This window comes from Neovison vison, chromosome 13, assembly GCF_020171115.1.
Source record: "Neovison vison isolate M4711 chromosome 13, ASM_NN_V1, whole genome shotgun sequence".
NCBI lineage: Eukaryota > Metazoa > Chordata > Mammalia > Carnivora > Mustelidae > Neogale > Neogale vison.
The window spans coordinates 146,475,998-146,545,870 of record NC_058103.1 but is presented as its reverse complement, the minus strand read 5'-3'; the positions used below and the strand labels follow the sequence as shown (position 1 = coordinate 146,545,870).

General features: G+C 54.2%; 1 protein-coding gene and 2 long non-coding RNA genes across 5 annotated transcripts in view; 1 reads left to right on the top strand and 2 right to left on the bottom strand.

Moving 5' to 3' along the window:
* The window catches only part of RHCG (Rh family C glycoprotein), a 22,519-nt gene extending 13,517 nt beyond the window's left edge, over positions 1–9,002 (top strand). The window contains exons 4-11 of one of the 3 annotated variants that reach the window (XM_044231174.1): positions 731–878; positions 1,714–1,880; positions 3,274–3,411; positions 3,529–3,665; positions 3,924–4,048; positions 4,269–4,342; positions 6,474–6,566; positions 8,877–9,002. In XM_044231174.1, coding sequence (XP_044087109.1) covers positions 731–878; positions 1,714–1,880; positions 3,274–3,411; positions 3,529–3,665; positions 3,924–4,048; positions 4,269–4,342; positions 6,474–6,542 — 858 coding nt within the window. In that variant the 3' untranslated portion in view covers positions 6,543–6,566; positions 8,877–9,002. Of the gene's footprint in view, positions 1–730; positions 879–1,713; positions 1,881–3,273; positions 3,412–3,528; positions 3,666–3,923; positions 4,049–4,268; positions 4,343–6,473; positions 6,567–7,399; positions 7,841–8,876 lie in introns of those variants that run through there. The other 2 variants (XM_044231173.1, XM_044231172.1) reach the window with 2 other exon arrangements.
* A 23,680-nt stretch (positions 9,003–32,682) lies between these two features.
* On the bottom strand, positions 32,683–49,111 carry LOC122893310. Its single transcript, XR_006381609.1, has 3 exons — positions 48,926–49,111; positions 45,575–45,680; positions 32,683–32,747 (listed from the first exon to the last, which is right to left on the bottom strand). It is a non-coding gene; the product is annotated as an uncharacterized LOC122893310 (long non-coding RNA).
* Positions 49,112–69,265: 20,154 nt separating this feature from the next.
* The window catches only part of LOC122893436, a 6,883-nt gene continuing 6,275 nt past the window's right edge, over positions 69,266–69,873 (bottom strand). Inside the window, exon 3 of the long non-coding RNA XR_006381629.1 lies at positions 69,266–69,403. This is a non-coding gene — a long non-coding RNA (uncharacterized LOC122893436). The remainder of the gene's footprint in view (positions 69,404–69,873) is intronic.

Genomic DNA, 69,873 nt, shown 5'->3' with positions numbered 1-69,873 from the left:
GTTGAGACAGCCCTACTAAATAAGGCACCCTGGTCTCCCCGACTTTGTGAAGGAGGAACTTGAGGCACAGAGTGGGGTAGGGCAGAAGGAGACAGAAGAGGAAGAAACCGATCTGCGTGCTCTGACTATAGGGGGCAGAGGAGAGGAGGGTGGGGTGGGGCTGGGCTGGGGGCCAGCGGTCAGCAGGAAGGTTGTCAGGCAGCAAGGGTGGCAGGGTGCCTGGGGGATGAGGAGTGGCCTTCTAGACGGACTGGGGCTGGGCCAGGAGTGGCTGTGGAGGAAGCAATGCGGAGAGGGGAGGCCCAGAGGGAACAGCAGGGCTCCCAGGAATTAAGACACAGTAGAAGCTCGTGGGTGACAAACAAATAGGGGCGGGGCCTGGGTTCTAGCTCTGCTTCGCCTCTTCCCGCTGCTTGACTGAGCAAGGTCTTCTCCAAGCCTGGGGCTCCCCATCTGGGCACAATCCCATCTGCTGGGGGACAATGCCCTGGCACTTTGCTGACAGACTCACAGCTTGGGCTCAGGGATCCCCACTTTCTCCCCTTCCCAACTGATTGGTCTGTGGGAGCCCTGAGCTCCATCCTGAAGCTTGTGGAGTCAGACAGATGGAACTCTTTGTGTGTGTGTGTGTGTGTGTGTGTGTGTGTTTTTCACGGGAGTGGGCAAGGAAAGTGCTAATAGTTGGGAGAGAGAGAAAGTATCAGAGTCTGACAGATCCCTACCCCCCCAGGTAAAGGACGCAGGGGGCTCTATGACCATCCACACATTTGGTGCCTACTTTGGGCTCACAGTGACCTGGATCCTCTACCGGCCCGGCCTACATCAGAGCAAGGACAGGCAGAAAGCTGTGTACCACTCGGATCTCTTTGCCATGATCGGTGAGAGCTGCTATAATGAATGAGGGCCGCTGGGATGGGGGAAGATGGCCCTGGTGGCTACGGGCCATCATGATGCCTTCGGGCTGCCATGATGGGAGAGGACCTCTATGAGGAGTGAGAACCCCCATTAACAGGTGAGGGTCTCTAGGAGGAATTCAGAACACCATAATCACACCTGATACCCACATGGTCTGGGGTGGCAGGTAGTTCCCTTGGGGGAAAGGCAGAGGAGGGGTTGCCTGTAGACACCTCCAGGATCCCAGATTTTTTCCCTTTTTCCTATGGGGCTGGAAGAAGTTGGTCACTCATCCTGTACTCCCTAGGATGCCCCAAGGCAGATGAAGCGGCACCCAGAAACTGGTCAGTCCATCCCCTGGGCTAGGGCAAGGTGTGAATTCCTACTTCCTGTGTCCATTCACTCCAGAGAATACATACCAACCACCCACTCTGGTCTCCTAAAACCCAGCCCTGCCTTCAAGGAGTTCCTCCCAATATGGTGGAAGAGATGGCAATGTTACCAGATGATCTAACTACAGTAGGGAAAAAGATTCTCCCTCATGATGCCATGGGAGCAACGGGGGAGGCATTCAGCCCAGTTATGGGGCTGGGGTAGACTTCCTGGAGCAGGGGAAGGTTGTGTGGAAGTTAGGCAGGAAGGATGTTCTGGGAAGAGCCCCCCAGCATGAGTAAAGCTGCAGGGGTGGGAAACTACTACTGGGGCACACGAGTCCTATGACATCTCTGGAACTAAAGGACAGGAAGTCTGCCTAAGCTCTGTTGGACCCATCTAACACCTCTTCCACCCCGGCCCACCGGTCCTGTCTGGTCTGGTCAGGCACCCTCTTCCTATGGATGTACTGGCCCAGCTTCAACTCAGCTGTGTCCAACCACGGAGACGCCCAGCACCGAGCTGCCATCAACACCTACTGCTCGTTGGCAGCCTGCGTGCTCACCTCGGTAGCACTGTCCAGCGCCTTGCACAAGAAGGGCAAGCTGGACATGGTGAGTGGTGGAGGGCGGGGGGGGGGTTTCTGGGGAGCCCCCGGGGGCAGGGGGAGGTGTGACTATGACTGCCTGCACCCTGTGGGCACCGATCACCATGTCCGGCCGACGACTCTGTGAAGCAGGCAGCAGCATCAGGGTGATCTCCCCCATCCTGCAGATGAAAAAACTGAGTCTCGGGGAGAAATGATTTGTTTGGATTCCCTAGCTGGTTTTCCGCAGAGCCCAGAACCGGATTCCCAGATTCTGTTACCCTGGCTGCTCTGGGTGGGCGTCTCCTCCTCTTCATTCTCCTCCTCCCAACCTGGGGTGCTGATAGCTCTTCTGGGCTGAGGGCCCCATCAGACCAGCCTAGTCCGGTTGCCAGGGGCATTTCTCTTCTGTCGGGCTTCCGATCCTCCAAACGCTGGTCCTCAGCATTCCTAAAGCTGCCTCCACCTGCCCCGCCCCATACCCTCAGAAAGGGGACCCCTTCGATGTCTGTCCACTCCCCGGGACACAGGTTTGTGGGGGCATATGGTTTCGCGGTGTCCTTCCTCTCCCACCACTGGGACAGACCGTGCTGTCGTTAGTGGGGAGGGGCCACACCCCATAGGTGTTGGTCGATTTTCCTATAAAAAGAAGACCGCCTCTCTATTTCCCAGTCTGACACTAGCTTCTTGACGCGGGCATATGTGGGACACTCACCACACAGAGCGGTAGGGACGTTCGCATCAGGGGAAAGAGAATCAGACAAACCCTGCGTGCACCCAACACCCCCACGCAGACAAGGACATGGAACAGGGTCAAACTCGGGGGCCCCCGGCTCCGCCCTGATCCGGATCAAGACACCTTTCTGCCCCTTGCTAGTACGGTCTCCCTGCACCTCCGTTTCCTCCTCTGCAAACATCCAAAGATTACTGTCCTTACCTCCTGGGCTGGTTGTGGAGACGGACTGACATCCTCCCCACAGCGCGCAGCACAGTACCGGGAACTGTGGGGCCCCCCGAGAGGGTCAGCGGGCGCTGGTGCAGGCCCCCAGATGCCGGCACGGGCGTGTGCGCATGCGTGGGGCCCCACGGCCGCCTGACGTCAGCAGACGTGGGTGTAGAGCCCATCAGACATGCGCACCTGCGCACACGGAGCCAGAGGGAAGGTGTAGACGTGCCAAGAGGGTTCACCCACCCCAACACGATTACACAGATTTGTGTCCATGGACGATGGCCAGCCTGCTGGTGGGGGTGCCCAGTGTGCAGAGAGCACAGGAGCCGGCCCTCTGCGGTCTGCCGGCTTGCAAGATGCCCTCGGAGTCATCCCTGCCTCCCAGCGCCAGCGCCCCCAGACACGGCGTGCTGGTGCAGGCGGGCTCTGGGGATAGGACTGAGCTCCGGCCCACCCTGCCCGCCCTACCTAGGTGCACATCCAGAACGCCACGCTCGCAGGAGGGGTGGCCGTCGGGACGGCCGCTGAAATGATGCTCATGCCCTATGGCTCCCTCATCGTTGGCTTCATCTGCGGCATCGTCTCCACCCTGGGTTTTGTGTACCTGACGGTGAGGACCCCAGGCCAGGGGCTGAGGGCTGGAGGATCCTGGATTTGCGTGTACTGGGGCCTCCCCAAACCCCTGCCACTGCTCAGGGCCTGAGTAGCACCCGTCTCCCCTGTCCAGCCATTCCTGGAGGCCCGGCTGCGGATCCAGGACACGTGTGGCATTCACAACCTGCACGGCATTCCCGGCATCATCGGTGCCATCGTGGGTGCCGTGACCGCGTCTTGCGCCACCACCGATGTGTATGGAATAAACGGGTAAGTATGGAGGAGGGACAGGGGAGCCTGAGCTCCCTCCTTACCGTCTCTACCCCTAGCCTTCCCCAAACTGAACCACTGTCCATGGGCCTCTCTCCCCAACCTCTGTCCCTCCTCATGAGTCTTAAGGACCATCTGATCTGTCCAGTGCACACGGGAAGGCTCAGAGCCTTGGTGCCCGCTCACATTTGTGGGCCACAGCAAGGGGTTTCTTGGTCTCTCTGTGCCGCCCTGATCTGCCCCCAATCTCCACCCCAGGCTTGCCCTTGCCTTTGGCTTTGATGGTTTCAAGACTAACTGGAACGCAAGCATGCAGGGCAAGTTTCAGGCTGCTGGTCTCTTTGTGTCCCTGGCCATGGCCCTGGTGGGCGGCGGCATTGTGGGTGAGTGGAAGTGGCTGGGCTAAAGAAGGCGGGGCTGCTGTGGGTGGGGGACCCAAGAGCATGTACCAGAGGTCAGCCCAGAGCCCACAGGAATCCTGTGCACTTGTGGCTTTGGGACAGAGTTGGGGGGTGGGGAGGGGGTGCTTCTCAGCTAAGGGGAAGGCCTGGGTAGGCTAAGAGAAGTGGTTCCTGACCTTGTGTGACCCCAAACTTTCCTTAGGAATTATCCTGAAACTGCCAGTCTGGGGACAACCCGCTGATGAGAACTGCTTTGAGGATTCCGTCTACTGGGAGGTAAGTTCCAGGGACTGGCTCCCCTGCACAAAGGGAGTTATATCCCTTCTCCACAGACCCGGCCCGCATCAGCCGAGCTGGGGCCCGAGGGACCGGAAGCTGAGGATTGGGGACAGAGCCTGCATCACCCTGCTCCATCCAGAGGCTGTGTGTCTCCTGGGGGCCAAAGGCTTTATTCTAGAGCAGTCGTTCCCAAAGTGTGGCAGCTTCCCAGATGCCAGCCCAGAACTGTCACTGAGTAGGGCATCCTCATGGGAACAAGTTCCCAGCTGATTCTGGCCCAGAAAACTGAGCGACATTCCATTGCTTTCAGCATCCAGAGAAGTATCTGTACAGAAACTCAACTTGAGAAACCTTGTTCTAGAAGCTGAAAAGTAGTAAGATGTCACAGAACTCCGTTTCTTTAAAAACTTGCCACAATTTGGGTTTTCTGTGACTTGAGGCAGGGCTCCCTCCCAATGGATCCTTGTTGCAGGTATTTACTGGCATTCGATGTTGGGGAGATGACAGCCACCTGCATCTCCCCTCATGACACGGGGCAGGACGTAACCTGTGTCTGTGGCCCCTGTGACTCGGGTCTGTCCATCACTGCCTTTCATTTGGCTCCGTAATTTTAAAACCACACCAGAAAGTTTTCTGGGTCATTTTCACTGATATCCACTATAAACCAATTTCATGTACATAACTAATAACATTTTTTAATTCATTCTCTTTAAAATGTCTATTCTAAAATGAATAGAAGCCCATTAAGAGAAATCGGGAAATAGAGAAAAATAGAAAGAAATCCCATCACCCTAATTCAAGCACTGCTAATATTTTGGGCCTATGTTCCTCCAGTTTTTTGTTTTTTGTTTTTTGTTTTTTTTTTTTTTTATCAGCCAAGACTTTTCTTAGCAGAGATTTATGGATTTATGCCCGATTTGGGATCCTGCTCACTTTCTCTCTCTCTGTCTCTATTGTAAAAAGTATTCTGTGTCATTACATTCTTAATAAACTTTCTTCTTTTAGCAGCATTATTTTCATTCCATATTTAAAGTCAGAACGTAAACGATTTTAGACACGACCATGAGAAATCACATGGATTTGCCACTAATGAAATAAACTAAAAAATCTTATCAACTTCCCTACAGAGATCTCTCTTGGTTCTGTTTGGACCTTTATCATTCTTAGTTCACACATTCTAGCGGCTGCATACCCTTCAGCAGTGCTCCGTTTTAAGGTCTAATTCTGTGTCTGTGGAAGTAAGGCACAGTCTATCCGCTTGGCCCCTGGCCTCCGGCTGCTTTACCTGGGAGATGAGGTTGCCTTCCAGGGGATGTGGTGAGACAGATGTTCCCCAGGACCTCTGCTGAGGCCATCTTTAAGATTAAATCGAAGCCGGGGCGCCTGGGTAGCTCAATGGGTTAGACCGCTGCCTTCAGCTCAGGTCATGATCTCAGGGTCCTGGGATCAGGTCCCGCATCGGGCTCTCTGCTCAGCAGGAAGCCTGCTTCCTCCTCTCTCTCTCTCTCTCTGCCTGCCTCTCTGCCTACTTGTGATTTCTCTGTCAAATAAATAAATAAAATCTTAAAAAAAAAAAAAAAAGAAGATTAAATCGAAGCCTTGAAGCCAGCGTAAAGCTGTTCCACCCCACCCCCACTCCAGCTACCCATCCCTTTCCGGCCTCCCCTACATCTCACCTCACCTCACTTTTGGACCTGCCTGGTGTTCAGGGAGCTTGTCTCTTCCTGGCACATTACCACTCATCTTTCAAAAGCGGATTCATTCTGCACAACCAGAATTCCACCCCCCCACCCCCGGTGGGTTATCAGCCTCTCGTGTGAGTTTGCAGCTCCTGTTGTCACTGTGCCCATCACCTGAAAGCTTTCCCATTGCTCTAAGTGGGGCAAGGACCCTGTGTCGTCCTTGCAGGGCCCCAGCACCCTGGACAGTGGCTAACCTGATGTAGAGGGCAGGATACCTGTGTGTAGGACTGCCCTGCTTCTCTGCATGCGCTCTGCACAGTGATCACAAGGTGGCGCCCGCCACACACCATCCACCCCTCCAGACTTGGCCAGGTTGTTCTAGTCCTACCAGGGACACCCGCCTGGCCTGGGACAAGGCCCCTGGAGCCGCCCTCCTCTCTCCACAGATGCCTGAGGAGCCAAAGAGCACGGTCTTGCATCCTGAGGACTCAACCCTCAAGCCCTCAGAACCTTAAACTCCCAGGCCAGGTGAGAAGCAGGTGAGCATGGGCAGCTCCTCCCCATGTACCCCCCCCACCCCCGCTCTGGGAATTGGATGCCACCAGTAAAGGGGCAAAAAGAAAGCATCAAGAAATCCACCCCTCCTGCTTGGATTGGGGTGGGCCCATGGGGTTGGTGGCCTCAGAATAAGACTCCTAGCAAGCCAGACAGGCACAAGAATATGTGGAAGGCACTGAAAAAAAAAAAAAAAAAAAGATCTAGGTGATCTGGCTACACACTTAGTTTTGCTGCTTACCGGTTGTGACTTTGAGGCCCTCTTCACCCACAGACAGAGCCTTAATTTCTTCATCTCTAAAAGTTGGAAATGACAGGTCTGGCTCTGTTCAGTCGATCAGCTCGAGCTAGTTCTTCCTTTCTTCTCTCTCCTCTTTCCTTCTTCCCATCAACTCACCTTTCCTTCCTCCTCTGTGGAATGCACCAAGCCCTGCCTTTTGCATCTCACCCTCCAGAGAGCTCCACTTGACAGGTGCAACTACTTCCCTCTTTCTAATAGATGAGAAAATGAAGGCTCAGAGAAGTTCAGGCTCTTCGAGGCCCCACAGAGCAAGTGGGGGGCATGGGATCCCTGCAGGTCATTTCCTTTGTGCTCAGTAGTACTATTTGGTCCCCTTCGAGGCCAGAGCTTGGAAGGAGCTGTGTCTGGGGCAAAAGGCTGAGTGATGGGGCAGGAGAGGATATTGGGGCTTAAGGATAAAGAGTGAGGCTATGACCCCTTGCCTCTAATGCCCACCCTGTCTGGAAAAGGTAAAGGGGCCCAAGGGGCTACAGCAGGACCCACAGTGTCCCGCTGCTCCTGGCTCTCTCCCTACAGGCTCTGCAGACTGTTCCGGCGCTCCCAAAGGAGCCGTGCTGACCAAGCTGGGAACACAAGAGCAAGGCGAGCAGCACCCCACTGCTGGCCTGGCCCAGGGTACCTCCCTTCCCTTCCCCTTCATCCCAGGGGGCCTGCCTGAGAATGAACTAGGAAGAGCTATAGACAAAGTGGTCCAAGCCAGGTTCTGGCTGAGGAGACCTGCCTCCAGCGGTCTTGGTGGCCGCATCCTGGGAAAAGCAGGCAGGAGTGGGGCTGGGAGCTGGCCGTGGACCCGAGCCCTCCTAGGAGACAACTCAGCTGCCAGCCATCAACTGCTGGGCTCCTCCACTCTCCGCCTGCCCCTCGGCCAGCACCTCCCTTGCTCCCTGCGTCCCCCAGACCACTCCGTGCCATGCAGATGGTGGCCTCTGTGAATAAACGTTCTTGGTATTCTTTGTAGAATGGGTGTGAGTACTTCAACAGGGCCAATCTGAGGGAGAAAAGGACCCCAAGAGACCCAGCCTCCTGCCCCAGTCCTGCCCTCCCACACCACCCCGCCATCCACAGTGCAAGGGGAATCATCCCAGGCTGAAGAGGAGGAATTTGGGGTGCTGGAGCCTGCCCGGCCTGGGACCCCCTTCCAGGCTCACTTCTGGGCCGGGGCCTCTCTCCAAGGTTGACTTCACGTCAACCATCCCAGAAACACACCCATGTTTACTGTGCCCTTCATGTGACCATGCTCTGGTTCAAGGGTACTCAGGCAGGGTGGGGGAATGGGGTGGGGGGGAAGCCTCCTTCAGGCCAATCCCCTGACCCCAACCTTTCCGTCCATCCTCCCTGCCAAGCCAGCCTTCCCTCCCTCCACAGTGGGAGGAGGCTTCAGCTGTTTCGCTCTCCCCACTTCCTGCAGCCAGCCACCACCCTGGGCAGACTAACACTTCCTACCCTCAGGGAGCTCTCAGTCTAGCTGAGGACCCACCTGATGCCAGGGATCCATCCTCAATCCCGACAGCCATCCAGTTCCCCAGGAGGGCTTCCCAGAGTGGGTCACCAGAGCAGGGTTTTGGAGGCTGAATAGGAGTTTACCAGAACAGAGGCACAGGGACAGCAGGGGCAGAGACCCAGAGATGGGAATCAACATGGCGAGGTTAGCTATGGCTAAAAGAGACGTGAGGCAAAAGTGTGCCAGCTGGCCAATAAGATGCAGAATCCAGACCCTTTGTGGAGCAGACTCCAGGGAAGAAGGGGTGAGGGGAGCGGGAGGAGAAGGTCTCTCCTGCCTCCAAATCCGCCCTCCCCGCCCCCTCACAATTCACACATACATACATACACAGGCCTTCATTCTCCGTGCCAGAGGAGGGGAGGGGGAGGAGAAGGAGGGGAGGAGGGAGCTGAAATGCAACCTATTCATGTTCCCGCGATGTAACACCCCTCATTTTCCATGCTGGGTAAAGACAAAAACCCTTTACAACCTGTTTCTGGAACTTGTCAGCAGCTGCCAAGAGGAGCATGTTAATTAAACGTCGGCAAAGATGGAAGCTGGAGGCCCCGGCTCTAATTGGACAGTTTGCTTCACCGGATTGAAAAACATTGTGACAAAGGAGGAGGTGCGCGGCGGCGCGGCAGGGGTGCGGCGTGGCGAGGAGGGGAGCGGCGGCTTTGATTTCCGCGGAGCTGGGGGCCCCAGCCGCCCGCCCCCGGCCCGGCGGCCCCGCCCAGCGGCACGCCCACGAGGCCCGGGGAGGGGCCTGTCCGCGGGGGCGGGGGCGCGCCGGGGGAGACCCTCCCAGAGCCTGGCCCGGGAGCCCGCCAGCCCTCCGCCGGCGGGGATAGACCCGGTGCAGCACGGGGCTCTGAGGGGCTGGGACGGGACCCCTCTTCCCCTCGCTCCCCGTTACCTGACCTGGATCCTGGGGGCTGTGCGGGGAGGGCACCGAGGGCAGGGGTTGATCTGTCGCCTCCGTGCTCCCGGCCCTATGGAGTGAGACACCTGCGTCTAGACCCCTGTTTCCCAGACTCGCTCTGCCTCATGATCCGGGACGGCATCTAAAAACTGTTGGCGCCTGCGAGGTTTGTCCTTAAAAAACACCCAGCACTGCAGAGCCTGGCGTTTCCAGCAGGACCGCACGGGTTCCCAGAGACTGTTCCCCCCATCTGAGTTTGCATCCCTGCTTTCCTCCTGGTCTTGACTGCCATATGACAGCGGCCATGGGCCGTGCTGAGTGCAAGAGGCTCCCTCTTTGACCTCTCAGCCACCCTGACGGAAACTTGTTAGCACACCCATCTCACAGGTGGGGAGACTGAGGCCTGGCTGATAAGTAACCCTTTGGAGGTCACAGGGTTATTAAAGATGGGGCTAGAGCGAGGCTGGGGTCCAGGTCTCTCTGATTCCAACACCTCAACCTGAGCTCCAGATTGCTCTCTGGCCCAGCCACGTGAAGGGCTTCGGGACAGTCTGAGAACAGAGTGGGGTTCCTAAGAGGAGAAGACGCTTCTCAGGACCTCCAGGCTGAGGGCCCCGAAGTATGGGGGTGCAGCAGCCTGGGAGGGTGTCACCCAGGAGGTCGCTAGGCATGTTCCCTACCAGCTCACGCCCAACTTGCTCCTCCCCAGGGGACATGAGGTTCGCTAACCAGGCCAGAGCCCCATCTTCTGTCGCCTTCTGCCTTGGCCCCAGATTTGCCCCCGACCCCACCCTCATCCTAAGCGGCTGCCCAGGGGGAGGGGGGCCTCCATTTGGGGTGGGAAGCTAGGCCGGGGGGCCTTCGAGAACAAGTATGGGAAAAGGAGCCATTGTGGCTTAGCCTCGGGGATTAAGAGCTACAAAGTGGCTGTGGAGGGCTGAGTTCCCAGGGGGGGTAGACTGGGCAGCCTGTGCCGGAGCTGTCCAGGCTGCCCGCTGGGCCTAATCCCCTGGGAGCTGCAGCCTGAGCCCCAGAAATCTAGCTGCCGTGGAGAGAGGGATGCCTTGATGGGGTCGCACAGCCCAGAACTGGATGCCCGGAGTGGCCTCTCTGACAAAGAATGATGATGGGGAAGGACAGGGCGTCCCCACGTGCCCCTCACCCGGGCAGGGTATCTGTGTGGGACCCTCAAGATAGGGGACCCCATGTGTTAGGAGGTCGCCGACGCCCAACATGTGTCTGAAGTTGAGGGCGTACCTTGAGAGGACTGGGGCCCGAGGGCGGCCACCGACCCGCTGAGGGTCCCTAACTGAGGACGTGAGGCGCGGACAAAGAGCAGCAGAGCCCCCACCAGCAGGCCCAAGTGGGTGCTAAGTGTGTGTGTGTGCGTGTGTGTGCGTGTGTGCGCACCATAGAGCGGGGGTGCTTGAGAAAGGCCCTTCAGAGGCGGCTGGAGGGGCTCTGCAAATTGTAATCAGATTAAGGGGGCCAATCACTTAGGGCTCTTGAAAAGGCCACACGGTTTCTAATCAGCCCTGAGCGCCCGGCCCACAAAGCCAGGGAGGAGCTCGGCGGGAGCCACCCGCTGGGGGGCCTCCGGGGTGGGGGCCGCTTTCTTCCCTCTCTGTCTCTCATAATTATGTCAATTTGCTAGCCAAATTGTTTGCTCGAGTGGACCAGGGGCTTGTGCCCCATTCATGTGGTAATGTGGGAACCCGCAGGCCTCCTGGCTGGGAAAATAGGAGGTACCTGGACCCTTCTCCGAGGAGCAGGCAGGCCTGGGGGTGTGAAGCACCCAGGCCTTGGGGACATCTCCGCACCAGCGTGGGGCTTGTCTCATGAACCCCAGAAGCTTCCAGCTTGAGTTGTGCTCTGGGATGTCCTTTTCGGTCTGAAAAAACGAAGGACGGGGAAGGAGGCAGGGACCCCAGAGGGGACAGAAGAGGTGGCCTCCAGGTTCCATTAGGATGAAGGTGGGCAACTTGCTGTCCCTGTGCCTGGTCCGTTGTGGGCCAGGCGGGGTCTTGAGCAGTTAGAGAGCTGCATCGGATCCAAGAGGGGGCAGAGATGGGGTCCTGAAAGAGAGAGCCGCAGCATGCATAGACAGAGACATGTGGAGACTCAGAGAAAGTTCTTCCTCGTTCACCGAGCCTCCACGAAGGCACCAGCCCACTGTGGACCTCCTTGGCAAACAGCGGCTCATTGAACCGGGGAGGTAGGCACTGGGCTTCCCATTTCACAGACCCAAGAAACTGAGGCTCAGACGAGCTAAGTGACTTGCCCAAAGGCACACAGCTAATAGATGAGGAACAGAGGTTTGAACCCAGCTCTGTCTGATCCCTCTACCCCTCCTGTCTCTCCCCCACGGCGGGAGTTCAGTTCTTCCTTTAAGCAGCAAAGAGAAGCCAACAGTCCACTTGGTTGTGTATGAGGCATGGAGGACACAGGAGCCCAAGATGCCCCAGGGAGGGCATGATCCTGGGGCCCTCAGCCCTGGCACACTGTAGTGTGTGCTCCGGTCACTCTCAGCCGGGAGCTGTGGGCACGTGGAAGGGTCGGGCAGGGGATGTGTTGCTTAGGAGACGTCATGGATGTTAGGAACATACCCTGTTTGGATCCTGCCCCAGAGGCATCCCCCTGCCCTCCGGGGTCCCCTCCCTTCCCCAGACTCTCCCATTTCCCCCCGGGGATGGCACGCCGACACCGGTTTCTCTGATTATGGGGCCCTGTCCACGCTGGCTGTTCCCTCCTGGGCCCACCTGGCTGCTCAGTGTCCCTCTGGATGTAAGGAGCCCCCTCTCCATCTGTGCCCCACCCCTACCCTGACTCTTCCATCCAGGGCTGTTAGGATCTGCCCTGGGGGAAGCTGGCAGGGAGATGGGGTGTTGGGTGGCATTGGCAGTTGGTGGCAGGGAGAGAGATCTGGGGGAGGGTCTGCAGCCACAGCTGAGCACCTCTCACCCGCCAAGAGGGAGAAAAGGCCAGGGTCCACGTTTATCACTATATGGGATGATGGTCAGAAATTCTTCCCGGAGCAAATATACTTCGATGCACAGTTACCATTTGACCTCTATTGGGCCAGATGCTGGGAGGCAGGGGTGCAGGGAGGCCCCCAACACCATAAGCACAGGGTCTACAGGGAGGCAAGTCCAAGACCACTGACGCAGTAGCTGGTCAGGACAGGAGGAGGGAAGACTAATAACACACAAAGACTAATAACACACAAAGCCCTACTGTGTGCAGGCTCACTTCTAGGCACTTGGCCCATAGGAAGTCATTCACTCAGCATATGGTAGGGTCAGAACTTGAACCCCCAGGCCTCCGGAGCGTGGCTGAAACCGTGACTGCCGCCACCACTCCGACTCCCCCTTTGAGAATTCTTTCCAGTGTCCCTGCTCTATAGAACCTTCCTGAATGCCATTTCACCACGGGCAAACCTCCCATCGAGCACACATCAGAGGGCATACGCAGCACGTGCCTAGACGGTATACCACACTAGGATACAATGTCCACAAGGACAGAACATTCGTTTCTGGCTCCCCCAGGGCGTAATGAAGGGCTTGGCACAGAGGAGGGATTAGGTAGAGTCTGACCTTTGTGGGGTTCGAGTCAATGCTTCGGGTAACCATCAGCTACCCCTGGTGAGCCTTTCGCAACTGCCTAGCAGGCCCGTAAGCGTGGTTGGGTGTACTCACCTCTAACCAGTCCTAGACCTGTAGAAGTGAATGTACTACCATGTTGCTTATGAGAAAAAGGACATAATCACATGTATCTTTGTGGTTTTTTAAACTAAAAACATGGAGCATTTATGCACAGAATTAAATGCACGTGAGAGAAAAATCCCTGAAAATACTTGATAGAAGGGATCGATCACTGAGCAGACAAAGGGATGAGTCTGGCCCATCTGCTCTTCTTTCCCCTGAAACCACCCCCGTTGGGCTAACTCTGTCTCTCCTGTCCCTGAAATGTCCCTCCTTGTAAACTGAGCACCAAGACCCCCCACCCCTGAGGTCAGATGTCTCAAAAGCCGTAGTTGCAAGTGGCCCCCAGTGCCTGAGTCATCTTCTAGCCTCTGGTCGGCTGCTGCCACTGACTGAAGGACAGGTCCCCTAGCTGACCCTTGGACACACCAGGAACCACCCCTGGAAAGTGGATAATACGCACGCTCACGCACTTCCACACGCGTGTGGGTGCTTGTAAAAAGCTGCTTCACGAAGGTCCTGGCCCTCCAGGACGTTCCTGAGAGGGGCCGCTGCGGGGTCAGCAGGCAGAGCGGGCACGGATTCCAGTCCCTTCAGCCGAGGGGAGGGAGAGAGGAGGGAACCCCTTGTGGATTTTGCTTGGAGGACTCAGATCCTGTCCCCCCGAGTTTACTCAAGAAGGCTGCTGGGAAAAACTTAATTTTTGATCCCTCCTGTGCCAACACAGCAAACATATTTTTCTTTTATCATCTTAAAAATTAATAACTCTTTCAAAAAGAAAATTTTTAAGAATTTGGAAATGGGGGGGTCCTCAGTGGCTCAGTCAGTTAAGCATCTGCCTTCAGCTCAGGTCATGATCCTGGGGTCCTGCCGGGGATGGAGCCCCTGCTCCACGGGGAGTCTGCTTATTTCTCTCCCTCTGCCTGCTTGAGCAGCTTGCTCTCTCTCTCTGTCAAATAAATAAATAAAATCTTGGGGAAAAAAAAAAGAATTTGCAAATTTGGGTCTCATTCTTCCCAAGCTGAATGGGAACTCCTTTGAAGGGCTGAATAAAGCCCCTGTCTGGAAGGCGTCCCTGGGGTCTCAGTGAGAAGCGTCTTCCTGCCCTCCGGAGCCCCAGTGGGTCAGTTCTGGAAGTCTGCCACGGACCCAGCACAGAGCTGGCGCTGACCCCGCCTGAGCTTCAGAGCGAAGCACCAATCAGCTCGGACAGAGGGCGCTATGCTCTCTGCTCAGAGCCTCCCAGAAGGGCCCAGATGGCCCTGCCAAGGGAGGGGGGCCTGGGTCTGCGGAGCCTGAGGGCGCCTGGAGTGAGCGCCCCCCACCTCCCACTTACCCTCCCCTTCTTGCCTCCTCTCCTGGGGCACCTGCCCACGTGGCTCAGTGGGTTCAGCCTCCCCTCCTCTTTCTATCTCTGTCTGGCTCTCTCTGCTTGTGTGGGTCTTGTTCTTCTTCCTCTCTCTCCATCTCCCTTCTTCTGTCACTAGCCCCATCCATAGCCTCTCCTCCATCTCTCCCTTTGATCTCCCCTCTTCTTCTCGCCTCCTATATCTGCCTGATTCCCCCTCTTTCCTTCCCATCTTCTCTATTTTTCTCTCTTATCTCTCTCTCTCTGACTCTCTCCTCCTTCGTGTCCCTCCTCACTCACCCCTTCTGAAGGATGCTCTGTAGGATCATGCCAAGCCCAGAGGGAAGGTCAGGGCACACTGTGGGGACCAGTACAGACTGCCATTAACCTGTCATTTCTGCCTCCAGCCAGGAAAACAGCAGGGCCCAGGAAAGACAAGGGACCGGCACTCCCTGGAGACTCGGCATCTCAGCCTGAGCCGACAGCCCAGAGCAGAAGCCACCCAGTCAGAGGGCTGCACATGGGCTCCAGGGCACCAAGGACAGCTGGAGTGGGTTTCTGGACACCAGGCTGGCATCACAGCCCAGTCTTGACTTCTGCACAAGCGGGAACTTCTGCACAGGGAGAATCTGGGCTGGTGGCTACAGCCAAGCCTCCCTTGCCTGCAGCCCTGGGAATGGAGGTTGGGGATCTCAGTGAGGCCAAAAGCAAAGGTCTCAAACCCAGCAGCCCGCTGGCCATGCAGGCCACCCCTCCCTGCCCTTCCAGAGGCTTTAAAATATGAACCTACATTTTTTTAAAGTGGCAAATTTGATACGTAAAAAATATCTATCTGAGTCTTCTCTTGAGGACCTGGCAACGCTGGGCTGTGGCTGAGGAGCAGTGGCCCTGGGGGGCTGTGGCACGCTCCCTCATCCTCCTGGTCCCTCCTCCTTGAACCTGCAATGCCTCCTTATAGCACCTGCCCGTCTCTGTAAGCTCACAAGGGCGTGGCCTCTGACAGCTCTGGGCAGGGGCAGAGGCCCTAGTGCTACCTCTAACTTAACTTGTGACATTGGGTAAGGAGTGTCTGTTCTCTGGGCCTCAGCTTTTCCATCTGTGAAATGGGAGGTTGGTTGAGCCCAGCAGTAAGACTTGCCTTTAGGAGCATCTGGCAGAAGATACGGACCCTTTCCCTAGAGCAAAGGACCTGTTCAGAGATCTGCCTGTGGGTGGAGAGGGTCCCGTGCTCCTCCCCCTGGGGACCAGTGCCAGGGTCCCTTCCCCCTCTGCCTCAGCCAGGCCGACCCGCTCTCTCAGACCTGACTGGCCAGGCCACCCCTGCTCTGGGGGAGCCAGGACTCTCCCGGTCCCCAGCCCATCGATATGCAGGATGGGTCCCGCAGGCCTGATTAGCATAACGCCCTCCGGGAGGGAAAGGCCCACCAGGCGGCCTGTGTGTGCAGCACCCGCCTTTGTCCTGGCCTCGGGACGGCCCAGGCAGTGCGCACACTTTGACTGCCAGATGAAAGCGGGCGACATAAAGACACTGCCTGGGCCGAGCCTGGGGGCGCTTTGTGTCCCTCCAGACGGAGTTACAGACGTCTGTGGAACGTCAGTTAGAGCTGAATAAAGACGTTTGCTCCGTCCAGACGCGCCTCCTTTCAGCTGGGGAGGTGTTTCCAGGCTGGGCCTAGGATGCCTTTGGCAACCTAATTTGGCGATTGTGACTCTGTGAGCGTCTCTGGCATCCATCACGCCCAGGGAGGATGGGAACAAGCTGGGCTGACCTGTGCCGGCTCTGAGAGATGTCCTGGAATGTGGGCTTGGGGTGGGGAGAGAAGGGAGCAGCTCAGCTCCCTTCCCTGCTCCTCCAGGCCAGGCCTCGGTGTCCGGGGATGGGGGGGGAAGTCTGGGAGCCACACAATTCCCCCCGGTATCCACCCAGGCCCCCCTCCCAAGACTTTGTGGGTACCAAGGCGGTCCAGTGCCCCTGGCATCTGATGACCAGGATGAGGGTTCACGGGTCCTTCCTCCTGATGGGCTACTATGACGTGTTGTCGAGGGGACAGTATGAAGAGGGTCTGGGGTTCGAGTCCCAGGGCCACGAGAGATGCTGAACCCATTCCCTGACATCGCTGAGCTCCTGGGACGACCTGGGAAGTACCAGGTGCAGCCCTCCTGCTGTGTGAGGTGAATGAGCCTGCATTGGTGAAGGTCTGTCCTATCTGTTGGGCTGTTGCTTCCTTGCAGCCCAAAACAATCCGATCAGACTTGGTGGGACAGCCTGGGGCTCATATTCCCGGGTCATGAGCTTTCAGAATGACAAAGGGCTTGCGCTACTCAGGGGTGGGGGCTGGGGGGTGGGGGGGTGGGGACGGACAGCATGGCCATGGTAGGGTATGAGGACCTGGGACAGAGCCTTGACTTGGAGCACAGTGAGCCAGGCTGCCCCTTCCCGGAGGGCGGTGGCCCCTGAGCTGCCCTTGCCCCAGGAGACCTCATTCCCAGGGGGTCTCAGGCAGCAAAGGCACTCCCGGAGGACGACCCCCAGGTTCCCTGGGACCCTAGCAGGACCAGGCAACTGACACTTTGGCCACCTGGTATCCTGCCCAAGCAAAAGCCAGTGAGCCCTCTTACAGGGGTCAAGAGCAGAAAGAGCCCTGATAATGACCCTTCCGCTTGCTAGCACCTATTGGGCACCTGCGCCCAGACTACACCTACAGAAGCCGCTCACGGGAGAGAGGTGGCCCCCTGTGTGGGGAGGGCAGAGCACAGGGGCTAGGCCAGCCTGCTCCGTGGGACCCTGGCTTGGCCACTTACCAGCGGTCAGACCTTAGCAAGCCCAGCTGACTCCTGCGTGCCCGACTTCACACACCTGCCGGTGTTAATGCCACACTCCAGTCCAGCACCTGGCCGGGACCCCGAGGTGGGGCTGGGATTTGAATCCAGGATGGTCTGACTTCTGACTCGTGCTTGCTACTTCTCATGGGCCCAAGGGGCACGGGCCCTCCTTCCGGGCTTAGGGGCTGGCCATTGGGAGGTTCCAGCCGAGAATGGAAGGGCCCAGTTCCCTTGGTTCTTCCAGCTCCTTCTCCCCTACGTCCTCACTCAGCTCTCCTCAGTCTCTCATTCCTGGCAGCGGCCGAAGCATCCATGACTTGCAGATCGGCCCAGGCCAGGCCTGTGTGTGTGACCATGTGTGTGTGCGCATGCGTGTGTTTGCACATGCATATTTACTACGGACGCATGTGCCTGAGCAGTGCCTTGAACCACGCCAAGTCTCTAAAAGGGCAAGACAAAGGTGGGCACGCAGTGATGCCTAGATTGCGCGGTGAGTCCCAACGTGAGACCAGGAGAGCAAAAGGCCAAGGAAGCTGGAGCCTCCCTCAGGAAGGACAGGCAGCTTCGGACCGGCCCTGCCTTCACCCCTGGACACCCCAGCAGGTGTCTTCACTTGAGGCCTGAAGCGGGGCATGTCCTTAGAGCCTGTGGACCCGCTGCAGCGGGCGTGTGTCCTGATACACCTGCGGCCCACTGATGGGCTGGCTGACGTGTGCCTGAGCCTGTGAGCCAGCACGTGCCCTGCCGGTGAGGGTGTTAAAGGTCATCCATGTTTAGTCATTTTTGAATAACTAATACTTCCACCTAGGACAAATATACAAACGTTTTGAGGTAAGAAGTGTCCTTCAGGTCCTTGTCCCACGTCTGACCCGTTCTCGCTGCTCCCTAAAATGAACTGTTCATTTCTTATGTATCTTCCCAGAGTTTCTTGCCACATAAACAAGCCAATACAAATCTGTATTCTTTTTTTTTTTAAGATTTTATTTATTTATTTGACAGACAGAGATCACAAGTAGGCAGAGAGGCAGGCAGAGAGAGAGGAAGGGAAGCAGGCTCCCCGCTGAGCAGAGAGCCCGATGCGGGGCTCCATCCCAGGACCCTGAGATCATGACCTGAACCCAAGGCAGAGGCTTTAACCCACTGAGCCACCCAGGCGCCCCTACAAATCTGTATTCTTATTTTCTCCCGCATATTACTCAGCTTCATGGGATCACGTAAGAGGTCCTCTCTCAAGGGTCCATTTGCTCTGTTTCAACCTTTCACTTTTGCAAATGTCACTACGCGTAACCTCGCGTGTGAGTCCATTCTCACAAGTGTGAGTGTGTGTGTCCGTGAGATAAATTCGCAGAAGGGGATTGTGGGACGGAAGCTTATATGCAACTTGTCATTTCCCCATATCTTGCCAAATCGCCTTCCGTGGGGCTGGTGTCATCGCCTACCCACCAGACATGGCTTCTAGGATCTTAACAAGGAGGGGTCGCTGGCGATTTCCACGCACGCGTCTCCGCTTCGCCAGGAGTTCGTGGGCCTTTCAGCCTCCCCAGCCCAGTGCCCTGTGCAGCGATCTTGTGCAAACACACACGGCACGCCCGTTCATCGCTGAGTCTGTTCTCTCTCTCGTGCCTCTTCTCAGCCTGCTCCCCCTGCCCCCAACCGCCACCAGCACACACACGCACAAATCGCACAAATCCGTTCTGAGAAATGCATCAGCAAAGCCCTTAAGGAAGAAATCTGCCCGTTGACTCATTCAACACCCATGAGCACCCGCCAGGGGCCTGGCCTACTCCTAAGTCCTCTCTGTGTATACGGTCTGTGATCCCGGCCAGATTCCCTCACCTCTGAGCCCTGGGGTGCTCGGGCAGTGGCCGAAGTAAGTAAGTAAGTAAGGTGAGGGGTACAGACACACGAGGTTCCAAGTCCCCTGCTAGCTCTCACGCTGTACCATCCCCAGATCACGTTGTCCATCTGTGTATGGCCCAAAGGGAGGAAAGGCTTGGAAAACACTTCTGTGGGCCCATATATAAATGCTTGTTTGCCAGGATGGTTTAAAGACCATCAACCCAGAGAGAACTTCGCCCACTGTCGAGGAATTGTGTGCGTGTGTGTGTGTGTGTGTGTGTGTGCGCGCGCGCGCGTGTGCCTGTGTGTTTAGTAAGGTGTCCCGTGCCCGCCTGTCCATCCCGGGGCGGGGAGTAAATCAAGCCTCCCTTCGGCATCAGCCTGTCCTTGTTTGAGATTCTGGTAGGCCCACACACCGCTTAGGTGAATATGCACCTCCTTTGTCCCTCTGTGGAAACGGGGCTCCTTCACATCTCCTTGTGAACATTGAATGAGATCTTAGTACTAACGGGCTGGACACGTAAGAGGTGCTCCCCAAACGTGATCTGCTTTTCTAGAAGTTTCCAAGAGCCAGCGGCTGGGCTGCCACGCGAGGGTCAGGCTCGGAGGGGGCTTCCACGCCAGGGTCAGGCTCGGAAGCAGACCCGCTGGTGCCCCTCAAGCCAGGCCCCAGGCGCGGCGGAGTGGGGCTGCGTTCTCCGAGGCAGGCGGCGTCTGGACAGGCCAGGAGGCGGCCTGGAACGAGAGACACAGCTGGGAAGGTTGAATTGCTCCTCCGTGGCTCCGGAGCACCTCCCTCCCCCGCCAGCGATCTGCATTTCAATGTGAAAAGGGAGGAAAGTAGGAAACTGCTCAAAGGGGTTACAATGATTAATCATTTAAAAAGCAAGATCTTAATTACAGGCCGCAATTTTTGCTATTTAAGGAGTCCATTAGTTGCCAGAAAAAAAGAAGAAATTATCACAGGTTATTCTCCCCCTAACGTAGAGAGGCGGGGGGGGGGGCGGTAAGAGTGGTGCGGGGGTGGGGGGCGGGTGGGGGGCCGTTGGGGTAGAATCAGCTGCCACTCCAAGCTGGGGGCAGGGGGCAGGGTCCCACCCAGGAAGAGGCCTGGTCAGGAACCCCACGGGCCTGTCTGCCGTGGGGATCAAAGATGCTTCTCAGGCCTGGGCCATGGTGCCGCCGGGAGGTGGTGCAGGGCAGGAATGATGGGGGGCTGGGGGCTGGAATGCCACCTGTGGGTACCCCTGGAAGCCTCCACCTTGGCGTGGCAGCTGGCAGCCAGCCCCTCCCCCACCCCAGCGACACCCCAGCACCAACCCCACCCTGCTCAGGATGTGGGGTTAATTGCCAGGCCCTCCCCTCTGACCCCTCTGTGGGTTTTAGTCTTGTCTGGTCTCTGAGCCCTCAGGGTGTACAAAGGGGACTGGGTGAGGGTGGGGGGCAGTGCTCTGAGTCAGATCAAAACAACCAAGCCTCTTTAGTGGATTAATTACTGATCCTCAGGGCCTGAAAGACCAAGGGATCAAGTCCCCACCCCTGCCACAGGGCTTCAGAGGACAGTCCTCAGTGTGCTTCCTCATCTGGGCCCCCTAGAAGCCTGGGCACATGCCCACCTCCGAGGGAGGCACAGCTGCCCTGTCCCCTGGGAGCTGGATCTGGGCTCCGGGTCTCCTCCAGAGCCCTGGCCGGCAGCTCCTCAATCCCAGAAGACAGTCCCGGCCACCAGGGGCTCCCCCCCTCCCCCATGGGCGGGAGCGGCCATGGAAATGCCAATCCTGAAACCCAGCCGCTTGTGGCATGGCCCTCTGCTTACTTGTGATCTCTGTCTGTCAAATCAATAAATAAAATCTTAAAAAAAAAATTAATGACTCAGGTGAGTCGAAAACGGGAAGCGGGGGCTGGAACCAGGCCCCAAACCATCCTTATTCCTACAAGGCCCTGTGTTTAAAACAAGCTTGCAAGCAAGTTGCAAAGTTTACCAGCCTACCCAGAGGAAAGGCTTATTCCCTGCCAAGCCTGCTTGATACTAGAAGTAAAATAAATGAAATCATTTCTATAAACAGTCCCTCCTGCCAGACTGATTAAATGCCTCTGTGTGTGTGTGTGTGTGTGTGTGTGTGTGCCCATCAGCCTCATCTGTTCTAACATTTAGGCCCCCAGAGGGCAGCGGCTAAATCGGATTGAATGATAATCCCAGGGATTTCTGAGGGAGGGCGGGAGGGGACCCACGCTGCAGCTTCACAATACGGGTTTGAATTCAAAATAAGCAAACCAATTCATGATTTTGCCCTGGACGCTGTCTCCTCCATCATTAGACCCCCTCCACCACACCCCCCCAAGAGAAGGGACAGTGGGCCTCCCCACTCTCCAGGGTGAGTGTGCAGACCCTCCCCCATCTTTTCCTTGCCCCCCCCTTTCAGTGCTGATTAATTGCAGGGTGAGTCCCCCAAAACAGGCTGGACCACATTATTTCCGACGTGGCCACTTCTCCGTGGTGCTGCCTCGAAGCCACAGTAGTCAGCAGTGTTTAGCTTGTCACTCTTTACTTAGACTCAGAGATGTGATGGAAAGAAGAACTTTATTTTCTGTTTCTTTCTCCCCCAGAGAGGGAACTGGAGGGCAGAACATCCAGAAGCCGCCTCGGCAGGGGATGCTCAGACCAGAGGCCAGACCGTGGATTCTAGCCTGGAGCCCACCAGGGGGCACCTCCACCCTCGCAGTCAAGTGCCAGGAGTGAGGGGGCCCTTGGAGGGGTCACAGGGACACAGGCCCCGCGCTCCCTGCCTCAGAGACCTGCTGAAGGTCCATGCCTGGAAAAGTGCTCTGACCTCAGGGAATCCTGGAGGGCATCTGATGCTCGGCCCTGCTCTCTGCCTCAGAGGCCTGCGCCGTATTCTGGTGCAGCCCCACAAGAGCCTGTGCGAAAATTAAAGAAGCGTGCTTCCTGGGGATAAGTGAGGTCCTTGCAGGGCACCTAGCTTGGGGATTGGATGCAGATTTTCACCGCCCCCCTGGCCTCTGGGTCTTCACAAGCCCAGAAACAGGAGGGTTGTTATCTTACATGTGGGGAACTGAGGCCCCCGTTCTAGGACACAGAGCTACTAGGGGCCTAAAACCTATTGTCTTACATCTCCTAGGAAGACACCCCGCTAGACTGCCAACCTGCCCCCACAGAGCCTCGGGGGACATGGGGACCCAGCTAAGAAAGGGAGCAGGTGACGCCCCCCCCCCAACCAACAGCCCAGACACCCCTACCTCCAGCAGTCCAGGGAGCTCCAGACCCTTCACGAGGGGGCCACAGAGAGGCAGGTAGCTGTTTTAAATAAACATCGTTTATTTTATCATTTATTTTAATAAACATCGTTTTCTGTTTGTGTGAAGTTTTACCAGTGTGGAAGCCTGTTCGCCTGCAGGATCTTGGGCGAGGTCCTGACTCCAGCATGCGGGGGAGCTGGGCGGGTCGGCAGCCTCCTCCTTACAGATGCCCCCTGAATGGGGCTCACCCAGCTCCTGCCTGGCAAAGCGGAAGCTGGGGCCCAGCACTCATTTCAGAGGGCCCTGGGGCCTCTTGAGCTGGGACTGGGTGCCAGGCTCTGACGAGAGCTGCAGAGTCCCTGCCTACCCAGCAGACCCTGGCCGTTTCTTAAAGATTTTATTTTTTTATTTATTTGTCAGAGAGAGAGGGAGAGAGAGCGAGCACAGGCAGACAGAGAGGCAGGCAGAGGCAGAGGGAGAAGCAGGCTCCCCGCAGAGCAAGGAGCCCGATGCGGGACTCGATCCCAGAACGCTGAGATCATGACCTGAGCCGAAGGCAGCCGCCTAACCAACTGAGCCACCCAGGCGTCCCTGGCCGTTTCTTTACCAATCGTTCCACTCACTCCCCCCCAGGCAGCGTGTGAGACAGAAGACTGAAGACACATATGGCTTAGCAGGAAAGCACCTAATCACCCTGGGCCTCAGTTTCTTTACCTGTGGAATGGGCGTTTATAATTAATTATTATTAATTATTAATAATAGCGTTGATTATTATTAGTATTTATTAGTAGTATTAATCGAATCCAAATGCGAATCTGAAAATGCGCCAAGGAGTTGCATGTAATATGTTTTCGCACAGAAGCTGGTTCGCAGGAAAGACTCACTCACTGTTACATTGTAGCAACTTGTCTTACGGGCCTGGACCCAGGGACACAGCTGCGAGACACATAGGCTCCTCCCCTCCAGAAGCTTTGTGTCTACGGAGGGAGAGACAGCCACTGTGTGGCCATACAGGGAGCCGATGCCCGCGCCAGAGGAAGGCCACGGAGGGGCAGCTGACTCAGCCATTGGGGCCATGGAAGCTCCCAAAGAAATGTCTTCGAAGACCTCGTGCGTGCTCAGGAGCAGTCCGGGTGGAGAAGGGGGACTTCTGACTCCCCCACAAGAAAGAGCAGGTGCAAGGCGGGCGCGCTCACGTAGGAGGCGGGCGCGTTCACGTATGGCAGCACGGGTGGACGGAGGAGGCAGCAGGCTTGGGGACAGTGGAGAACGGGAGGGTAGGAGAGAAGAGAAGTGCCATGGAGAGAGGGGGACGGTCACAAGGAAATAGATGGGGCGAGAGGGGCCCAGGTTAGCAGAAGCACCCAGCCCCGGGGTGTGGCAACAACCAGCATGGAGAAGTAGGGGTTAAGGACAGGGGTCCTCTTTTTTTAATTCAAATGGAAGCTGAAGCGAGGTGCCCTGTGGGCTAGCTCTGGTGCTGCAGGGGACCCCCATGAGCACTCCCTCTGGACCTGAGCCCCTGTCCCAGGAAGGAGTGTCCCCTGGCCTCCCGACAATAGTCCTCTAGACTCTGAACCTCTTGGCCTGGTGACCCGGTGTTGGGGGGGACAAGGAGAGGATCCCCTCTTGCCCCCCCAATCCTCTCCTCCAAGAACCAAAAGCCCTGACTGCCTATATTCACAAAACCCCTTCTCCCACCTGGGCCTCGGTTTCCTCCTCTGTGAAATGGATCCGTTTCCTTCCTCCTCTCAGTCCCTGGTGTTTACACCCATGTAGTCTGGGTGCTCAGCAGGCCAGCAACAGAGGCTCTCTGCTTTCTTTCTTTCTTTCTTTCTTTTTTTTTTTTAAAGATTTTATTTATTTGACAGAGATCACAAGTAGGCAGAGAGGCAGGCAGAGAGAGGAGGAAGCAGGCTCCCTCCTGAGCAGAGAGCCCGATGCGGGACTCGATCCCAAGACCCTCCAAGCCAAAAGCAGAGGCTTAACCCACTGAGCCATCCAGGCGCCCCAGGCTCTCTGCTTTCTTGATCCCTTAATGGCCCACATCTAGGGGGGCTGCGACCCGCAAATGCAGGGGATGGGCAAGGACCCGATCACTGACCAAGTCAGCTGCTCTGTCCCAGACTGGCTGAGCCAGGGTCAGGCCCTCTTTAGGCCTGGCAAGAGGCCCAAGCTTAGCGTCTTTCCTCAGCTGGGGGTCGCCCCGTGTCCTCCCACATCTGACAGGCCTCCTTCTGCTCCAAGGGGCAGCCGGAAGTTGGGGACATCTCTGGCTGGCTGCCTCGCTCCTTCCCGGCTCCATTCCCACAGCTGTGGCTGCACTCCCACCTCTGCCCTGAGCTTCTGTTAATGATGAGTTCATGTGACATCTCAGAGGGAGGGCTCCTGGATGGGCGGACAGATGGGGTGGGGGGAGACGCTGCAGGTCCCCTACCCCCCATTTTCCCAGAATGCTCCTCTGCCCTCATCTGCAGGGCTGCAGTGAGCAAGACAGAGTCCCTGAGATGAACGGATGGTGGCATCCGGGGCAGAGCGAGTTCTGCGGTGGGGCCCCAGACTGGCTGGCAGAAGACAGGCTGGTGTAATGTGGGGGGGCTATGGGGCCTTAAGCAACCTCTAGGGGAATCAGTGATCAGTGAGTCCTGGGCAGGAGGAAGTTGGAGCCAATGATCCTAAGAGATCTCATGTGTGGTCTGAGTTGGGTTGAATCTATAGTCTTCTATGTCCTAGCTGTGGGACAGTGGACAAGTCATTGGGCTTTTCAGTGTTTCAGTTCCTTGGTGCAAAATAAAAGGAAACAGTGCCTCTAACAGGTTGCTCTCATGGAATTCATATAAAGTACTTAGCACAGCACCTAACCTGTAGTAGGTGCTCAATAAATGGTGGTGCAATGATTTTTATTCCCATGAACACTGTGAGCACTGTGGGTAGATGGGGGAGGGGGCTGTGCTCACTGCATCGCTTATATGAACTTCAAGTCCTGGACCCCTGGAGAGATTTGGGTATGGGAGGAGGAAGAGAGGGATGAGAAGGAGGAGGAGGGAAAGGAAGATGGGGGAGGAGAAGGGAAGGCAGAGGGAGGGGAGGGGAGCCGAGGGAGGGGGAAGAATGAGAGGGAAGATCCAGCTGGGCTGCCTCAGTCTCTGGGGAGGAGAACACCAGCGAGTTGGCTCCCCGGGGCACCGAAAGATTTGAGGCTTGTTGCAGGTGGGGTAGGGGTGGCTCTCCCTGGAGGGCTGCTGCCCAGAGCCTGACCCCTGGGGCTGGGGATGACCCTCTGTGTTCCAGAGTGGACCACAAGACCTTGAGTCACTGCTTCCCCTGACCCAGCGGAAAGCAGGTTGCGTGAGAGGCACCTCGCCAACAGGTGAGTCATTCTTTCCTCCCTGAGTGCTCCGGGGTGTAGCGCACGAGCCCAGACGTGGTCCCCTCTGTCCCTCTTTGGAGGTGAGGGACAGGTAGAGAGACAAAGGCAAAGAGCTTTGCTGTCTCCTTCCTGGAAGGACCAGAGCCTCCCCCACTGAGCAAAGGTGGCCACTCCCCGGGCATCACCAGGGTTGGGAAGTCTGGGCAGACAGGAGGCCAAAGCAGCCGGCCCAAGAGCAGCCTCCGCGGCCTTGGCCATGGAGTTCCTCCCTGGGTGGCATTCCTGACCCGCTCCCTGAAGAATGCTTCAAAGCATCGTCTAAGGAGTCAGACACCCATGGCCTTGAATTTCACTTATGAGCTGCGAGACCTTGAGAAAGTCACTTACTTCTCTCAGTCTCCGTCATCCACAGGAGGGGAGTTCGTGGGAGAATTGAACACTGTGAAGTGGGGACAGCGCTTAGCAGACCAGTGTGTAAAGGGCTGAGGCGGAGGGGCACGGAGGGTGAACATGTTCTTCCTCCTCTCCTCTCCTCTTCTTCATTCCTGGTAGGAGCAAGAACCCTGTGGCCCACGTCCCCACTTATCCCACTGGCCAGCTGCCTCCTCAGGTGGCCAAGGCTACCCGCACGTCAGCAAACTGCCCCCCAGATGCTTGGCGACAGGGGAATGGGTCTCCCGCAGCGTCTAGCACTTGTGTGTGTCCGGGGAAGAGCAGCAAGCCCGTGTCCTGTATGAATGGCCGTGACCCTGGCAGGGGGTTGGGGGGCGGGGAGGCAGAGGAGCCGAGGCAAGCCACATGAGCAGATCTCGGGCCCAGATGCAGAAGGCCTGGGTCTCTCTGGCTGCCTGGGAGGGGTAGCAGGCGGCCTTCACGGGGAGCCTGGGAAACCCTCTCCCTCCCGGGCCACAGGCAGGGGTGGGAAGTCAGGGCCCGCCGTGGCTTTTGTGCCCTACACAATTAGAGCCACTCTTCTGGATAAAGGGGCAAACAAAGGGGCCTTCGGAAGTGGCCACGCTGCTCAGTACCCGGGGAGGCCCCAGGAAGCCCGTTCTCACTAGCTGCCCACCCAGGCATCCTCTCAACACGCCCCCACCGCCCCACCGCCCCACCACGGGGGGCCAGCTGGGCCCCAGCCACCCACAGCCTGGCAGCTGTGTTAGGGACTGATGAAAGCTCAGGGAACCTGGTCCCCCCACTCCCCGGGGGGCCTGGAAAGTCCCAGAAGAGAGCCAGTCAGGGGTGGGGGTGGGGAACAGCTAAAAGGCTTTCTCACTTGCCAGGACAGCCACAGGGACGGGTGACTGATGAGAAAGGCCTTCGGGCCTCCAGGGAGCGATGGGCCTCCCGAGGGGCCGCTGGTCTGCAAACAGGGTGCCGCCCCAGGAGGCTTGGAGAGAGCCCCTCTTCTGAAGCCCTCCCCCCAACCCCGCAGGTTAGTCACACCCACCAGACCTGTGTCGCTCGCCAGCTGAGCTGTCAGAAAGCAACCTCCCCCTGGGGGAAGCAGTCTGAGGTCCCCCGGGAGTCCGCAGCCCTGGGCTCTGCCGCTCCGGCTGTGGGGCTTCCATCAGTCCCACAGAAGAGGTGGGCTGGGGTGACGAGGACAGGCACTAAGGGCTCCCTCTCCAGTATCTACCTTTATTTATTTATTTTAAAAGATTTTATTTATTTATAATAGAGAGAGCAAGAAAGGAACACAAGCAGGCTCCCCGTTGAGCCGGGAGATGATATGAGGCTCGATCCCAGGATGCTGGGACCATGACCCGAGCCAAAGGCAGACAATTAACGACTGAGCCACCCAGGCACCCCAAGTATCCACATTTTGGAAGGCAGCTATGCTAACCACTATACCACCAACGCAGTATCCACATTTTGAAAGGAACTTTTTTATTATTATTATTTTGGAACAACTCTAAACTTACAGAACAGCTGAAGATCGTACCGAGTTCCCACAGACCCTTTACTCGGATTCTCGAACATTAACATCTTAGATAACCGCAGTACCTTTGTCCAAACTCACAAGGAAACGTTCCTACCATACAGTCATCCCGCGTATCTGCGGGGGGGGGTAGATTCCAAGACCCCCAGTGGATGCTTGAAACCACGGATAGTATGAACCTAATATATACTTATTTATATAATATATAAAAAATGTTTTTCCTATATTACATACCTATAATAAAGTTTAGCTTAAAAATTAGGCACAGTAGGAGTTTAACAACAACAACAAAATAAAATAGAGACTTTATAGCAACACACTATAGTAAAATTACATGGGGGCACCGGGGTGTCTCGGTCAGTTAAGCCTCTGCCTTTGGCTCAGGTCATGATCTCAGGGTCCTGCGATCAAGCCCCGCATCGGGCTCTCTGCTCAGTGGGGAGCCTGCTTCCCCTTCTCTCTCTGCCCACCTCTCTGCCTGCTTGGGATCTCCGTCTGTCAAATAAGTAAATAAAATCTTTTAAAAAAAATAAATAAAAACAATTTTTTAAAAAGCTATGTGAAATGTGGTCTGTCTCTCTCTCAAAATATTGTGCTGCCCTCACCTTTCTTCTTTAATAAGGTGAGAGACTATCGTGGCCACGTGAAGGGGAGGACCTTGGGTGGGCGACACAGGCACGGAGATGTGACATCAGGCTACTGCTGACCTACTGACGATGCGGCAGGAAGAGGATCGTCTGCTCAGGACACGGCTGACCTCCAGCCCCGGAAACGTGGAAAGCCAAAGCACAGAGAAGGGGCGGCTACCGCACCACGAACTAAATGCTAGATTGATTGGGGTTTCACCAGTGTTTCCACCAATGTCCTTCCTTCCAGGGTCCAGTGCAGGCTACCATGTTGCCCGTAGCCCCGTGTTTTTTAACGGATGAAAGGACAGAAATGTCATTCTTCATCAGCTCCACGGCCCTCCCGATGCAGAGCTCTTAACAAGGCTGTCTCCACCGCGGGCAGAGGATCTGCACAAGCCCCCCGTGCTGGTGCGTCGGGGTCTCCCTGGCCAGGAAGCGGGTTTGCTGAGCGCCTCAGTGCACAGAGTGGCAGAGCTCTGGATGAAGGAAGGAAGGTCGGGGGTGGCTTCTTGCTAGCTTGGAAGTCCACAGGGAGAATTCTGGAACTGTGCTAGACCGCGCGGATGGGAACGGGGACGCCCCAAAGCATCGGAGCGGCTCCGTGTTCTGCTGCTTGGCACACACACACCCCTCAGCCCTAAGCCAGGCCTTCCTGGAGCTCAGAGGGCGGCTCTGCATCCAGACTTGAACGAGAGTCACAAGTCCCAGCCTGTTCCTCGAGCCCACACGTGTGAGTCCTCCCAAGGAGCCCAGTTCGGCACCTGATGGTGGGCACCTCTGAGTCCCAGCCCACCCTGGGAGCCCGGAGCTGGCCAGGCCCCCAAAAGCCATGGAGGGAAGGCCCCGTTGGCTCAGATGAGGACGGGACAATGGCCCCTTTTTCCGGCAGCTGGCAGAGCCTTTTAGGCCCTGAGCTTCTGAATGCCCATTGGAGCCAGACACTGGGCTCTCTTTTGCGGGCAGCCCTGTGCCAGGCCCACCACCGCCCAGAGAGAAGGAGCCTTTCTTTCCCGTTGGCCAAAGCCAAGGCTCCCAAAAGAGCATCGGCGGCAAGGGGGGCTGACCTTTGTTCAGGAACCGGCTTCCCACCCCCCCTCACCCAACCTCCGCTTGGGAACCTCAGAGCTGGACGGGGAAGCGTGTCGCCCGCTCTGCGGGTCAGGCCGGCTCCCTCCTGACTCTGAAGCTGCAGGATGCCCGGCCCTGCTTGGCGCACTGCCTCCACACCTCCCTTCCCATTCTCCAGCCGCTCTGGAGGCCTCTCACAGAGCTCAGCCTGTGGGCCCCAGAAGGGGGGCTTACCCGGCTGGCTGGTGTGGGGCTGTGCTTGGGCCCAATGAGCCACCCAGGTGCCCCTCAGTCTCTTTTTTAAAATCATCTCTTTGTGGGCACCTGGGTGGCTCAGTCGGTTAAGCCTCTGGTCATGATCCCAGGGACTAGGGATCGAATCCCCCACTGGGCTCCCTGCTCAGCGGGGAGCCTGCTTCTCCCTCTCCCTCTGTCTGCCGCTCTGCCTACTTGTGCTGTCAAATAAATAAATAAAATCTTTTTAAAAAATGATCTCTTTGCACCAATAACTCTTCAGCCATGTCTGTGATAACATACTCTTTCCCTCTCCCCAAATTATTTTGTTAATTCTAACCTGTTGGGTTTTTAATTCTCATGTTGTTTTCATTGTGGTAAGATAGAAATAACAAACTTTACCATATTAACCCTTTTTTTTCTATTGTGAATTTCTATTGTGAATTTTCCATTGTGAATGGATTCACCATTTTTAAGTTATACAGTTCAGAGGCATTAAGCACATCCACAATGTTGTGCAACCATCGCCACCATCTATTTCCAGAACTTTCTCATCATCCCAAACATAAACTCTGTGCCTCTTGATAACATTCATTCCCCCTTGTCCAGCCCCTGGTAACCTCTTTCTACTTCTGGTTTCTATGAACTTGCCTGCTCTAGACTCCTCATATAAGTGGAGTCTTACAATATGAGTCCTTTTGCATCTTCACTTGTTGGCCTTAATAATAAATATGTAGGCTTGGGGCACCCGGGTGGCTCAGTGGGTTAAAGCCTCTGCCTTCGGCTCAGGTCATGATCCCGGGGTCCTGGGATGGAGCCCTCCATTGGGTTCTCTGCTCAGCGGGGAGCCTGCTTCTCTCTCTTTCTCTCTGCCTGCTTATAATCTCTGCCTGTCAAATAAAATAAAAAAAAATGTAGGCTTCAAGCCCGCACATTTCAATTACTTATCCTCTCCTCTCCTTAACCCCGTGCTCTACATGGGCATGAATTCCAACAACTCCTAGCTCTACACTGGCCCCATGGGCAGGTTCCAATGGTTGGAAATGTCCAAGTGACCTCCGGTGTGGTTTGTGTCTCCAAGCCCTAGCTCTGCCATAGTGAACTTGGAGAAACAGGATTTGAGTCACTTGGTTTTATTTGTATTTAAAAAAAAAATTTTTTTTTGTATTTAAAATTTTAAACAGGGGTGATTGGCTGGCTTAGTAGAGCATGTAACTCTTGATCTCAGGGTTGTAAGTTCGAACCCCACATTGGAGGGTACGGATTATTTAAAAATAAAATCTTGGGACGCCTGGGTGGCTCAGTTGGTTAAGCAGCTGCCTTCAGCTCAGGTCATGATCCCAGCGTCCTGGGATCAAGTCCCACATCGGGCTCCTTGCTCCGCAGGGAGCCTTCTTCTCCCTCTGACTCTGCCTTCCACTCTGTCTGCATATGCTTGCTCTCGCTTGCTCTCTCTCTGACAAATAAATAAATAAAACCTTAAAAAAAATGTATAAAAATAAAATCTTTTTTTAAAAGATTTCATTTATTTACTTGAGAGAGAGAAAGAGCACATAAGCGGGGGGAGGGAGGGGCAGAGAGAGAAGCAGACTCCCCACAAAGCAGGAAGCCCAACGTTAGGCTCAATCCCAGGACCCTGGGATCATGACTTGAGCTGAAGGCAGACACTTAACCAACTGAGCCACCCAAGTGCCCCCAAAATAAAATCTTTAAAATAATAAAATAAAATAAAATTTTAAACAGTGAACCAGAGAGCAAGTTCTAAGGACACAGCAGTTTTGTTAGGAAAGTGCAAATTTTAGATTAAACGGGAAGTATTTTTAGTGAATTTGAACAACTTATTTAAAATGAAGTGTTTTGGGGTGCCTGGGTGGCTCAGTGGGTTAAGCCTCTGCCTTTGGCTCAGGTCATGATCCCAGGGTCCTGGGTTCAAGCCCTGCATCGGGCTCTCTGCTCAGCGGGGAACCTGCTTCCCCCTCTCTCTGCCTGCCTCTCTGCCTACTTGTGATCTCTGTCTGTCAAATAAATAAATAAAATCTTAAAAAAAATAAAATGAAGTGTCTTCTTTTTAAATTGTTCCTATTTAATTCTAATGTAATTTTATTCAATACCAGGACACACCAATACATGGGTATATATCCCTCCCTCTTAAAAAAATAATGTAAAAGTGTGTGTCCATGTTTTCCCTTTTTGTACTATAATGATTATTGTATCTGTAATTTCATTTCTTTTTGAAATGGCGTGAGCTTATAGATAAAATTCAATAAAAGAAAATTTTGGCTGCCTGCCATTTATCTACTGCTATTCATTTCATGATTATTGAAATGACTGCCAATAATTTTGTCTTATAGAAGAGGAATGGTGTTAAGTATCTGTGCGGAGATATGCTAGCCATGGCCGGAAACAAACACGAATGTCACACACAGCTAAATGCCCCAAGCCTCTGATCATGGGGAGGGTAGGTCTCAGTGGACAGCAGTCCTGGTGATGGAAAGGTGGGTCACTGCCCACTGGCCTGTGCCCAGGTTGGGTGCTGTTGGACAAAATGGGGTCTGGAGCAGACCGACAGGGGAGCGCCTCCTACTCAGCCTGCAGAACCCCCACCCCTCCCCCCAAGAGCTCTTCCTCGCTGCACTTCCAAGGTCTACCACGAGGTGCCGCTGTGGCAAAGAGCCTACAGGCCCCGTCCAAGTCTACTGGGCAAGGATTGCGGGGCGCCCTCCTTATGCCAGGCACTGTACCCGGCCCTAAGGATTCCAGATGAGTAAGGTACAACCTCTTGTCCCCAAATATCGCACAGCCTGGCGGGGGAAGCAGACGGGGACTGGCCAATGGTTGCGCTGTATGTTTCCATCAGTAGGAGAAATCCCTCCAGCACAGCGGGAGATCCAGGCAAACTGAGCCCTGGATGAAACATAGGAGCCAGGAGCAGGCGACTAGTGCTTTGATGGGAGACAGAGGTATGCACAGGCCTGGAAGTGAGCCAGGATGTGGGGGTAGTCAGAGGCGGGATGGTCATGGAGGGTCTTTAGTCCCAGCCTAAAGACCTTGGTCTTTCCCATTTGAGACAAAAGGGAGTCACCCAAAGGTCTGCTTAGAATATGTATGTATACACTCATAAATATTCACAGACTATAGCTACAAGATATACCACAATGATGGCCATTAGGGGTGGGGGGCACAGGGAGGAGGGAGACTTACATTGTGTGCATTTTGTTCATATTGAATTTGGAGCCACGGAATGAATCACCTTTCGGAAAAAAACAAAAAATTATTAAATTGTAAAATCTTTATAATTTAAACAGAAGAAGCTAAGATGACTCTGGCTGTGTTGTGTAGGGTGAGCAGGGGGGGTGGGGGTGGGTGTGAGCAGAGGGCTGGGAGTCTCCAGCCTGGTGACAGGACCCGTGTTCAGCTTATGAACTTTTCTGAGACGACTAAGATATAAGGGGCATGAAAAGCCAAAGTTTCACTTGCAGATCTTTAAAAGAAAACTGCAAATCCAAATGAACAAATGCTGGATTAGTTTTCTGTGGGACAGAACTCATGCTAACCGGCAGTCACCATACAACTCATAGAGTACAATTTTGTTCAATGTGAGCGCACGTCAGTAGGTTTGATATTGGAAAAGGGATGTCCCAGGGAGCCCTACGGGACCGGCTTCCATTCGACATTTCCAGGACCGAAGTCAAGCACCAGGGAGATTCAGAAATCACGCCCAGACCTGGAGCAAGTTTCTGGAGCTACAGATACTCCCAGACACGCTCACACTGAGGTCCCCTCCTGCACAAGGTAAGAAATTTGAGCAGTGGCAGGAGGAGACAGCTTCCAGCAGTGGGGCTCTTTCAAGGAAGGGATATATGGAGAAATATGGTGGAATATCTGCCGTGAAAGGGAACCTTGAGACCGTGATGGTCAACCCCTTCCTTGGGCAGAGGAGGAAGCTTAGCCCAGAGAGGGACAGAGACTGCCCCAAAGCCACACAGCCAGTTAGCTGCAGAACTGAGACGCACCCCACCTCTTCTTCCTCTCAGCCCTTGGTGGCATTCACTTGGCCACATGGATGTCCTGTAGGTTCCACTCTCAAAGCCAGGAGATGACCTCTAGGGTGTCCCTCAGCCCTCCTCAGGCAGAACTGTTAGCCAGTCATGCTCTATAAGGGTTGTTGGCAGGATTCAGAGGCAACTCCAAATCCCAGGTCTGGCACATGGGTGTACCTTCTGGGGAGAGGAGTGGACAGGAGGTCCTGGTATAGGTTTCTGGATATTTGCCTGACCCAGGAAGGCTCAAGGAACCATTTGTGTCACAGACCTGTGAGCTAGCCTTCCGCATCCCGTAATTTCCATGCCCTGGCAGGCCTCCTTCATATCAACACATGAAAACTACCCGCTCATCCAGCCTTACAACCCTAATGTACACAAAGTAATGGATTTTCAGATTTGATTACATAACAACTAAAAATCACATGTGGAAAAAAAAAAAAGCCTTATTTGAAGTTAAATAAAAAATGATAATTCGGGCACCTGGGTGGCTTGGAGGGTTAAAGCCGCTGCCTTCGGCTCAGGTCATGATCTCAGGGTCCTGGGATCGAGCCCCGCATTGGGCTCTCTGCTCGGCAGGGAGCCTGCTTCCCCCTCTCCCTCTGCCTACCTCTCTGCCTACTTGTGATCTCTGTCAAATAAATAAATAAAATCTTTTTTAAAAAATGACAATTGGCAGAAAACAACATAAACAAAGGAGGAAGAGTATAATATACAGTTAGGACAGATTAATTTTCTAAAAGATGAGTAACCCACAGAAGGCAAGCGTGCAGCGAGATAGGAGGGAAGGAGTTTTTTGGTTCTTGTTTTTTTTTTTTTTTTAAGATTATTTATTTATTTGTCAGAGATAGAGAGACAGAGCACACAAACAGGCAGAGTGGCAGGCAGAGGCAGAGAGAGAAGCAGGCTCCCTCCTGAGGAAGGAGTCTGATGCAGGACTCAATCCCAGGACCCTAGCTAGGATCATGACCTGAGCCGAAGGCAGCAGCTTAACCGACTGAGCCACCCAGGCATCCCAGCAGGGAAGGAGTTTTGTACAACAGGAGGAGCCGGACAAATCAGAGCATCAGTGTTTTAGAAGAAGTCAAGAAAAGGAGGGTTATTCTCTCCCAGGGGGCATGGGACCAGCCTACTCTGTCCTGGACTCCTCTCTTTCTGGCTGAGAAACAGGAGTATTTTCTGTGCCAGTCAGAAACCACACACATGCCCGCACACATCCCCTCTCCCGAGAGCCCCTCTGTGTGTCTTCTAAGAGTTTTCAGTCCCAGGAACGGACCGCAGCAGTAGACAATGAATCCTATTAGAAACAGCTGAGCTGGAGGCCTAGCGTGAACACTGGGTCACCTCTACGACCTTCGGCCCTCCTCCTTCCTTCTAAAAGAATCCCAGTTTTTGGGCGCCTGGGTGGCTCAGTGGGTTAGAGCCTCTGCCTTAGGCTCAGGTCATGACCCCAGTCCAGGGACTGAGCCCTGCATTGGGCTCTCTGCTCAGCGGAGAGAGCCTGCTTCCCCTCCTCTCTCTCTCTGCCTGCCTCTCTGCCTACTTGTGATCTCTGTCAAATAAATAAATAAATAATCTTATTAAAAAATAAATAAATAAAATAATCCCAGTTTTGTTCAGGCAGCCATTCCAGTCCACCCAAATAAAGGACTCCTGACTGGACCAGACTAGAGATTTTCCAGAGGAGCAGCAGGATCCCTACAAGCACGGACACTTCTGTGGGACATTTCCGGTTGTCACAGTGATTCAGGCCCTGCAGATATTTGGTGAGCCGGGGTGGGGGTTGACACTTGCAATAACAAAACCTTGGCCTAAATCCCACCAGACTTTCAAATGTTCCACTGAATAGAGACACAGATGCAAAATCTGAGCCTAGAATCTAATCCCACTTTACATTTTTTTAAAAAAATATTTTATTTATTTATTTGACAGAGATCACAAGTAGGCAGAGAGGCAGGCAGAGAGAGTGAGAGGGAAGCAGGCTCCCTGCCGAGCAAAGAACCCGATGTGGGACTCGATCCCAGGACCCTGAGATCATGACCTGAGCCAAAGACAGAGGCTTTAACCCACTGGGCCACCCAGGCGCCCTATACAGCTTCAGTACATATACAGACTATATTCCACAGCACAGCAACCACGGGTACATTGAGAAGCCTTGTGTTCTGTGGTGTCTAGAATCTTCCCAAGAGTTATTATGTCAACACAGTCATGTACCAGGTGGCAGTGTAGCCACCAGAACAATCCACCTATATCTTCCGCCATCCGTCACTGCCACATTCATGGAGATTTTAGATGCAGGTGAAGGCTTTTGATTGTTTTGTTTTGTCCTCTAGAATACTTGCACCTGAGCATGTATCTTGAAAACCATGTGGTTTTATTGTATATTTCACTTTCTTTTCCTTTTATACTTAGGGCACTGGATTAGTTTTTTTGGGTTTTTGGGGGGTTGTGATTATATGCCCAGGCAGGTTCTATTTTCTAAGATTGATTTATTTATTTATTTGACAGACAGAGATCACAAGTAGGCTTTGCAGAGTAGGCAGGCAGAGAGAGAGGGGGGAAGCAGGCTCCCTGCTGAGCAGAGAGCCTGATGTGGGGCTCGATCCCAGGACCCTGAGATCATGACCTGAGCCGAAGGCAGAGGCTTTAACCCACCGAGCCACCCAGGCGCCCCAGTGGGTTCTGTTTCCTACATATTACATAAGGATAGTAATATTTACTATGGAAAGCAGGCACCAGGCTTGATGGGACTGGGAACCATTGGTGTAGACCGGCAGGAGCCATCTGTCTTGATGATGTCTGTCACTCCACGGACTGGGTGGAGCGCTTTCCTCTCCTCTTCTTCTTTGGCATGGACAAGCAGGCAATCATATGGCTCTCGTGGTTACTGGAAGCCGCCCCGTGACCGTGAAAGGGGAATGTTCCCAAGGAAAAAGCCAATGTGGAAGATGAAGATGGACGAACTGGGACCTTGGTGACCTCCCTGGGCCTTGATGCTGTGACATTCAAGGACTCTTTCCTCTGGACCTCCAGCTCTACTGGGAAGGCAGCAGCCTTCCAACCAACTGTTGGGTACGATGGCATAAAGCGTTTGGTTAAAATGGCACTGCAGCCGTGCTTTCCTCTTCAGAAAGAGGGAATCCCAGGGACCAAGGATACACTCTCATCTTACTGTTGATATCAACACGGCTGTTGATGTTTCTGACCTTCTAAAGGCCACCAGGAGTCATGACTTAGAAGGGACAACAGCCATAGGTTTTCCTCCACCTCTGAGAAATATTCTTAGGGCTCAAAGTGGGTCTAGCAGAAAAGCCACGAGTCTAGGTCTCCATAAGAATTTGACATTGGTGGGTGCCTAAGCCTCTGCCTTAGGCTCAGGTCATGATCCCAGGGTCCTGGGATCTAGCCCCACATCAGGTTCTCTGCTCGGCAGGGAGCCTCTTCCTCCTCTCTCTCTGCCTGCCTCTCTGCCTACTTGTGATCTCTGTCTGTCAAATAAATAAATAAATAAAATCTTTAAAAAAAAAGAGAGAGAGAGAGAACTTAAGATTGGGTAAACCAAAATGGACACAGTACAAACCACATGAAAGCCAGCTTGGCAGAATCACGGCCTGTTACACACGTCTGGAAGGAACTTGGGAATTATCTGGTCCAGTTCTCCTGTGGATCAGTCCGCATAACATTGCCATGCTGCAGTATCAAACAACCCCAAATCTTAGCAGCGTGAAGCAACATCATTTATCTCTCATTCATGTTTACATGCCCACTGCAGCTCGGTGAGGGGTCTCTGCTCATCATAATGACTCAGGGACGCAGGCCTAAGGGATCTCCATATGGACCTGTCCTTCCACAACTACCAAGAACATGGCCAAGCTTAAACTAATTGTCCCTTAAAGGTGTTCTGGAAAGTGTCACATACCTCTTCTATTCATATTTTATTGGCCAAAACAAGTCTTGTGGCCATGCCTGTGTTCACCAGGCATGCAACAAAGGGCTGGGATGTTTAATCCTTCTGTAGGAAGAAACAGTGACGGGGACGGGGACACTGAATATGGGGGAACAGTATGACATGTCCCACATCTGGTTTGCAGCCTCTGGGGCCATCCTGATTCTACCTGGGCTCCCAGAGGAACCTTCCCGTGGGAGCAGATCTAACTGTGTATGCTTCCATCCGACAGCCTTCTGGGAGACCCCATCCCTGACCAGACCAAGTTCAGACTGTCAGCCTGAATATCAAAGCCATGTCCCTGCCCCCCTTCTTGGGCTCCTCTCCCTTGATCCCCCACTTAGTCATCTATCCATAAGCATCCACTGAATGCTGGCCACTATGCCAAATTCTGGGCAAGAAAGCATACGCAAGACCATTCCTGTGAGCCCCTCCAGGCCAGAACCACCTCTGTTTATACCTAAAGACTCCCAGATCAGCAGCCCACCCGCCAAGGCTTTCATACCTCAAGGACTTTACCTAAAGCCCTGCCATCCTTCCTCCTCCCACTTCGAGCCTGGATCCTTCCTGACTTCCGCAGGCGGGGCTGTGTCACTCCGGCACACAGCAGCCCCCAAAACCCCACGATGTGTTATTACGGGGCTTGTTCGGTTGTCTGTCTCCCCCAGCAGACCACGGGCTCCTCTAAGATCATGGTGGGTAACTCTCTTTAGCAAACGGTAACAATTTAAATGTTCAACCATAAAGAATTGTTAAATATGTCACAGGTATTCCTATTCTGGAATATTAAAAAATACTAAAAATGATGCGGTAACATTCTTTGAATGAACACGCCTCCTTTGGAATTATTCCAACTGCGATACAGCTTACCCATGGCAATAACCTGAGTTTCCACCAAGAGGGTACTGGTCAAATGCATTAGAGTCCGGAATTGCACAGAATGCAGGTATTAAAGCTAGTGGGGGGGGTGGGGCGCGTGGGTGGCTCAGTCAGTTAAGCGTCTGCCTTCTGCTCAGGTCATGATCTCAGGGTCCTGGGATCGAGCCCCGCATGGGGCTCCCTGCTCAGTGGGGATCCTGCTTCTCCCTCTTCCTCTGCCAGCGACTCTGCCTACTGGTGCTCTCTCACATCAAAGAAATAAATAAAAGATTTTTTATTTAAGAGAAAAAGATTAAGAAAAAAAATTCTCTCTTTTTTTTTTTTAAATTCTCTTTTTTAAAAGCGAGAACAGGAACTGGCTCATTTCGTGGAACATGTGACTCTTGATCTTTGGATTGTGGGTTTGAGCCCCACGTTGGATGGAAAGATGACTTAAAAATAAAATAAAATCTTGGGGGGGGGGCCTGGGTGGCTCAGTTGTTGAGCGTCTGTCTGCCTTTGGCTCAGGTCATGATCCCAGCATCTTGGGATTGAGCCCCGCATCGGGCTCCTTGCTCAGCAGGAAGCCTGCTTTTCCCTCTCCCACTCCCCCTGTTTGTGTTCCCTCTCTCACTCTCTCTCTCTCTGTCAAATAAATAAATAAATAAAATCTTGGGGCACCTGGTTGGCTCTGTCGTTGGGCGTCTGCCTTCGGCTCAGGTCATGATCCCAGGGTCCCGGGATCAAGCCCCACATCTGGCTCCCCACTCAGTGCGGAGCCCCCTTCTCCCTCTCTAACTCCCCCTGCTTGTGTTCCTGCTCTCGCTGTGTCTCTCTCTGTCAAATAAAATGATAAAGTCTTTAAAAAAATAGTTAACTCTGTACATGCTGGTATGGACCCATCTCTATGGACACTGCAAACTGAGGTGCAAAACAGGGTGTATCGTGTACTTTCCTGCACAAAGTAGATCCTGGGGGGAAATATGTGTGCTTGTACACAAGGTGGAATCTCTCTAAATAGACACAAAGCAAACTGGTATTAGCGGCCGCCTCTGAGTGGGGGAGCCAGGGTTGGGGCCCCACATAGGAGATTTACCATGCTGTCTACCCTTTGCCCAGATGAAATATTTTTTACAACATGCTTAGGAAAAAAAAAAAGTCAGGAAGAAATGTAACATCCAGGAAATCATTCAAGACACCTTGTTATCTGGAAGTAATAAATTCAGATTTTTAAATTGTAGGTACAATAGGACCCCTATTTTTGTAGAAAAAAATGTACACTACATCTCAATATACAGAAAAATGTTGGGGCGCCTGGCTGGCTCAGTTGGTAGAGCACGCAACTCTTGATCTTGGGGTTGTAAACTCAAGCCCCACCTTGGGTGCAGAGATTGGGAGGAAGGGAGGAAGGGGAGAAGGGGGAAAGGGAGGAGCTGCATTATGTACGACTTGAACTTAGTTTCATCTGACATTCTTCTGTTAAAAATTCAAACCGTGGGGCACCTGGGTGGCTCAGTGGGTTAAGCCTGTCTTTGGCTCAGGTCATGATCTCAGGGTCCTGGGATGGAGCCCCACATTGGGTTCTCTGCTCAGCAGGGGGCCTGCTCCCGCGCCCCCCCTGCCTGCCTCTCTGCCTACTTGTGATCTCTGTCTGTCAAATAAATAAATAAAATCTTTAAAAAAAAATTTCAAACCTTAAGAAAGAGTATAAATGAAAACATACTCCCTTTCCCTCCATTCAGCTGCCTGTAGCCTCTGCTCAGTTCTTCTCTCTTCAAAATTTGGTAAGAGTCTGTGAGTCTGGGGGCAGGACCACAGGGGGTACTTTCTTTTGGGCTTTTCTGAAATTTCTAATTTTTTCTAAATATACCTTATTACTATGGAAATAAGAAAAGTCTATATACTTTTTAAGGGCTCAGAATTAAGAGAGCCCTGGACCTCCATCCGTCCATCTATCCATCCTTCCTTCCTTCCTTCCTCTTTACAGAAACAGGCTTGGCGCTCCTAGGCCACTGGTCAGCAGCTTGGGGGGCAGAAGCCACATTTCTAAGTTTCAGGAAAGGCCTCTACTTCCATAAAACCCTCCCTCCTCACCTGCTCTGACGTCACCGCCGCCACCCTTCCCTCCCTCTCCACACCTCGGCCACCCCAGCCCGGCCTCCTTTCAGATTCCAAGTCAGCACCAGGGAGAAGCAGCTGCTGTTACCCTGTTGATTCTTCCGAGGGACCGAACGCGGGAACTCTCCTGTGTCTCGTCCTTCCTCAGAGAGTTTCTAGAAACCAACCCGAAAATCAGAAAGGCAAGAAAGGAACCGAGCTGAAGAATTCCTCTTTCACAAGAGGCCAGGTTAAAAACAACAGGCCTTGTTAAAACCGCACCTTAATGAGACTCCTTCCCAGCCTAATTGTCGCCATGGCAATGACCCCTAGCGGCCATCTTTAATTAACTTGGCGTCGGAGTCACCAAATGAGCTCCTCCAGTAAATTGCCCGCCAGCCCAGGCAGTCACGCGGCCCCTCCTCTGTCCTTTGGCCTCTGGCAGGGCTTTCTTCTCTACCTCCCGATTCTCCCGGCAGGGCCGGGCGGGCCCGGACCCATGGTAACACTAACAACAGCAAAAGCAGCAGCAGTAGTAGTAATAGTCAGAGCATATCAACGCATGCATGCATTTATCATGCAGACGATCAAGCAATTTCTATGCAATAACTCTTAAAATCCTCACAGGAATCTGATGAGGGACGCACCATCACCGCCCACCTTTCTCAGAGGAGGAAACTGAGGCATGGAGAAACTAAGCCGGTAAGTGGCAGGGCTGGGATTTAAACACAGGCTCTGTGGGGGCGCGTGGGGCGCTCAGTCCCTGAAGGGTCTGACTTTTTGCCAGGTCAGGATCTCAGGGTCCTGGGATCTCAGACTCAGCAGGGAGTCTGCTTCTTCCTCTCCCTCTCCCTTCTCCCCTCACCCCTGCTTGTGTTCTTGTGCTCTCGCTCTCTCTCTCTCAAAAAATAAAATCTTAAAAAAAAAAAAAAAAAGCACAGGCACTGTGGAATCCAGGGCCACCCTTATAATCCCTCCACTGGAAATGAATGAAGTTCAGAGGATCACCTGCTTCTCCGGAGCCCAGTAAAGACCTGGAGTTTCCCACCTGCGGCTTCCCAGCTGGGTGACCTTGAGCCACTTACTTCCCGTCTCTGAGTCTGCTTCCTCATCTAGAACAGGGAAGGTGATGAAACTGGGTCAGGAGTGGGGGCAGGGGCCCAAGAGCCTCATCAGCTCCGTTCCCTGAAGACTCCCGAATCCACCAGAACCTTCCTGTTGTCTTTTTTTTTTTTTAATGTTTTCTTTTAAGTGTTTTTTTTTTTTTAAGATTTTATTTATTTGACAGAGAGAGAGAAATCATGAGTAGTCAGAGAGGCAGGCAGAGAGAGAGAGGGGAGGAAGCAGGATCCCTGTGGAGCAGAGAGCCAGAGGTGGGGCTCCATCCCAGGACCTGAGCCAAAGGCAGAGGCTTTAACCCACTGAGCCACCCAGGCGCCCCCTTCCTGTTGTCTTGACGCTGGTGTGGTTTCCGAGGTGAGATGACATGAGGATTAAGAGATAATAAACGTGATGACCCATGCAAAGCCCGCAGCACGGTGCCTGCCCATAGTAAGTGTTCAGTGAATTTGTGCTGCTTTTATTTTCACAAAGTGGATGGCCGTGAGAAAGACCTCCTCCAGGATACAGCTAACAGTCAGGAACATCGGCAAAAAGAAGCAGTGGAGGAGGCCCTATTGCTACCAGTGTTAGAACCGATGGGCAAGGGCTCTGGCCCCTACGGGAGAATACTGGGGAGCAGCGGAGCGGAGCTGCTGACCGAAGATGGTGGCCTCCATCTCGCTCTGGCCTTGCCCACTAAACACGCTTACATCAGCCTAACCAGATCAGATCGGGAGATCCAGGTGCCAGCCACCAAGGTGCACTAAGCCAGAGGAAGCAAGAAAGATTAACAGGCACCCCCCCACACACAACACACACATCCCAGGGACGCTCCCTAAAAGGCGCACAAGACCTTCTGCTTACGTTCAAGGGGCCAGAAGTTGGCGCCTGTGCATGCCTAGTTCCAAGACAGGATGGGATTGCAGTGACAGGGAAAGAACAATGATCTGCAGGCTTTGCCACAAACCTTCAAGTCCTTCTTCATACCACCCCAGAGTAATATTTCCAAACTGCAACTTCTGGCCAAGTCTAAATCCTTCAATGGCTCTCCACTGCCTACAGCATGAGCTCCAAATTTATGAGTGGATTAAAAGACACTACAGAATCTGGCTCCATTGCTTTCCCACTCGCCCTTCATTCTAGCCACACCAGGCCACGGGCCATTCTCTAACTGAACCATGCTTGCATGACTCCGTGCCCTTGTCCATGCTAAGAATCCTGTATTTTCTCTTCTCCATCTAATTAGAACATCTACCTCCACTCTAGGGACTTCGCAGGGACACAGAGGAAGAGATGGGCTGGGTAGGCAGAAAAGGGTGTCGATTCAGACTTGGGCTGGAAGCAGAGGGAGCCTTCTGCTGTCCAGGGCTGAAGAAGGCCTGAGGGGCGCCCTGGGTGGCTCAGATGGTTAAGTGTCTGCCTTCGGTTCAGGCCATGATCCCAGGGTCCTGGGAGTGAGCCCTCCATCAGGCTGCCTGGTGGGGAAGCTGCTTCTCCCTCTCCCTCTACTGCACCGCCTGCTTGTGCCCTCTTGCTCTGTCAAATAAATAAAATTTTTTGTTTTTTAATTTTTTAAAAGATTTCATGTATTTATTTATTTGACAGAGACAGCCCAAGTAGGAGTGTGCTCTCCTCCACCCAGGAGGCCCAAATAAAATCTTTTAAAAAATGGGAGGGGGGCGCCTGGGTGGCTCAGTGGGTTAAGCCTCTGCCTTCGGCTCAGGTCATGATTTCAGGGTCCTGGGATGCAGCCCCATATCAGGCTCTCTGCTCAGCAGGAAGCCTGCTTCCCCCTCTCTCTCTGCCTGCCTCTCTGCCTACTTGTGATCTCTGTCTGTCAAATAAATAAATAAAATCTTTAAAAATTTTTTTTCTTTTAAGAAAAATAAAAATAAAAAATAAAATAAAGGCCTGAGCTGGAGATGTGTCAGCCTTACGTGTGCCAGCAGGAGGCAAACTTGAGCTACCTTTCAGCCTCTGACCTGGAAAGGATGATGGATACCAATTCTTCTTCGACCCCAATCTGACAAATGAAGAAACTGAGACTTAGAGGCAGGAGGTAACTTACCCAAGGTCACACAGTGGCAAAGTAGAGGCCCCTGGTTCCCCACTGGTGTTCACACTACACCTGCATTCATAGGGCTGTAGCCTGTATATATAGATGTTTTATAGGGCAGGAAACAGTCTTGGGGTCATCATACCGGGAGGTGTGTTTCACCAGACACGCGATGGGCAAGGATGTGCCCAGAGGCCTTAGTCTCTCAGCATCTCCCTTGGCAGCCTCAGGACAACACACACACCCTTGGGGCCTGGGAGCTGCACTTGGCCTGGCTCTATAGTTCTCCCAAGACCTTGGGAGGGGGCCCAGAGCACATCAATAGAGGCCAAGGAGGCTAGGAAGCATCCAAGACCACATGAATCAATCTTCTGTCCTCAGTCCACTTCCCTACTGTGGCCTCAGGCACCTGAAGCACAAGGTTTGCCTTTGTCCCTGCCCTTGGTGCTTGAGACTGGGGGCATCGCCCTCCCCCACCAGACATTGTTCCAAATGCAGACACAGAGCTAGACAGCCTGCCTCTGCTTCTCAAGGCTGCTTGCCCTTCATGGCTGCTTGGGGATCACCCTGGTCTTAGGGTCCCCACAGGCTGTCGGGGACATGGCACTCTCCCAACCCAGGTGCCTGAGAGGAAATCCACTACCATCTGCATAAATGACCAGGCAAACAGAGCTAGGCTACATGTGGGGGTGTGATGTCTTTCCCAACTTGAAAATAAAGTAAAAACAGGTGTCCAGTGCTTTTCTAAGGGCAGACTGGGCAAGGAAGGGGACCCCGGAGGGCCTTGAATTCAGGAGTATGGCTTACCAAAGGGTACAGGGTCCAAGGTCTTGGACTCAGACTCGCTGGCTGGCAGGAGGCAAGAACGGCTGGACGCTTCTAGCGCCAGTCCCAATCTGGTCCCCACAAGGGCAAGGGGCTGTGAAGCTCTGATCCCAGAAGAGTGAATGTCAAACCATTTCCCCAGCTCAAATGAAGATCTTGAGCTCAAATAAAAAAGAAGACCTTCTTAAAAGCTCCCTTAAACATGTGTACCCTGAACATCTTATTAAGACAAAGACTGACCCTTAGAACTGGACTTTAGAAGCATATGGGAAGACTGAGGGTGTAGTCTGCCATAGGGCACCTTTCCGGCTGAAAATTGTTAGCCCAGCACCTCGCTCCCTCTTGGGGTTCCCTCCCTTTGGCCTCCCTGCCAGCTCCCAGTCCATCTTCCTCTTCCTTAGCCTGCCTGAGTTCGCCAACACCAGCTACTATTTCCTCCTGCTGCCTCTTGGCCTTTCCTCTAGTCACCCCCTGCACCTCCATTTCTTAAAAAGAACCTCTTCCAGGCTGTATCCAAGGGTTCAGTTCCCAAATCCTCATTTTAGCTGTAGGTGTATTGGACACTTTTGATTCCTCCTTCTTTCTTAAGACTCTTTGCCCCTGGCCTCAAGTTCACTACTTCCTTTGTTCCCTTCTTACTTAAAGACTCTGCCTCTTGATCTCCTCTTACTGATTCTCCTTGTCTTCCTCCCCTCCAAATCAGGCTATCCCAGTATTCAGGCCTTAGGACATTTTTCTTCCTTCTACACCGAATCCATAGTGATTTCATCTTGCCTCATGGTTTTGAATAAGATCTATACAGTGACGACTCCCAGGTTAAAACCTCCAGCCTGGACCTCTCCCCTTAGTGCCAGGTTTATACATCCAGTTGACTTTGGGGCTTCCCCTTAACCAACTATGCCCCCAACTATCTAATAGACATCTCAAATTTAACATGTCCAGGGCCAAGCCGATACCCTCACCTCCAAAACTTGATTTCTCCTTCTACCTTCCCAGTTTCTGAAAAACAAACTCTGTCCTTCCAGGAACTCACATCAAAACGCCCAACGTCATCCTTGACTCCCATTTTTCCTCTCACATCCCACCTTCAGTCCCTCAGCAAATCACAGCAGTTCTGTCCTCAAAATGCATAAGTAATAAGCCAGTTCACTCACCAATCACTGCCATTCTGATAGGTGTTCAAGGTGGGAGAAGCAGGCAGGGGCCAGGTCATTGAGCAGGTGAGCCCTCTTGACAGTGGCAAGAACTTTAAGTTCAATTCTGAATTATAGGAGAAAACACAGGAAGAGTTTTAATATGATGGGATTTGCTTCTTGAAAAAACCAATCTGGAGGCACCTGGTGGCTCAGTGGGTTAAGCCTCTGCCTTTGGCTCAGGTCATGATCTCCGGGTGCTGGGATGAAGCCAGGCATCGGGCTCTCTGCTCAACAGGGAGTCTGCTTTCCCCTCCCTCTCTGCCTAACTCTCTGCCTACTTATGATCTCTCTCTGTCAAATAAATAAATAAAATCTTTTTAAAAATTTTTTAAAAAGAAAAAGAAAAAACCACTCTGGTGCTGAGTGAGGAATGGATTAAGGGAATGAGACAAGAGATGGCGAGACCAATAAGGTGGATATTGAGGTTGGGAGTAGGAATGATGATGGTGTGGATTACTTTTCTTCTATGAAGAATCGTCCACCTCGATGCCCCGAGGAGCCTGGTTCAGAGGCAGGAAGATGGGCCCTGGGGGTGGCTGGGTGAGCACACTTTGTCCATGACCTCAGCAGAGGGGGCCCGTGTTTCAGCACCACTGCTCGGACAGCTCCAGCCCCATCCACCCCTAACAGTGGAGCGTGGGTGTCCAGCCTTTGCCCAGCGTGCCCTGCAGAAGCCTGTGGCTAGGGGGCGGGTCCGTGGTCAGGCTTAGGGGAATACCCTTCCTTTGGAAATCTTCATTTGCAACCTTCTAAAATGCAGACAACAGTAATGAAACTGCCCTGCCACACAAGGGCTCCATGAACGTGGACAAAATAGCCACCCACGGACTGTAGGAACACCAAAGGAAGAGGTTGCCAGAGAGAGAGCCCCCTTAAGAGCCTCTTAAGATAGTTTGTCACGGACCCAGAGTTTATTTCCCCGACTTGGGTGATCAAAAATGAAGCTAAGTTTGCAGCAGGTGGATTAAGGGATTGTTGGAAACCTATTGTCCTGGTGTTCCCCCCCCCCCCCCGCAGACCCTGGTGGCCAGCACCCTGTGTGTGGCGTCTCTGCAGACAGAGCGCGGGAGAGCTAAGTTGCTTCTCCCAAGAGTTGGACAATCCTTCCAGACCCAGCGCAGATTTTCTCTTTGTGATAACAGAGTTTCTCTGGGATGGATTGGTCCTGCACCCTGCTGTTCCTGCCTCTGCCCACACCCCTGCCACCCTAACCAAATCTAGTTTCACTTGATGTGTTCAAACTGGTTTGATTTTCTTATTTGGAACTCAGCAGGATTCCTACTTCCAGAGTTGAAGAGCACCACTCGGGATCAGCAGACTGAAGGGACCTTGCTGTGCCAATTCAGGCTTCTGAAGGCTCAGTTTTGCTGGGTCAGGGAAGACCAGTGGGGCCTCAGGATTTCTCTCTTTGAAATGACCTCTGCATTTCTGGCCCCCCCAAAAAGGAGCAGCTTCCCAGGCAGACCCTGGCCTTAGGGATATCAGCTAACCACAACAGGAGCCCATCAGGGCATCCACAGTGCCTGGCACACAGCTACACCCTGAGGTGACCCAGCTCCCTGCCAGGTCCACAAGGTCATCTCGCCATCTACTTGGTCCTCTCTCCTACCCTTCCCTCCAGGGTAGAGGCCGCGGAGTCCTCTGGGAGCCTTCCCACACTGGGGGTGGGGGGGTGGGTTTCAGTCCTTTGGCCTGCTTCTCTCTGAAATGACCAGGCTCCAACAGGACTGGGGCTTTTGAGCCCCAACCTCAGAACAACCCTGCATGCAAGGATAATGAGGCAGATACAGAAGTGGGGGAGTGGTTTGGACAAGGTTTCTTAGTGTGAACAGGGGCCAGATCCTGACCTGACACCCCAGCTCCTTCTCTTCTACCTCATTCACCAAGTGACCTTGGGCAAGTCACTTTTCACTTTATTGCTCTCAGCCTCAGTTTCTCCACCTGTGAAATGGGGCAGGGGTGGAGGGGGAGTAATTCCTCCCAGGGGACTACTATTAGGAGTCCCTGAGACAAAAGTACGCCTCTTATCATAGTTCCAATAAGTGTTGTTCTGATATTAAGATGCCTTGGGGTGCCTGGGTGGCTCAGTGGGTTGAGGCCTCTGCCTTCAGCTGGGGTCATGATCCCAGGGTCCTGGGATCCAGCTCCACATTGGGCTCTCTGCTGGGCAGGGAGCCTGCTTCCCTCTCTCTCTGCCTGCCTCTCTGCCTAATTGTGATCTGTCAAATAAATAAATAAAATCTTAAAAAAAAAAAAAGATATAGGTGCCCTCCTGGAAAGGGGAGTACCTGTGGAGACTTCCCAGAATTAAGGGAAGGGAGATTTCCCCCATTCCCAACCAGTGCATGTTCTGCTATCTCTCTAGACCCTCTGGGACCTTTGTTGAGGATTGGGTAGACATGTTCACATACATTTTATAGATGGGAAAAGTGAGATCCTGGAGGGGACCTGCCTTGCCCAGGGTCCCCCTTCGGTTCCTCAGACCAGGATTCCAAGTGAAAGGGGCCTTAGCCCTCAGCCAGTCACCTTATGTGCCTCTCTTCCTTCCCCCAGTCCCAGCACACCGGTTCAGGAATTTCTAAAGGAGCGTAGGGAACCATGGCTGTTCCAGGAACAAGAGGGTTCACCTCCCCATATATCAAGACCTCAACTCCTTCACCTATAAAATGAGAACGATGAAACTCTGCAGATGACTGTAAGGATTAAATGGATTTAAAAATTTAAAAACCCAGCAATGCCTCCAGCACCTGGTTCTATAGATGTCCACTGTGGGACTTACCATCTCCCTGAAGCAGCCCACAAGGCCCAGAGCCAACCCTTATGGTTCCAAATGGCTGAGAGAGGTTTAAATGGACCAGTGTCACACCATTGGAAATGTGGCACTCCACGAGTCCAAGCCAGTCTCTCTTGGAGGGTTTCGGAGGGCAGGAGCCAGGTTCCAATCCAAAAGCCAAAGGTGGGGAGCCCGCAGGGCTGTCGAGGCTGCCTACACCCGTGCTGGGGTTGCTGGCTCCCAGGATCCCTAGGCTCTCAGGAGCGCAGGAAGCAAAGGGATCATGTCCCAGGCCGATCCCACCCTGTGCAGATCCCACCACCCAATCACACCTTCATGGCGGTGGGGGAATCCCTCTGGTCCTGGGGCAGGGAGAACAGCTACAGTGGTTCATTCCTCAACGTCTTTCTGATTCCAGAATTTTCAAGCTGAGACTCAAACTGGTTTTTAATTAGCAGCACTGATGGACTGTTGGCAGCTCTGATATTTTACATCTAGGAAAACAACTACTACTACGCACAAACGTATATACATACCAGGGCTCATCGAATTAGCTGTTCTCCCCGCTGCGGACCCATCACCTGGCGGTGTTAGAGAAAACGTGGTGCGGCCAGCCGCAGAATCAGGAATATCATGATCAAGGCCAGTTCCAACGTGGCGCGCCCACCTCCTGCGAAGGGGGATCCGGGCTTTACCTCTTCCCGGGTCTGCGCAGAGGTGGCTGTAAGGGCTGGAAGGAGGGGTACAGTTCTCACTTCCAAACTGCGTTGAAGGGGATCCCTTATGCCCACGCCTTTAGGCTACATGCACAGTCTCTCCACCACACTACCCGAGAAGTACAGGGTGCGGGCTCCGAGCTGAGTGCTGGGGCCTCAGCGGAGAAGCAGAAGGCACGGCCCTCCACCCCCTGGGCTTCCCTAGCACCGTCCCCACCAGGACCCAAACACGGGTCACGCCATAGCGAAGAGACCCTCGTGCTCAAAAGGCCGACCTCCACATCTGCACTTCAGGGCAGCTCACTGCGCCACCCATGCCCCCAACTTCCCGGCCGTCCTGCCCCTGCAAAGCCGCCCAGCCCTAGGCGGTACACTGTATACAGTAGGTGCTCTGTCAAGAGTAACTCCCTTCCGCTTCCCTTAGCTAGAGCCCTCCGCGCTGCGGCGGCTCGGGCCCCCCCTGCTGGCTCACGCAGGTAATGACCTGCGCCCCCACTACCGGGGAAAGATGGAAAGCTGTTTTTTTTAACTATAGGGAACCTTCCTATCATCCTCTCCCTACCTGGGCCCCATCCCCAACTTCCTCCGAAGGTACATGCGAGAGGCTTCCAGGAAGATCTTATTTTCTGGTAATTTTATCATAAACGCAAGTAAAATGAAAAAATGGACTCATTTACTCAACAAATATTTACTGAACACCTCGTATTAACCACCAGGGCCAACACTGAGCACTTACTGCCTGCAACGCTTTGTTGGGCTTTTCTACAGGTATTAGCTCATTTAACCCTCACAACTTTGCTATTAGGATGGTACTGTTATTGCCCCCACATTACAGTTAAAGACACTCAGGCCCCATGATCAGGCATAACTGTAAGTGGCTTTGAATCCGTCTCCAGAGCCCCAAGCCCCGTCCACTATTTTACACCATTGTGAAAAACACTGTCGTAAAATTAAAAAAAAAAAAAAAAGACATTGGACGTGGCTTCAAAGCATTCCTTGTTCTCTAATTTCCCTGGGGAATTTCTCCTAGAAAGAGAAACAGATGAATGTTTTATCCAGAGAGAGATGTTGGAGTTTTGCTGGTCATTGCCTGGGTATCTGTAATTGCCCCAGCAATTACAATTACACTTGTAAATAAAACCAGGCAAATCACCAGCAGCTTGAAATCCCCATCCCATCCGTTTGAAACTGTACTTCCTTCCAGAAGAGAAGGGAGTGAATCTTCATAAGATTCAGTGGCCAGGAATCATGAAGGAATTTGACCTACAGCTCTCCCCACCTCAAAGTGGATCCATCCCGCTCTTTATGAGCCTCTCTTTTGTTCCTGGGGACATCGAATTAGGCCCCAAACCCACCAGGGCTTCAGCACAGCTTTAGTGCCTGGCATAAGAGCCGTGCAAAGTGAGTGAAGGGGCAACACCCACTTGGAAAGAATGCCTTGGTGAGAAAGTCACGGACCCAGTCCAGAAGGCTAAGAATCGTAGAGTGGAGATAGATCTTGGAGACAGAACTGGGAGACCAACTAATCCATCATTTATCCAACACGGGGTGCCCGAAGTTAAATGGGCTACCTTAGTCCTTGATACCAATATTCCAGTGTGGAAACTGGAAACCCACTAGTCTCCAGTATGCCCCTGCCCCATCTTCATCCCCTGCCCAGGTCTGTGTATTATATGTGTCTGGTCACCCCTTTTAAGACTCTAAGTTCCTTTGAAGACAGGCTTATATGTGACTCATCACTGCACTCCAAGCTCTGAGCACAAAATCTGAGCACAGAGGAGGGGCTGAATGAAATCAGTTTCCCCATAAAGTCCCTAACTGGTGATTGTCCTGCCCCTGTTTGAATCCTCCTGGAAAGGAAACACTCACTATTTCTCCATAGTACTTCTTCTCCCGTGGGTCAGTTGGTAAGTTGGGTTCTTCCTTCTGTAGCTTCGCAGACCTAGCATTGGCCTCTGAGCCTTTCCTGAGACCTGGGGAAGACTACAGATTGTACCAGAGACCCAGATAGCCGCCTTCTGTCTTTGGAGCCCAGTCCAAAGGGCTAATCAAGAAAAAGGAAATTTCTCTTCCCAAGCGGCATGGGGAGACCCACCTGTGCTGCACAGGGGACTCCAGGCTCTCTGGGGTTCACGGCATGGTGTGTAGTTGCATGGGGCTAATCCTTCCCATCCTGATGTATATCTAGTCTAGGAGAGCCTGGCCTAGAAATGCCCAAATGCCATAATGGTATTTTGGTTCCATAGTATTTTCCTGAGTTTTCATGTGTCAATGTGGGCTAGGAGATGTGTGTGTCCGCGCATGTGTGTGTTTGTCAATTTCTGTATTTGAACACAGGCTAAGCACAGACCCAAGAATGTGACCAGAAGCAAGCTTACATCCTGAGGGTGCGGGAGGGGGCATGGTGTATGCACCACAGTGCGTACAAGCTGGCAAATATCCTATAGCCACAGAAGAAATGGGATCTGGATGATCTTAGGGATATATGTATATATACGAGTGTGCAGGAGTATATGTGTATTCATAAACAAAGCCCAGTCTGTGTGGCGTGCTTGTGTGTGTGTGTGTGTACACAAACGACAGTCTGTTTCTATGTCTGGGTGACAGTGTGTGTGGTACGCTGTCTATTTACAAACATTTCCCGCCCTGGTTCTTGTGATCTTGTGGCTGAATGTGCATGGAGGTCAGTTTGTGTGTGTATGTGTGCTTACAATGGAATCCCAAATCTATCCGTGCGTGACTATCTGTGTGCCTAGATGCAAAATGATACCTGAATCAGGGTCTGCATGACTCTGGGGGGTTGCGAGCGTCTCACCTGCACCCCCAGCCTGGTTCCATAACCCCCTGACCTTGTGGACAGACTTGGGTGCTCTGATCACAGAGGCGGAGCCCAAGCAGGCCCTGAGCCTGGCCAGGGGAGCTTGGATAAGTGACTGGTGTTTATGGGCAACCTCGCCAGAGCCTTTGTCTGGTGCCCACTCCCTATGGCCCCGAAATTCCTCACCCTGGCAGGATCTTGGCTGTCCTTGCTCCCAGACTGCCTTCCCTAAGGAGTCCCTTTAACTCACAGCCCCTTCCCGGCCAGGGGGCTGAGAGTTGGGGGATATTCATCTTGGGGAGTTTTTGTTCCGCCTCATGAAAGGCCTCAATGGCTGGGAATACCATTCTAATTACAGGGAAGCCCAGCTTATGTAGGGGACACAAAGGGCTGTGGTCTCATAGCAGGCTCCTTCCATCCGTCAAATAAGGCTGTCTAATGACGGGGTGAGAGCTGTGAATGCCTAAAACAAACTCGAAAAGGAGGGAAAATAAAGCCGCCGGGGGCTTAAAATATATTAAATTACCCTGATTAGGAGTCGTGGCTTTGCAGAGCTGGTTGGAGAAGCGGAGGAAGCAGAGAGTCCCACTGTTCGTGTGGGGGGGGAGAGGGGTCAGCAGGTCGGGAGGGGTTCACAGAGCCCTAGCCCATTCTCATGCTAACGCCAGGGACGGCACCGCAGGCTTAGTGAACTGGAAAATAGAAATGAATTTGCCATAATCCTTCTCCTTCTGCTCCTGTCCCCACCCCAGGAGAAGTGCTGCTTAACTAGAGTCCCCTTAGAGCCTGTTGGGGTTTGGGGCTGGGACACACCCTGGAGCCTGGGCCCCTGGGCACACTTACCCTTCTGATGGTGCAGATATTCACAAGGACACACGCTGTTTGCAGATGCAAAAACGCTTCCCTCCTCCACTTGCACAAATACAACCCCATACAATGTGTAGGCACAAGTACCCCTCTTCGGGGGAACACACAGGCCTCCCCACACTTTCACAGGTGCCAGTGCACAGACACCCAGCCCTTCGCAGGTGGCCACATGTGCTTCCTGGGCACAAACACACACACACACACACACACACACACATCCCTTCTGATGTGCTCCCAGAGCCAGGTACCTAGGATAATTTCAGTGCTTTACAGCAAAGGAAACTGAGGCTCAGAAGGTAGCCAAGGGTCAGGCCTTTCCCAGCACCACGTGGGTCCTCCCTATTTCCATCCCAAGACAGAGATAAGCCTCTCTCTTACCTGGACCTCAGTTTCCTGCTATTAAAACGAGGTGCTTGGGGCAGCACGTGGATGGCTCAGTCTGTTGAGCATCTGCCTTCAGGTCTGGGTGTGATTCTGGGTCCTGGGATCCTCGAGCTCCGCCTCCCCATCCAGCTCCCTGCTCAGCGGGGAGTCTGCTTCTTCCTCTCCCTCTGCCTCCCCCTGCATGCGCTCGCTCTCGCTCTCTCTCTGAGAAATGGATACAAATCTTAAAAAAGAAAAAAATAAATAAAGTGTTGGGGTTGCCTGGGTGGTTCAGTTGGTTAAGCACCCGACTCTTGAGCTCAGCGCAAGTCTTGATCTCGGGGTCCTGAGTTCAAGTTCTAAGCCTACTTAAAAAACAAACAACAACAACAACAACAAAACAAGATGGTTGGACTAAATGGTATAGGAAACCCCTTCCAGCTCCGAAACTAGGAGGGGCCCCGCGTCTGGCGCCCCTCCCTGCCTCTACACACGTAGGTGTGTGCGCATGCGTACTCCACAGCCTACCAACAATGATTTTCTCCAGTGTTATTACAAACTGGAGGGCAGGTCTAGGAGTCTAGTGGCCTGCATCCGTGCAGGTCCCCCAGCAGGTGACCCCAGCTACCCCGGCCACCCACCCACCCACCCTGAGCCTCACCCATCTGTGGCTCTGTCTTGTGATTTTTGCCAGTATAGGACACGACGGGTGTAGGGGGAGTCAGGTACAGATCTGAGCCACAGAGCCCCACAGTGTGGCGCCCGGAACCCAGGAGAACCATCCAAATGTGCGCTCCTCCCCAGCCTGGGGCTCCCTCTGCCGGTGGATCTGGAAGAGGAACAGGAGTGCCCGGAGGAACACACGTGACCCTCGGACCTGACTCGTCCTTGCCACACATCCTCCTCTACCCGTCTGCACTCTGTTCCACTGTAGGAGTCAGGGAACCTCAGGCTGAACCGGAATAGAGACTGCGAGAGTAAACTGGGAAGAGAGTATGGGAACCACAAGGCCCAACCTCACTGCCCCTTGCTCCTCCATGTTTTCTGGGAACACCCGATCCTTCCATCGTCCCACCTGGATGTGTGGAGGGGGCCAGGGCGGGGGCAGGCGCACCCTGGGTCCCCCACTGGCAGCTGGCTAACCTGAGCCAATGGGCCTGGACATTTCCTTCTATACTGTGGGCGAGGCAGGGTCTTGGGCAACCATGGAGAATGAAGGAGAAGCCCCAGAAAGGCCAGGTACCTCTCCACCCACCCCATGCAGAGAAAGTGAGGACCCCTAACCCTCAGAAGACCTCCCTTGGGGGCCCTCAAGGTAAGCCAAGGCCTCTACTGTTCCCTCCTCCCTGGAGGGTGGCTAGTTGCTGAGAATAGGGGAACAGCCCCTGCGGTTGGGGAAAAGGAGTCCCATCCAGATCTCCCAGGCTTGGGTACCCACACACTTCCAAGTGCTATCTGGGAGGCAGAGCAGGGGGCTGGGGGACTAAAGGCGGGGTCTTTAATGGAGGCCGGTCCTATAGGCTGGGTTGTTTCAACCAACAGAGAAGGTAGAGGGACAGCAAATCCCACCCCACCCTCTCCAGGGGGACCAAGGTATCTGCAGATGCAAATATCCTGGGGCCACAAGTACTCTCCCGAGGTTGGGTGGGAAAGCACGGGTGAGCTGAAGCCCATTTGTGAGGTCAAACAGCAGACTTCAAGCCCTAAGTAAGTGTTCGCATGGCTGTTTCCCCTGTCCGGAACTTGTCCGGCTTCATCAGAGCTCGGATGAACCCCACAAACCGCCACTGGGCTTCCCGGCCTCGCACACTCGCACTTGTGCACTTGTCGTTGGGACCAGGAAACTCCCGCAGGTCCGGAAGATCCAAGATGAAATGGGGGTGGGGGGAGATGTGGGAGGATGGGCTCTTTGAGGATAAGCCACATTGGGTAGAGTGGGCCCGGCTCTGGCCCGGCTCTCACCCAGCACCAAAGCCCAAGTCTAGCCTGGAAGGCCTTGCCCCGGGGCCCCAGCATTTCCCCAATGTCTGCCCAAGCCTCCAGCGTGGCTGCGCCCTGCGGGTAAGCAAGCCCGCCCCCCCACCAGGGAGCTGCCCTGACCTGCTCAGGCTCGGCTCATTTCTGCTCCTCCCTGGTTTTGGGAGAAGTGGGGTTGGAGCCCCAGGGACAGCAGCAACTGAACCAAGGGTGTGGTCGAGAAGACTGAAAACCAAGCGCCCACCGACTGAAGCCCTAATTAGTCCCACCAGTCTCCAGCCGCACCTCAGTGGCCAGTCCCTGTGTTTGGGGAGGACACCCAGGCACCCTCTCTTCCTGGTCCCCAAAGCCCCTCGCAGCCAGCCCCCCTGAAATCCATACACTCCTGAGGAAGCGCACTCCATAGAGGCATTCAACACAAGCATACAAGAGCAACGAATTCAAATTCCAGAATTTTCTCCAAATAAAATAAAGCTGTGGGAGGGGACGCTCAGCCTCTAGACCCTGAGGTGGGGAGGAGGCACTGAAGAAGATGTCTGTTGGCTACCCTACAGGGCTGAAGGGAACCCCTCCAGCCGGCCTTCTGGAGATGCCCCACTGCCCGTGGCCTGGCGCCCGTTCTCTGGGTGTACTTTAGGCAAGGAGGCGCCCCGTGGATTCCATGGCCACAAAACGAGCCTGCGTGTGCTGAAGGTGGGTCACGAGCTGAGATGCTGAAATGCCTGAGTTCTCCTAACACAGGAGCCGATGTGTAGCCAGAAAGGCTGGAGATTCAGAATTTCAAGTTGTTTTTAGTATAACGTATACGTCCCTAAGTCACCCTCACAGTTCCCCTGTCGGCCCTCATGCGAATGGCTCACCTTACCAATTAACCCCCTTTATTCATGAAGAGAAATGGGATCTTGGTTTGTTGTTTGTTTTTTTTTTTTTTCTAGAACATTCCAAAAATGAGCGGCTGTATTTGGGTGAATTGTAAGCGGGAACGAGCTTGTTTTCTTCAGCATGATGGCGCTGCCGACTGGCACGGTGGTGGAGACCGGGATGGGCTGGGGCCTTGGGGCCACCCACGTTTCTGCGGGGGGCGGCGAGGGGACTGCAACGCAGAGTGTCCTTGGTGTACCCCGCAACAGTCTCCCGGTCTTGCGCTCAGACCCTGCGTGCCCACCCGCTGCTCAAGGAGAATCCAGTCTCCCTTTGCAGGCCTGCTGCGGACGGAGCTGGGCACACTAGCTAGCCGTCACGACAGCAAGACCCCAAGGGTCCTACATGGTCGTTGGCAAGAGACTGGAGGCCGGATTTTCAGAGGCTGCCCGCCTTTGACATGAAGGGCACGAGCTAGGAAACCCCCAAACGCAGAGGTTTTCTAAACATTCCGGATTCCTGAACCCCCCGTGACCACCGCCAGGAGCCATGCGAGGACTGGGCTGTGGAGCCAGGCTCTTGGCAGTAGCTCCGGGCTTCTCAGAATGAAACCGGGAAAGCCAAATGAAGACAAAGCCATCTTAAAATGTTCGTTGGCAAAATCTCCACCGTTAGCATACACTTTCATTTTCAGAGCTGCCTGTGGCCATAGGCAGGTCCAGAAAATCGATTGTGTTTCCAGGCGAATTCCACCCAGGGAACAGAGCCCTGGGAACGCAAGTCCGGGCACATGTGTTGGAAGGAATGGATGAGTTAGTCCTCTAACAAGCGAACCCTCTGGACGCAAACGTCTTTATAAACTCCCTTGTGCGACTTTGAGGACATCTACACATTTATGCCTGTTTACCCAGTTTTATACCCTCCATGGGGGTGGCTACCACGTCTCTTCCTCCAGGCAGAGAAACCTTAGCTGCGTGGGCCAGAAGCTACCATTCGGACCAGCCAGAAGAGCCACTTTTCCTTGCATTGGCCCTCGGGGTTTTGCAAATTGAGTTGCCGGGATTCTTACATCCCTCCTGTCCTGCAGCCCTGCGTTCCCACTCCTTAACGGTCAGACCAAGGTGTGGAGCCTTACTGGAGAGAGGGAAGCCGAGGATAGGGAAGGGCTGGGAAAGAGAGGCCAGCTGGGACCAATTTAGCCAAAGTTGACGGACACTGTAGACACACTGGGTCACCGTTTCAATATTTTGCCCAATGGTGCTCGCTTCGGCAGCACATATACCAATATTTTGCCCAATGTCTGGGAGAACCCAGGGGCTCTGTGCACATGTGTCCTCAGGCGCTGTAGCCAGAGCACAGGACAAGGCTTTGTGAAGACCGTGCATTCCCCGTGCTGACTTTTCCTCTCCAATGGGAGAGACGTGGGCAATTGACCCAGCGGCCTCCTCCTCTCCGTCTATTGTGGCGGCTCAATCACGCATTTACCGAAAGAAAAGCGAGTTTATCTTAGCCTGGAGGAGCCTCGTGTTGCGTGTGTGTGACTAAAGGGTGGGGGAAATTCTGCAGCCACGACTGTGCAGATGGGCTGAGGATAGACACTTTCAGAAAAGGGCCAATTTCCCCTTCACAATGAGCGCTAAGTACCTGATAAATGGGGCTGGTGTTTATTCATGAGCAGGTACTTTGGAGATGGCGATTAGAACAGCCGCCCGCGCCGCCTCGCCAAGGTACTTAAAGCCGGGCAGGTGCAGCGCTGCGCGCGGCCCGAGCGCACAAAGCCCGCGGCCGCCGCGGCGCGGGGAGGGGCGTGAATGCGGGCCGCGCCGGGCCCCAAGGGCGCGCGGCGCGCAGGCACCTTAGCCTTTTGTTCCACATCCGAAGCCAAGGCCACTTCACCGAGGGGCGTCCCGGGAAAACCTCCCCTCTAATTACCAAGAATTTCCCTCCGTCCCTCCTGCCGAAGCCCAGCCGGGCAACTTTCGATCTGGCGGACGCGGGGACGCAGCGTGAGGCCAGGTTCTGCGTTTGCGTAAATGCTGCTTGTGAGCAGGCGATTAGCTAACCAGCTAAGTCACTTACTCAACATCTAGGAAAGAAACAGAACCCGAGCCTGGGAACCACGCGGGCACGCAGCTCTGGCCGCCCCCGCCGCCGAGGCGCCACCTCTGGCCGTGCGGGTAACCTCGGGCTTTCAGGTTTTGTTTCAACTCCAAGGGGAGAAAATTGGGGTCTGTCTCTTTCCACGGCTTCCTGGCGCCAAGGTCGTGGGACAAACTCGATCTCGCCCTCGGAGTGGCTCCAGAATCCCTAAGAACCCCCAGTTTTTGCCCATGACCGGCGGCCTCGGCTGGGCGCTCGCAGAGAGAGTGCAGCTGGCGCCCGGGCCCTGGGGGGCCAAGAACCCGGTCCTCTGCGCTAAGAACGCGTTAGAGTTTCCCTCCCGGCCCAGCGGGACAACCTGGGTTCGACATCCCCTCCCTGCTCCCTAGCAGCTTCGATGGTGCTTCGTGTGCGTAAGGTTGGGCGGTCTGAGCCCCTCGTGGGGTGAGCACTCTCCGCCTGATCCCCGGGGCCTATACGGATTGCTTTTTTTTAAATCCTTAGGAGGAACCGACTAAGATCATTTCTCTCCGGTCCACAGAATTAGGAGAAATCTGTGTTGCAAACAAGTGGGCTTCCCCCCCCAACCCGGGAAGAAAATTCTTTCGGACATGACTGTAAGCAAGGGACAGGGTCCTGATACGACCCACCACGAGACAGTTTTTTTTTTTCCTTTTCCACCACGAAGAACCCGAGGACTTTCGTACTCGATCAGGCGGACCAGTAAATTGTAGATACGAACGTTCATTATCGATTTTTCTTGGAACCTTAGGGTTCGAATAAATTGCACACAGAATAATCCCGATTCCCGGGGACATCCGACCCCCGGCGCGAGAGCGCAAACCGGTAGCGGTAACCCCAACAGCTGGGCGGGGAAGCGGGCGAGGTCAGCCCAGTGCCCGCACCGACAGGGGACAGCCGCCAGCCGGGCCGACCCAGGCCGCACGCCCGGGCGGCCGCGCTCCGTGGAAAGGGCTCGCAAGACAGGCAAGGCTTCCCCTCTTGTCTCCTGCCAGGAGCGGAGTTCGGGTGGGAGGGGGAAGCGTTCTCGCGGGCGAGAGCCTGCGTCCCCTGCTCCGAGGGGACACCGGGGGGACGGCGGGGACCCACCCGCTGGCCGCGGAGGGCCCGAGACCCCCTCCCGGGCGCCGCGGCGCCGCCGGCGAACGCCTTGCCAGCAGCGTCCCCGCACGACGGCCTCGGGTGGATGTCGCGGGGCGGTCGAGGGCCGCGGGACAGGGCCGTGCCCACCCCTGCACCCGCAAGGCGCCGAGCCGGGACCGCCGGGCGCTGCAGGCGAAGCGCGTGCTGGGCCTGGGACCGACCCCGCGCGGCCTCTCCCGTCTCCGCCGCAAGATGGCCGCCGGCCGCCGCGGGCGCCTCCGAATTTAGGCAGAAAGTGAACGACGCTCGCGCCGGCAAGGCGGGGGCGGGGTGCGGTCGGGGCACTGGAGACGACGCGTCGCAACGGAGCTTTTACATTTTCCATTCCCAAACCCTTGAAGGCACGGCCCAAAAGAGGCAGCTGGGGCCAGGGGCAGGGCCATCAGGACTAACTCCACGACTGGTTTTCTTCACCTTACGGATGGAGAAGAAATCGTAAGGATATAACGAATAAGGTTCCTGGGGAAGCAGATAAGCCCAGATGTAATCATTGGCCCTGGACTCCTGGTGTCCGCTTCCACCGGCTGAAAGTCTGTTTTGTTCTTTCCAGGAAAACCGTTTGGGCAAATGCATTTGCCCCCTCCCCGCCACAATGGGCGTCCCCAGCTTCTGATTCATGAAGGTCACTCTTGCCAAGTCCCACTGACCAAGGGACCAAAGGGGTCTAGTGAGTTAGGCCAGGAGGCCTGGGTGGAGCTGTTCCTTAGGGTGTCCTAATTCCGGCCTCAGACTCGGACCCCCGCCCCACACACAACCCTTTGACCCATGCCAAGCCTTATCTGGTTAAAGGATTTTTGTTACTCCGGCTATTATGTCACTAACACCTTAACATTTACTTCAGTTGGTCGTTGAGAGTATCTCTGCGTCCTGGAAAAACCAGGAAGAGTTCATGAAGCTGGCCTCCTCCTCCTCCCCAGGCCTGTAACTGAGGTAAAGTGGGCGCTACTGGTTCTGACCAGAAGGCTTCTGGGTAGAAGACAGACTCCTTGACCTGTGAGTGTGGTGCGTGTGGTTGCCCACCCGGTCCCCAGCTTCCTCCTCATCGCAGGGAGCCCTTCTCTGGAGTAGGACAAAGGCAGCCCTCAAGATGGAGCCTGCGTGGGGGAAACTGAGAGATCCCTGATCAACTCTGATGCTGTCTCTGGGTTTGTGAAGGAAGGACTGAAGTTCCTCTGGCCCAGGAACCTTGAAGAGTCTCCAGTAAGGGAAGGAGTTCTTTGCCCCAAGTCCTGGACGTGCAGCCCCGCTCCGCCAAAAACAAAACAAAACAAAAAAACCACAACAAAACAGTTTTGATGTCCACTTCAGTGACTGGGGGAAATCCTGCCCTCTCTTCGGTTTCCTCATCTGCGCAAGGGAGGAGGATTGTAAAGAAGTCTCCTAACATCTCTAACCCGGGGCTCCAAGAAGCATGAGGGAAGGCAGCACAGGGAGACTCTTGAAGACTTCGATGGGCACTGGGGGCACTTGGTTTCGCTCTGAGAAAGGTGCACATCTCTTTCTGAAACGTGGTCCTTTGATAAGCGGGTGGGTAGGAGAGTTAGGCATACTGACCGCGGAACCAGGCTCGCTGGGCTCAAATCGGACCCAGACCTGCCTTTTACTACCCACGTGGCCTCAGGCTACTTTACTCAGTCTCTCTGTGCCTCAATTTCCTCATCATTGAAACAGATTAATAACGGCCCCTTTTCTCCCAGGACGCTGGCGGAATTAACTGGGCTCAGGCGCGTAAAGCACTTAGAAGCATGCCTGGCACAGGTGGCTCTTCCTATGGGGTGGCCAGACCCCTGGATGCAAGTCTTCTCAGTTGTCCTCCGCTGACTGTCACCATTTCTGTCCCTGCACCAGTGCCAGCACCCCAGGAATGGGATGGAGGAAGGCAGGCAGGACGCCTGTATATTGCCTGCTTGATGAACACTTTGTCTGAGGAATCTCTTTGTGCCAGCGCTTTGCTTATTTTCTGATCTGGAAGGAAGTGGAATCAGTGTCTCTCTCTCTCCCTTTCTCGTTCCTCAATTCCATCCAGAGATGAGACAGTTGCACGAAAACCTGTGCCCTTGGCTTTAAGGAGGAAGAGAGTGAGGGAGACGATCCATCCCCACCAAGAGGGATCCTGCTTTGAGGGAGATAGAGTACCGCCCAGAACTATTAATGTTTTTCCTCTACACAACACACACACTTCTAAGTGCTTAGGCTCCAAGAGACAAGAGTGCAAGGGTCTGTATTTAATTTATCACCTTCAAAGACATTGAGGCATCCATGTGACCTCCTGGGGGCTCGGTGATCTGCCTCCTGAAAGCAGCTGACGTCTTTCCACAGTCCAGGTCTCTCCTTGGCTGTTGTTTAAAGCACGAGGAGACCAACTGGTGTCAGTTTTTTCTTTTCTGAGGGAGGAGGACCTTGTTTTTTGAAAATGCAAAGTGACAGTAACATTGTCATTAAAGGTGTTTGCTGTTAAAATAATAATAGCTCTCATTTGTGGATACATTGACAGCATCTCAGGCACGGGCCGATTACAATACCTTCCTTTTTCCTCACAAAGAGCTCCTGAGATCCATTTGCAAGCCCATTTTACAGATGAGGAAATGGAGATTTGGCAAAAGTCAACCAGTTGGTAAAACTGGTTGACTTTTGCTAAATCTAATTTAGCAGTCAGGCATTGAACACGACACTCCAAATCCTTTTCATCACCAACCCCCATCCTTCCTTCTGCCTCTGGGTGACCTGGAGAGCAGAATCCCTGTGGACTGTGATTTGGGAGGAATTTTCCGCAACCAGCTTAGGAACAAAGCTAGAATGTTGGTAGTTTAGCCATGCACACTGAGTCTAAGCCAAAGGCACAGGGACCTCCTTTCTAGGTTTGGCACTGAAGGCAATTTACTTAATGCCCTCACACCTTAGTTTCCCCTTCTGCAAAAGGGGGCCAATAACAAGACCCATCTCCTTTAGCTGGAATGACTGAGCCATTATATATTAATAATAAAATATCATTCCCTCCCCTCAGTCTACGACAGTGTAGTATTTAGCAGAATTTAACTCACTGCCCTTTACAAACTGCTGCCTTACATTTTCTCATTCTACCAAGTTCCACGAGTTGGGAACCTCGGCTAGTAGAAGGAAAAACAGCAGTTTGTCCAAGATGACACAATAACCCAGGGAGAATCAGAGGAGAGCTCAGGCCAGAAGTTCCCTCGAGGAAGAGGAGCGTTTGCAGACGGTTTTGCAGAAAAACGTTTCAGTTTCCCTTCTTAAAAAGGATGTAAACATCTTCCCAGGCTCGTCTGACATCAGCCTGTCAGTGATGAATCATCGGGAGCGTGAAGACATACACTAGGTAGGTCACAGTCTCCAATTTTAGTCAACTTCCTGGTGGCCCCGCTGAGGCCTTGTAGGAGGGCACAAGGTTTGCAGCAGTGCCCAAAACACCAGCCCCTCCAGGCCCTCGGGACCCAGCCAAATGGACAGCGGAGACTTACGCAAGTGGAGGGGTTCTCTTCTGATGTTTCTTCTTTTTAAAAATTTAAAGCAACTTGCATAGAATTTGTCTTTTTTTTTTTTTTTTTTCCAAATAACAAGAGTACATGGGAGCAGCCTCTCCCTGCTGGTTTTTGCCTATGAATGAGATCTCTTATGTAATGGAACAGAGGGGGAGAGTCCCCTGGGAGATGGTATCTCAGTTTGAGCTAATGTTTTAAAAAAAAGTCTCAATCTTCAGTGCTTTTCAAATTTATGTGTGTTTGATTTTTTTTATTAATTCAGAAACTATTTCATTTCTTGAGTGCCCACTAAGCACTTGGCAGTGCGGCTGAAGGTGCTAGGAGGGGACGTGATGTGGGGGAAATCTGGGCAGACCTCCTGGAGAAGGAGGTCCTTGTACTCTTGGAGGCAGAAACTTTAGCATGAAATCTGTGATTTCTCATCAAGAAGATGGGAAGGAACACAGAGGGGAGCAATGTGGCTTCAGGGAAAAGGCCATCTCCCCCCCCCCTTTTAATTTGCTACTTCTAATTGGCTGTCCATTTAGAAACCAAATATGGGGGATGTTAGAACTGTGTGTAAAATAAAGCACAGGGGCATAGAGGACCTCCGAGTGAGCACTGAGAGTGCAAGGCAGGTATGGAGGACAGGGTCTGGACCACTCAAAAGCAGCTCTGTGTGTGGCTCAGACTGGCAGTGTCATGGTCGGGTGGGGTACAGGCGGGCACCTGCCCCACACAATTCAGGAGCTAGGCACACAGGAACAGAAAAAGATCTTATGCTCAGAGACAAGCGCCTGCTCTGGCCCCTTGCACTGCCACTAAATCACAGCCCACCCACCTCCACCCCAGCTGACACCCTTTGGACCAGGGCCTTAATTTTGGTGCCAGAGATGGGAGCGAGGAGGAGTGCCCACAGCTGATTCTCCTTAGGGCTGAGCGACACACGCACACTCTCTCTCTCCAACGCCCACCCCCCTCTGACTCCAGCTCTCCAGGAGGAGCCTCAGGGCCTGGGGGGCTAGATTCTAACTGGGGGCTCCTCCAGCCAGAATCGGAGAGGAGTCGAGGAAGAGCCAGATCTAGCAGCGCACCAAGTGGAGACCAAGAGGCTAACGGACCGTGGATGAGCTAGAGGCTCTTGGGAAAGGCCGGCGACCTCACCAGGCCATCACAGGGCGCCCTTGCTCTGTGCCCTGCCCCCCGCCCCAGGCCTAGTAACCCCCCAACCAGAGCCCTGAAGCGGCAGCGCGCCCCCCGGAGGCCCAGTGGGGCTGCCCAGTCTCCCCGCCACTTAGCAGCACCCCGCCCTCCCGGCCGCTCCTCCGGGCCGCACAGTCCGGCGGGGGGCGGGGCACGAGGGGTGCGGGCGCACCCCGCCAAGGGTTCTTACCTCAGCGCGAGCGTCGGTCCGACCAAGCTTGCTTTGCTGCTGGGACTGCGGGGCTGGGGAGGCTCCCACGGACGCGGCTCGCGCCTCCCCCCGCCCCGAGCCCCCAGACCCTACGGTGGCCCCGAGCTGGGGCGCCGGGACCAGGGGACAGGCGCCGCGCGGGCGGGAGGAGGCGGCTCCCGCGGGGCGCGGTGGGGCGGGGCGGGGGCGTCTGCCGGGCCCCGCCCGGAGGGGACTTGGGAGCGATTATCCAGAAGAACAAAGGCAGCCGGGGAAGGCTCGGAGCCCCCCGGGCCTGGCCCTGAACTTGAACTTGTACTTGACACTTCGTCCGGAAGGTGGCGAGGGAACCCATCTGAGCTAGGACGGGGGCTCAGCCTTTCACCTCACGTCCCGGGAAGGGGGCGAGCCCGTCCCCCTCGGCGCCGGATGGGAGCCTGGCATCCCCAGGAGCCCGCGGGCCCGGTGCGCTCCAAAGTGCCTTGGAGCCCAGGACCCTGGTGTCCCTTCGTCCCCTGGGAGAGTCGGGGTGCGGAGGAGGCCTCTGGGTCTCCAGCCGGGAGCCGTGGGCCGGGGCCCTACGCACCCCCCTCCCACTCCCACCCCACTGTGGGCCCGGGCCGCAGCCGTGGCTGCGCGGGGCTGGCCGGATTCTCTGCACGTCGCGTCGGCGGCCGCTATTCAGCCGCTAATTGAACGTTAATGGCAGGTGCGGATGAGGTCACCGGAGCTGGCTTTTCTCACACATTTTTCATGCAAATTCAAGAAACTCTAAACAAATTTAAATAAAAAGCTCTTTGTGCCGCGCGCGCCCCTCCGTCCTCTCCCTCCCGCCCGGGGTCCTGGCTCCTCCCGGGGCCCTGAGGCCCGGAGCCTGCTGCCCGGCGGAACTCAGTCCGAGGGGGGAGCCGGGCACCCCGGGGAGCGCCGCCTGCCGGCCAGCGGTGCACACCCAGCCGCGCCGCGCGTGGCCCCGAAAGCGCCCCCGCTGCGGTGGGGCCCGTGTGAGAGACGTTTCGCTGGCGTCGTGAGGCAGGGCGAGGCCGGTGGCCCGCGGGACCCTCGGGGAGGCAGTGTGGGCAGTGGTTAAGTGCCTGGCATCTGGACGGGCGATCGTGGGGGCATCCTGGCTACACCCACAGCTGCATCCATGGGCCACCTTGCTGGGCCTCACTGGAACCTAGCAGTACCTCTGAGGACCACCCTCAAGGCTAGAGGCAGGTCCTGGACCAGGTAGCAGCCTTCATCCTCTTCCCCAAAGGACCCTGCCCCAGTCAGGGGGCAGACTTTCCAAGACCTTCCCCCACTCTTCCGGTCTACACCAGGTCCCCTCCACATCCCCACACACCATACCTTTTCTTTGCTAGTGGCTGTCATACTTTCCTCATTCATGTCCTCCCAGAAAAACTGACCAGAGGCACGGATATTGCAAAGAAACCTCATTCACTGTGGGCTGGGAAGACAGACTCAGGGGGTCCACAGCATAGTAAGAGGCCTTTTCCAGAATCTGCCCTAGTCTTCCCTCAGGAGCACCCAGGGGGACCCACTGGGCTTAGAGTGTCCCCGTGGTTCAAGTTGCCTGGGTGAGGCGTCTTTTCTCCCATTTCTATATCTGTACCTTCAGCTTTCCCTCAGCCTTCCATCAGGCCAGCCTCTGGGAAGCACGGGGGCGAGCCTGGGAGTGTCCTTGTGTCCCCTACCAGTCAAGGAAGAAGCAGAAGCACTCTAGGAGTAGGAGTATGGGGTAGGAGTAGGAGTATGGGGCAAGAGATGACCCGCAACCAGGGGACTGTGAGTCTGTCACATCTAATTAACCCTCAGACCTCCCCCACTCCCACTTCCACCAGGTGGAGACCCGGGGCCTTCCCCAGGACTCTGCCCCAGCTCTCCAGTGCTCAGCTAGGCTTGTCTTGACTAGCTGGGGCAGCATCTTTGCCTCCAGACCACCACCTCTAGGCAAACCCATCTGGACAACCGTACTGCCCTTGGACAGCCTTGGAGGAGAGGCTATACTACCAGACAAGACAAAAGCCCCAACTGTGAAAGGCTCTATAGTTCCCCCCCCCCCAATTCTCCACTCCACTGTCCAGGCCAGGGCTGAGCACCCTGCAGGAGACAGATTAGGCATTAGGTGAAACTGAGGGAGGACCTCAGGCAAAGGACCATTTGTGGTAACCTTGCAGAAGAGGGGTGAATGTCTCTGTGCATGGGGATTGGCAAGGAGACCTTGCAGCTTTGGGGGCCTCCTTTATTGTGGCCCAGCCAGACATGACTGCCGTGGGGTTAGGGATACAGACCTGAGAGTCAAAGAGACTTGGTTTGGAACCTCGGTTCTGGCACTGTGTGTGTGGCTTGGGCCCTGTGACTTAGCTTTTCTGTGTCTCACCATCCTCAGCCCTAAAATGAATGTGCCAATAATACTGATAGCCAACGGAGTTGCAAGGAGTCCCCACTCCTCCTGTGGTCATTCGTAATGCATCTTTCCTCCTCTCTCTGCTGGCTCCATGGCTGATTCAGGGTGACCATTGCTATCACCCGGGCCTCAGGGATCCCTGAGCAGCTGCGCCATCTGGGTCAGTGCAATCCTTTCCCTGCCCCTCTCAGGCCACAGCAGGGGGAGCGGGGCTGAGGGGAGCCCAGGTGGCCCCAGCCTCCAGTGGGTTTAGCCCACCCCGTGCTGCCTCCTCTGAGACACTTGCTAGTCCACTTCCTTTTCAGGGGGAAGGTCAGGGCGAAGCAAATAGAGGAGGCGATTGGCACTGGGCACCTCCTGACGATGTCTCTCTCGTGAAACATGCTGCTTATGCAAATTGGGCCTTTCACAGCCCCTTCCTTCCCCCCTGCTGGCCCCAGCCTGACCAGCTCCCCAGCTTGATGATACCTCTACTAGGTAGCAGAGGCAGCCCCTCCCCAACAATAGGTCCCAGCCCAGTCCCACAACTGGACTGGCTGGGGTGTAGGGGAGGAGATGGCTAGGCAGGGGCTTCCAAGGTCTTCTCCCAAAAAGGCAGCTCTGGAAGGCAGAGGGGTAAGGTCTGCTCCCACAAAAACAGGGAACAATCCCCCACCCCCTCCCTGCTGAGGAGCTTGGACCAACCAGTCAACTACCCTTCCACGTGGTCAAATTGGAATGATAGCCACTGAAGGAAGACCCAGAGATACTAAGCCTGGCACTTAGTAAAGCTTTTAATTAACCGCAGTAGACATGACAACAACGATGTGTGCTTCTTAGGCCTGAAACAGCCAATGGTAGAGTTTCTGGGATATTTTTTCCTGCCAACACCACCAGCATCCTCCTGGAGCGCTTACCCTAAGTTGGTTGAAAGAAGTTAAGCGCCCCCCCAAAAGAAGTTAAGCCCATTATATTAAATAGTGTCTTTAAATTTTTCAATGAAAGCATTCCATAGGCATGGAAGGAACAAGTAACAGTACAGAAGAAGGCATCTGTCCATCTTCCAACTCTGGAAGAGTTTCCAGAAACTCTTCAGATACAAGCATACTTAGGACTGACTTTTTTTTTTTTTTAAGGTTTTATTTATTTATTTGACACAGAGAGAGAAATCACAAGTAGGCAGACAGGCAGGCAGTGAGAGGGGGAAGCAGGCTCCCCACTGAGCAGGGAGCTTGACACGGGGCTCTATCCTAGGACCCTGGGATCATGGCCTGAGCCCAAGGCAGAGCCACCTTTAAATACATGTAAATAAAATCATACTCTGTGGCCTGTTCTGCAATTTATTCTCTTCATGCATCAATAATATACTGGCCAACCTTCCGTATCAGCACAGAGAGACCCACCACAGTGCTTTTTGGAGCTGTATAATATTCCACCGTATGACCAGACCATAGGTTCATTTCCATGTTCTTACATTCCTAAAAAGAAAATGCTCTGACAAACATCCTTGTACACATTTTTTTTTGGAAATTTTACATATAGAACCATAAGAGTAAATTCCTAACGGTGTAGTTTGTGACTAAGTCTGTATGTCTTTTACATTCTGATACAGCCACATTACAGAATATACTGTACGATTTACATTCTCCAGCCAACAGTATTTGAGTGTCTTAAAACAGACACGTGATGGTAGAGAAAGGCTCCAGAAGAGACAGCTGTGAAATTCAGGCTGTGCAGGCCAACTAAGGAGCCCTCAGAGAATGGGCCTGTTGTCCCCGGGGCAGCAGCCAGTGGCTTCCTCCTGTCCGGGCCTGTGCGTGCCGGTGGCCCAGGGGTACCCTGAATCAGAGGGGAATGGGGCCCATGGGGTGCTGCGGGGAGGGCAGGCTGACATGGCTAGAGTCCTGCCTGTTTTCCTGTGGCCACTGTCTCTGCCCTGCCTGGTCTCCTTGGGGGGAGTTTATTTAGGGGCCTCTGGAGAAGAGGTTGGGCAGAGGCAGAGGGTGTAGTCCTCACCAAAGGCACCCAGGAATGTGTTACAGGAGGGAGAGAAAGAGGAGTAGGGGATCCCATCCCTGGGAGAGACGGGACGTCAAGAACCCCTGACTAATGAATAGTGAGTTTGCCCTTGAACCTCACTGGGCTTCGCCATTCTCAGGCACAGAACAAGAGCCGAGACACGTCTGAGCCCAGCTGCACAGGGACGGCGGCGGTTCATCTCAGACACTTTGACAGGCCAGGCCTTTCCCCTGCATAGCTCAGGTCTGCCTCCCGGCTCCCGTGGCAACAGCACAGCGGCCTGGCTCCCAGGTCCAGGCCCTGCCTGCTGTGAGCAGGAGGAGGGAGGAAGAAGAGCACCAAGGGGAGGACAGCTGGGGAGAGGGAGTCGTTAACTCCTAGAAGGCTGGAGCCCCTAGCTTTGGCAACCTCCCAGCACGCTGCCCTTGCCCCTCTGGGGTGGAAGTAAGGATGGCAGAGAGCTGGAGGCCCGGGCAGAGGCCCTCAGACCGGAACAGGCACACGGTGTGACCACAGCAAAGACAGGAGCCCACAGGCCAAAGGCCAAGGCCCCTCCCTATGGGATGGTCGGGGTATGTCTCCCCAGGTCCTTTGCCAAGTCCCAGATGGGCAGGGATGGGAGCGGAGCTTGCGTCGCTGCCCACGGCCGCCTCATCCATCCGGGCCACTGACTGCTACTGCCTTGGGAAGGCGGATCCTGCATCTTCCCCTTCTGCTTGGCTTTTCCCCTGCTGATGACCTCCCATGTCCTGGAGTGACATGGCTCTGGACTCCAATCCTGTGACCTTGGCAAGACCCATAGCTCCTCTCTGTCTCCATCTTCAGAGATGCTGAAAAGAGGCTGTCCCATCACACTGCACGGGAAGATCTAAAGATAAGAGAATAATATGTGAGAAGGAGCTTTGCACTCTGGGGAGGAAGGTGTCCTATAAATCTCATTCAGGTATTATTAGGGCTGGAAGTAGGTATTTCTGCTCCCTGGGGCTAGGGGAAGAGCTCCCCTGAGATTGTTCCGGAGCCTTCCCAGCACAGCAGGCCTGAAACTCAAAGACAAGAGGACAGGAAAGACAACGGGTTATGTCTGTGGCCTCTGGAACCCCCGGGTTCAGCTGGCACTGGGAGGTAAAAGAGAGTAACCCTAAAAAAAAAAAAAATGTAACCCTATAATTTCAAGGTGTTTTACCTATATTATCTCCAGGCCTCGCTGCAACTTGATGAAAAAGGTGTGGTTATCTCATTTTAGAACTAAGGAAAGAGGCTCAGAGAGGTAAAGAGCTAGCCCCAGGTCACACTGGCCATAAAAGGCCCACAGCCACCTGACTCCATGGCGCACACTTA